The sequence below is a fragment of the Eschscholzia californica genome, unplaced genomic scaffold, assembly GCF_041429995.1.
Source record: "Eschscholzia californica isolate CP2 unplaced genomic scaffold, dmEscCali1.0.p SCAF_4, whole genome shotgun sequence".
Classification (NCBI taxonomy): domain Eukaryota; kingdom Viridiplantae; phylum Streptophyta; class Magnoliopsida; order Ranunculales; family Papaveraceae; genus Eschscholzia; species Eschscholzia californica.
In genome coordinates, this window is record NW_028238461.1 from 31,254,198 (window position 1) to 31,326,286 (window position 72,089).

General features: G+C 37.3%; 1 protein-coding gene and 3 long non-coding RNA genes across 5 annotated transcripts; 1 reads left to right on the forward strand and 3 right to left on the reverse strand.

The window, feature by feature from the left end:
- Positions 1-10,872: 10,872 nt before the first annotated feature.
- Positions 10,873-11,828, reverse strand: LOC147544131 (uncharacterized). The gene is made up of 3 exons (XR_015223274.1): positions 11,727-11,828; positions 11,413-11,506; positions 10,873-11,321 (listed from the first exon to the last, which is right to left on the reverse strand). It is a non-coding gene; the product is annotated as an uncharacterized LOC147544131 (long non-coding RNA).
- Positions 11,829-12,261: 433 nt separating this feature from the next.
- LOC147544132 (subtilisin-like protease SBT5.6) lies at positions 12,262-40,694 on the reverse strand. Of its 2 annotated transcripts, XM_086633745.1 has the most exons (10): positions 40,376-40,693; positions 40,077-40,281; positions 38,990-39,184; positions 31,960-32,071; positions 20,624-21,185; positions 20,160-20,260; positions 19,704-20,061; positions 19,396-19,609; positions 19,228-19,282; positions 12,262-13,017 (listed from the first exon to the last, which is right to left on the reverse strand). In XM_086633745.1, the coding sequence occupies exons 1-9, from the start codon at positions 40,448-40,450 to the stop codon at positions 19,233-19,235; spliced, it is 1,872 nt and encodes a 623-aa protein (XP_086489871.1). In that variant the 5' UTR covers positions 40,451-40,693; the 3' UTR covers positions 12,262-13,017; positions 19,228-19,232. The 2 variants fall into 2 exon arrangements, with proteins under 2 accessions (XP_086489871.1, XP_086489870.1); XM_086633744.1 differs by lacking the exon at positions 19,228-19,282 and having other exon boundaries at positions 40,376-40,694.
- LOC147544133 (uncharacterized) lies at positions 20,134-21,400 on the forward strand. Its single transcript, XR_015223275.1, has 2 exons — positions 20,134-20,214; positions 20,656-21,400. It is a non-coding gene; the product is annotated as an uncharacterized LOC147544133 (long non-coding RNA).
- LOC147544134 (uncharacterized) lies at positions 33,997-36,991 on the reverse strand. Its single transcript, XR_015223276.1, has 2 exons — positions 36,770-36,991; positions 33,997-36,702 (listed from the first exon to the last, which is right to left on the reverse strand). It is a non-coding gene; the product is annotated as an uncharacterized LOC147544134 (long non-coding RNA).
- Positions 40,695-72,089: the final 31,395 nt, after the last annotated feature.

Below are 72,089 nucleotides of genomic sequence, written 5' to 3' on the forward strand. Positions count from 1 at the left end.
GGCGTGTTTGTGTTGACTACAGGAAATTGAACACGGTCACGAGGAAAGACCATTTTCCACTTCCTTTCATTGATCAGATGCTAGAAAGACTAGCTGGGCATAGCTACTATTGTTTCTTAGATGGCTATTCTGGCTATAATCAGATTCCAATAGCCCCTGAAGACCAAGAGAAAACCACTTTCACTTGTCCATTTGGAACTTATGCTTATCGTCGGATGCCTTTTGGGTTGTGTAATGCACCCACTACATTTCAACGATGTATGATGAGCATATTTTCAGATATGGTAGAGAGGTTTCTCGAGGTCTTTATGGATGATTTTTCAGTCTTTGGTTCTTCATTCGATCAGTGTCTGCATCACCTCACACTCGTGTTGGTTCGATGCAAAGAGAAGAACCTTTTTCTTAATTGGGAGAAATGTCATTTTATGGTTCGCTCAGGAATAGTCTTAGGGCATGTCATTTCTGAAAAAGGCATTGAAGTAGATAAGGCTAAAGTAGAGTTGATAAAAAGCCTTCCAGTCCCTAAAACGGTCAAAGATATTCGATCGTTTTTAGGACATGCTGGATTTTATCGACGGTTTATTAAAGATTTCAGCAAGATATCTAGACCTCTTTGTAATCTTTTGGCAAAAGAGAACAAATTTGTCTTCGATGAGCCTTGTTTAGAAGCCTTTGAGAAACTCAAACTTATGCTTACTTCCGCCCCTATTGTCCAACCTCCCAACTGGAGTACTCCATTTGAGATCATGTGCGATGCATCTGATTATGCCATTGGAGTCGTGTTAGGTCAACGTGAGAGTAAACTTCTTCACGTTATATACTATGCTAGTAAGACGTTGAAAGATGCACAACTAAACTACTCTACCACTGAAAAAGAGTTGTTAGCTGTAGTGTATGCCCTAGAGAAGTTTAGACAATATCTTCTGGGTTCTAAGGTCATCATATTCTCTGATCATGCTGCATTAAAATATCTCCTTTCTAAAAAGGATGCAAAACCTAGGCTGATTAGATGGATACTACTGCTACAGGAATTTGACATAGAGATTCGGGACAAAAAGAGTTCCGAGAATCTAGTAGCAGACCACTTGTCTAGACTTGTAGTCGAGTCTGTAGAAGACAAGTTACCCATGAGAGAGAGCTTTCCTGATGAGCAACTTTTTAGTATCTCTCAATTACCTTGGTTTGCTGATATAGTGAACTATCTTGCTACTGGTCAAATGCCCAAACACTGGACCAAGCAAGATCGTGATAAATTTCTATCCGAGGTAAAACGGTTCTTCTGGGACGATCCATACTTGTTCAAGTATTGTCCCGATCAGATCATTAGGAGGTGTGTTCCTGATAGTGAACAGTCCAAAATCATTTCCTTTTGTCATGATCATGCATGTGGAGGGCATTTTAGTGGTAAGAAGACGGCCGCAAAAATTTTACAGTGTGGTTTTTATTGGTCGTCTATCTTTAAGGACACCCATGCATATTGTCTGGCGTGTGAACGATGCCAGAAGTTGGGAAGCATTTCATGTAGGAACATGATGCCCCTTAATCCTATTTTGTTAGTTGAGGTCTTCGATGTATGGGGCATCGATTTCATGGGTCCTTCCCAAATTCATTTGGAAATCTGTACATCCTAGTTGCAGTTGACTATGTGTCTAAGTGGATAGAGGCGGTTGCTTCGAAAACGAATGATCACAAAGTTGTGATCACTTTCTGAAAGGAAAACATATTTTCACGTTTTGGTACACCGCGAGCAATTATTAGTGACGGGGGAACACACTTTTGTAATAGGCAGTTTGAGCTTTTAATGAAAAAATATGGTATTACCCATAAAGTGTCAACCCCATATCATCCCCAGACTAGTGGTCAAGTGGAGGTGTCGAATAGGGAGATTAAACGCATTCTAGAGAAAACGGTTAACACCAATAGGAAGGATTGGTCTTTACGACTAACCGATGCACTATGGGCTTAGCGTACAACGTTTAAGACCCCTATTGGAATGTCTCCATATAGACTAGTGTATGGCAGAGCATGCCACTTACCCGTTGAGTTAGAGCATAGAGCATATTGGGCTATCAATCAGTTGAATTTTTCGCTTGACAAGGCGGGTAGAGAGAGAAAGTTGCAACTCAGTGAGTTGGAGGAGTTGAGAAATGATGCATATGAAAGTGCTAGGTTGTATAAGCATAAGATGAAAATGTTTCATGATAAAAATATTTTAAGAAAAACATTTTCACTGGGTCAGAAAGTTTTATTATATAACACACGTTTGCATTTATTTCCTGGGAAACTCCGTTCTAGATGGTCAGGACCTTTCACGGTCAAGTTTGTTTATCCTTATGGTGCGGTCGACATTGAAGACAAAAATGGTAGTGTGTTCAAAGTGAATGGACAACAGCTAAAAACCATTTTTAGAGATGTTGAACGATACAGAGGATGTTTCTATCGAAGATCCTGTCTATCCAGACTGATCCGCTATGATCAGTTTCGTCTGGCTGAAGACGTTAAACTTAGCGCTTTCTGGGAGGCAACCCATGCATAGGACTTCTAAATCTGGTAACATCTTTCCTTACATCCTATTATTTTTGCATAGTCTTCAAAACATTGAGGACAATGTTCGGTTTAAGTTTGGGGATAGGGGAATGAATTTTTAGTCCTTATTTCAAAAATTCAAAAGGGTTCAAAATTTTTAATTTTTGGATTGAAAATGTGAGTTTAGTTGTTTTTGCTTGTTAATAGTTATAGAGTCTAGTTGGTCGTACTATGCTTTTGCTGAAAGTTCTTCCACGAATTTCGAGTCTTGGAGTTGTTGTGCACTAGCCATGTGAGTGTTAGTTAGATAGGTGAAGAGTTGACTTTTCTGAGAGAACTTAATCGATCATTAGTGGAGACTTAACCTATGTGAGATTCTGAGCCTTTCCTTTTGTTTTGAGTGATCTCTTCTGTGATAACTCCGAGTAGAATGAAGAGCTACTCAACCTCGCAATATTCATTAGAGCTCAGTTGATCTCTTGAGTTCAAATTTTACAACCACTAGGGATGTCATCAGGAAGTAAACCCTTCTTTTGTAGTTTGAGAAACTTGAAAGCAACGTCAACTAGAGGAAATAGATCTCATCCATCATTTAGAACCCTGAGAATAAGACATGAAGCAAAGTGGAGAAAATTATACTTAAGGAAATTGTTGAGAAAGTAAGTTGTGTATTTTGAGTTGCATTACCAGAAGTGAAAAAAAAAGAAAAGAAAAGAAAATAGAAATAGAAAAAGAAAGAAAAAAATGTTTGTTTAGTTAAGTATTTATCCTTTGAAGAAATTTTTGAAGATTTGAAGACGTCGAGTTCTCGGGAGTTCTAGTCACATCCTTAATATTTATTGACCTCTAGGAAGCATTGTTAGAAAGTCGATCAGGTGAGAAGAGTTGGTAAGCTTCCCCATTCCGTATTAGTGGTTGTTTCTTTCCTATGAGATCAGTAGTTCATCAAAAAAAATTTAGTCTGTCTTTTGTAATGTGTTGAGTTTTTCTTCATGCTCATACTCGCACATTGAGTGAAACATTTCTGAGTGACTTTAATTTTTGAGTGTATGACCGTGAGGCAGTAGTCGAGGCGAAATGTATTGAGAAGGTAATCGAGGCTTGTCTGTTTGGAACCGAAATGATACTCATATTGGCTGGTCACGTGCACTTCGAGTCTTGATTACTAGTGAAGGGAATTTTAGCTTTTGTATGGTTTGGTTAGCTTGAATTTCATTTCTATTAACTTTCGAAAGTTTACCGGATAAACATTTTTAGTCCATATCATATTTAGACTCTTCTGTATTTTTGAAATTTTTGAATTTTGTGGGTATATTCACTACAAACCCTCACGAGACAAAACTCGTCCTCTAGGGTAACCTAGAGGTTTAACGGCTTGTTGCACGAGCTAAGTGCAATCGTGATTCCCTACGAAAGTGGTGAACTGGGCTCATTTACGGAGCTAAGTGCAATCGAGACAAAATGTCCCATCTTGATCTCTTAACTCGGGTTAGTTAGTCCAGTTCGAGCGGTTACTCTGATGATTTGTTTGATTTTCTTTCTCAGGTCTCATTTACGGAGTTCGATGCGAAAACATCGTGATAAAGACATACTTGAGGGGCATTTTGGTCATTTTAATGACAAGGGTATTATGTTAAATATTAGTGCTCATGCGAAAGTAGAGTCCAATACGAATCTATCGGCGAAAGCGGAAGTAGAATCGGAGTCCGGATCAGGGAAATAGGGCGAGCCAAAATCGGGGTCAAAATCAATTAGACCAAGCCGTCAAAGACACATGGCATAAACCTGGATGTTAACTCGAAATTTCGGTACACTTTCGGGAGAAGTAAGAATCCACAATCCAGGTACACGTGGCACAAGTCGAACGGCACGGATGAGGTGTCGGTACACTGTTGGCAAGCATTAGATGGCGCTCGGGATTTATTTTGGCTCCTGATTTGGTGCTTCACATGTAACAACATCAGTACTCCCATTTCACATCCGACGGGCACTGTAACTCGCGTGAAGATAAGACGATTATGGTATTTGCTTCGGTGGTCTGTGCACCATCCTAGTGTCCCTCTTAATGGTAGAGCCAACAGCTGGTGTTACCAAATCAAAGAGAGAAATATTTCTCTTCTCTGTTTTCTTGAGACAAAAAAGGAAACCAATAGAGAGAGAGTGAGAGAGAAACCGAGAGCTGAAGAAGGAAAGAGATTTAAGAATTACCGAGAGAGAAGAAAGGAAAGGGAGACAGAGATGGAAGGTGAATTAGTCAGAAATGGAGAGAGAAACCGAGATCAGCCACTCGATCATCAGTAGTCGTTTTTATTAGAAGCTCGGATTATTTTTCTTTTTCCATTGTTTTTGTATTCTTTTTCTTGGTGAGAAAGAGAGAGATTACAGAGAGAGAGAGAGTGAGATTGTAGAGAGATTACAGAAGAGAAAGAAACAGAGATTACAGAAAGAGATTGTTCTCGGATTTTTCTTATAGTTTGTTATTTGATTTACTGTTTTCTTAGTGAGAAACATAATAAAGAGAGTTCTAATATTAAGAGAAAGAGAAACAGAAACAGTAGAGTGAAGAAGGTTAGAGAAATTGATTGGAGAAGATGAGAAAATAGGTGAGAAAATAATTTTCTCACAGGGAAAATATTTACGAGAAGACGAGAAAATCGTTTTCCATCAGGGGTGCGTTTGGAAGCCAGTGGAAAATCAGAAAGAAACCATTTCCAGCGAAGAAAAAGTTTGTTTTCTCTATTCTCTCTTTACTTTATTTTCCAATTTTTTTTTTATATAATGTCCATGAGTAACTAATTCTCTATCTAGGGTCTTAGATGAAGTATGCTTATAAGTAATTTTATCGATATGATTTATTAATATTTTTTGCTTTTCATGATAAAATCTTCCGGGTTTTTAGACCATTCATGGACTAAAATCTGAGTTATCTAAAGAATTCGTAAATTGATCCAAGTAAATCGTCGTTAGAATTGTTAGGAGGATGGATTCGAAAACCCTAGGTTCCCCTTTTCTGAGTATCTACTTAAGAGTTATTTAAATTTTAATTGCTATTTTCTTTTATAATTTGAAAAATATTACCAATCAAACCAAGTTAGACTCCAAGTTAGAATTTAAGTTTAACTAAGTCTCTGAGGAACGAACCGGTCTTACCGGAATTTATTACAACTTGACACCCGTGCACTTGCGGGTGTAGACTTATTTAGGAAACTTTCTAGGCCCATCATAACACAGTACAAATATTTATACATCTGTTAAAAATCATGTTACTGAATATGTTTGCGTAATGTACTAGAAAGTATAAAAATGTATGGTAAACTAATTATATTATATATTCAGTTATGACATACCGTACGGAAAACACAACTATTTCATTAACTGTACGGTCAGAAAAAATTAATTTGAGGAAAATCAAAGAGCTTAAACATCAAGATAATAGGATGAGAACATTAGATTTAGATTTGTAGGAATCAGTAAATAAATATTAAACATAAAGATCAAAAACATGTATGAACAATTTAGAGTGAGAAAATTAGTAGAAAATATTGAATTAGTAAACAAAATAAAAAGACCAAAATCAAAATCTAATGTTTTTAGAGAGAGAATATGATTCTTTAACCTAAAAAGCAATATTAGATCTTATCAATGGTTTGAATAAAGAGAGAAACAGTTTAAAACCTGATAAACAATGGAGGTTTGAACTGCTGTTGGTGAGTTTAATGGAGGTTTATTGAAGATTTCGTTTTTAGAGAGAGAGAAAAAGTTACCAGATTTTAGTTACGGAATATATTGAAGATAGTGGTTACTTTCAATTTAAACGTGATTGGAGAGAGAAAGTTCAGATAAAAATGGAAAAAAGATATTTTAGATTTTAGAATGTAAATCAAGTTTTATATTTAAAGAAGGTTAGTATAGGTATTATAAATTAATATGTATTATATGGATTTGTGTTTTCTCTCTAGATGAGACCAAATGGACTAGATATCCATTTATATTATTTTTTTAGTTTTGAAAACCTTCATAGGATTATAGAGGACTATATCTCCTATTAGGACCCGTTTTTTGGGCTATAAACTCAAAAAATCTTATAATTATTACAAAACATTGATACATCATCGAAATTTGAAAAAAGCAAGATAACCACCTAAATTAAACTAATAACAAAAATCCAACAATACAACCTAGAACCCCCTAAATTTATTATTGTGTATACTTTTAATGACCCAAATTCAATAATCACAGATTAAACCTCCTCTAGGAATCGAACCTGAGACCTTCAGAGTTTTGGAGTTTGTGTTAACACTATTAAATTATAAATGGTTGAATTGCAACTAACTAAAAGTAAGATACCGCTTTGAGGCATCCAAAATATCCTTTGGGACACAAAGATTTTCATCCATTAGATTTGACTTAATGAGCAACTTTTTTGGGGGTCCATAAATCTAGTTGTTTATTTTTTTTTTTTACTCCATAATCTTCATCTCCCTCTTCGAACCACCACTGACTACCTATGACCACCACCATCATCACTTTTGACCACCACCACCGTTTATCTCTCCTTCACTTTTGCTCTAATCCGAAAAAGGGTTGTCATTAGCCAGAAACTTTAGTTTGGGAAAGCCCAAAATGAATCAGATTGCACCTTGAATTGGGGCCCTCTTCCAAACTAAATCAATTGTTCCTGCATAGGTTGTCCTTCATCGGAATAGATAGAGAGGTAGAAGGAAAAGGATGGAGAATGAGGGAGAGAGCAAAGGGGAGGGGAAGAGATGGGAAGGAGAGAGAAATCGAAGTTAAGGTGGTGTTTCTAAGTGGTGGTCGTATATAGTTCAGAGGTAAGATTAAAAATTAAAATTAGGAGGTAAAAACAAAGAAACTAATTTTACCGACTTAAAACAAGGTTGCCTACTTGCCTTCTAAGTCAAATTTAACTGATCAAATTAATTATACTGGGTGGATATATTAAATGCCTTGAAGTTGATGATCCAAAAAAATCGTCATTAGTTGACTACAGTAAGTAAGTAAAGGAAAGATCAAAAGCTCAACAGGTTAACCAGTGTCAAAACACTAAGGAGAGAGAATCCGAAAGAGATCTACCACTTCAACCTTCCATCAGGTAATACGGTTCCTTACACCTTAGGGAGTCAGAGAGATTAAGGGAGACCAAGGGGTCTCTCGTAATTGTTACAAAAACACAATGAAAACTCCGAAGGTCCCCTTGTAGCAACTACATACGAAGCAGTCACATAGTGCTGACCATGACCAACCTAGTATAGAAGACCTGGATGAAGTAAAAATTCACCCAGACTACCATGACCATAAAGTACAAGTAGGGTCTAATTTGAGTCATACTCTTAGAAAAGAGTTGATAGACTTCCTCACCACACAGTATGACTGCTTCGCATGGTCACACGCTGACATGACAAGCATATACCCGTCCATTATAGCGCACAGACTACAGGTTGACCCGGACCACCCGCCTATCAGACAAAAGAGGCGAAGATTTGCACTTGAGCGCAACAGAGTAATAAGCGAAGAAGCTGATAAACTACTAGACATAAGGTCTATCAGGGAGGTTCATTACCCCGATTGGTTAGCTAATGTGGCCGTAATGAAGAAGAAAAATGGAAAATGGAGGGTGTGTATCGACTTCACTGACTTGAACAAGGCATGCTCAAAAGACTCGTTCCCCTTACCTCATATAGACATGTTAGTAAATGCGACTGCTGGCCATGAACTTCTTAATTTCATGGATGCCTTTTCGGGGTACAATCAGATCCTAATGCACCCTGAAGACCAAGAAGAGATGGATTTCAAGTTACTGTTATCATGAGACTTCTAATGATGTAAAAATATTGAAGTTTGAGATTTAAACTTATTCTATTCATTCACTTCTAAAGGTTTTGCAACAAAATCATAGATGGATTTCCAATAATTAAGAATTTATCCAATATAACTACATCAGTTTTTCCAACAAAATCAAAAGATTCAGAAATACCTGACTTATCTCCTACCCATAAATCAGTAAACCCTTATGTTCTTTATCTCTTCCTGATCTCTCTCCCTCTTATTACTCGAAGCCTTCTTACTCGGAAAATCTTCTCGTCGAACTCGGGAGCACTTCTCCTCGTCGAACTCGAGAATTCTCATCGTGGTTCAGCAATTCTCTCGTTGTGGAGTTGCTCCTGGTTAAGTTCTAATTCCCAAATTAAAGAAACTTCTTTAGGGATGATTTGAGCACCCCAAAACCTAGCATGTTTTGCGGAGGGCACCTAGAAATTTGGGATTTTTTTACAATAAGCACCCAAAGTTTTGGCGCAATTTCTAAATTTTTCGCGCAATATTCGACATCTTCGCTGCGTTTCTTCGCGCCCAACTTAAATGTTACAATTTTGACCCAATAGCTACAATGGAGCTGTAACGAATGCCCATCATTTGTTATGCCTATCCAACCGTAGCCGAAAGGTGTTTTCCAATTTTTAGAAAAAGTGTGCGGAAGACATATTTAACACAGACATATGTGTAGCAGGTGCATAGAAAGGTTGTAGTTGTTGGTCGGCATTTGCTATGACCAGAAGATATCCATAGCAAATGGAGACTAGTAGCTACGGTTTATTGCAGTTTGGAACAAAAGGGTCGTAGCTAAAGTCTGCCCATTTTGTAGTGTAATTTTATTTCAATCATCTTCTCTAATATTACAAATCTCTCTATATAGATGTAAGAGATAAAGTGAGAATAAAATAATAGATTACAATAAAGTTTGTTATTAACTAACTTTATTGTTATCTTTCAGGTGGGCCTTTAGTAGAAGGAGTGGAAGACTGACTTGGGTTGGGCTTCTGAGTTATTGACTATTGACTGGTCTGTTAGGTCTTGACCAGACCTTTAAAAGGTTGACAATATAAAAGTATACATTTGCCCTAATCTTCTCATTACCTCTCTTCAGAAACTCTAGATCTCACAAGAGTGGATAAATAGTATTTGCTACATTAATTTATTCAATATATGATAATTATATTTAAAAGATGTGCAGTTGTTACAAATCGGTTCCCACCTCGCCCTACGGGCGCGGTAGATCCCTCTTGGCTAACGCCGTTGTGGTAGATCCATCTCAGATTTGTCGGTGAAGCGTATTTTGAGAATTCTCCGAGTGTGCGTGTACCGTGATGACATCACATTAGGTCGAGCTTACACGAAGAAGTGGATGCGCGACGGTGCCCATTTTCACACCTTCTGGCGACATGTGGTTATCTGTCATCCGAAATCAGTACGTGATTTCATTCGAAATCAGTACATGATTTCAGATGACAGGTACTCGCGTGACCCCACATTGTGTGAAAATGGGCACCGTCATGCATCCACTTCTTCGTGTAAGCTCGACCTAATGTGATGTCATCACGGTACACGCACACTCGAAGAATTCTCAAAATACGCTTCACCGACAAATCTGAGATGGATCTACCGCGCCTACGGGCGCGGTGGGAACCTAGTTATCATGTATTTTATCGTAAAAACATTAAAAGTTATAGTGAAGTTGAAACGGAAAACTAAAAAAATTACTACTAACCTGAATAGAAAAAAACAACCTTAGTTTTAAAAGATGAAATAGGTGTTCGTAAGTTTAGTTTTAAAACCTATTACTTCATTAATAGATGAATTAGATGTCAAATGGTCTAAAATTAATTTCACGACGCATAAATGTCTATGCAGACAAAATAGGAGCACGTAGAAGAGAGAAATATTTTAACTTTATTTGTACTCGTAACGGCGTTAGCCAAAAGGATTTACCGCGCCCGTAGGGCACGGTGGACACCTAGTTTGACAATAATTTCATTACAAAAAAAATTTACAAAAAGGAAAAGGAAAATAGACTCAACCATAGGAAGGAGAAAGACTTAACTTCACAAAACGGGCCATTTACATTTTAGAGAGGAAAAAAACAACAAATAAGATAGACTTTTGTCTTTATGTTTACTCTCCCAAGCCCTTCAAAAAATTAGATTATTTTTATTCAATGAGCATACAAAAAGATCAAGACAAAAATGTGTAAAATTATAAAAAAAATAAAAAATAAAAAATAAAATTGTAATTCTTACAAAATTTACATAATCGATTTACCAAATAATAAAGAAATAAAATTCACCTCTAGAAAGAAAAAATATCCATCTCTACAAAAATTATGTGTTGCTTCTCAGCTCTCTTTGTAAGATCACATAACTTTCACCTCAAAAAAATGAGAAAAATCTATTTATTCTCAATCCAAAAAAGAAAACATTAACATTTCAAGGGTTAAAGAAAATAATACAACACTCCATCTCAAAGGAATTTGAACATAATTTGAATAAGAAATGAAAAAGAAACTTCCATACTTTAGTTCATCTCAATAAGAAATCAACAATGCATAAACAAATGGGGAAGAAGAAAAAAGTCTTACATACAATTTTTAAAATATACAATTTACTATATAACAAAAAGGACCAAAAAGAAATAGACGAAAAATATTAAGAAATTCTTCCTTGAGATATTAGCTCCAACAATTCTTTGGGTCCATCATAACCTAAATTGTGAACAAAGAATTTACTCGGTAAAAAAACATGAAAAATTAGGAATATTTGTTCAACTACCAATCTAATGATATGGACATTTTAAAGCCCTATAAATTAAACCATGAGCGAAAACAATATAAAAAAAAACACATGTAATATGTAAAAGAAGAATAAAGATTGTGGAAGCTCGATAAAATCAGACCAACAATGTCAAGGGGAGATAGAACCTGCTGATCTACCATCTTTCTAAACCTGCAAAATTAAAGAAAACATAATAAGTACACATTGGTTTCAAATGAACAAAAATTTGTAAAAGAATTAGATGGAAGAAGGAGATGAAAACCTGCAAATGAAAGAACAACAATAAGATATTAACTATTTCATTTATCTCCCACGATGCTCTCCCACGATTTTCTCCTTTAAATAGCATGTAATACCTACAATGGAGAAAAACCAACGTGAAAAATAAACTCTTATGTAAAACAGTGAGAATAAGAAAGAAGATTTTCGTACGTATTTGTTTTGCTTCTAATAAGTTTTCTTCTTAGATCTACAGGAACAACTTTTACCATCGACTTTAACACAAAGTTAGAACCAATCAAATGCCATTAGAAATTATAAAAGAAATTCAAAATGCTAATGGAGTTCGCCCATCACCTCTTTCTTAACTCTCCATCCAAAACGTGGGATACCTAACTGCCCATTCAAAACCTGGGATACAAACTGAACAAAACAGGAAACTAAATCCATGATATCCTCTATTAGCTCCCCCACCATTTTCTTTCTCCCAAGATTCTCTCCCATATTCTAGGTAGGAAATCATAAAATAAAAATATAGTTTTGGTAAGTTACAACTGCCTGACAAAAAGAATCGTGAAGATGTAATAGATTTAGTCGTTGGATTCAACAAACTATAGATCTCGCTTCGAAAAAACACTATTGGTTTTATGTTCCTCAACCCATCTTTTTTTTGTTGCAATGTTCCTCAAACCATTTTGAACTGGTATCACATTTATTTCGTGGAAGACTGACTTGGGTTGGGCTTCTGAGTTATTGACTGGTCTGTTCGGTCTTGACCAGACCTTTAAAAGGTTGACCATATAAAAGTATACATTTGCCCTAATCTTCTCATTACGTCTTTTCAGAAACTTTAGATCTCACAAGAGTGGATAAAGAGTATTTGCTACATTAATTTATTTAATATATGATAAATATATTTAAAAGATGTGCAATTGTTACAATGTTTCTAGGAATTACATTTATAGCATAAACCCCTTTTTATATCATCTTCTTTTTGTCGACCACCATCTCTTATTTTATTTTTATTTCTTCCCCATTAAAACAGAGATGGGAGGCGAACCTTACATTAACAAACTAAGCTTCTAAATCGACAAAATAAAAATGTGAAGATACAATATTATATAAGCTTAAGAAACTACTATGGGGCTCCTAACTACATGTACCCCATCTTCCCACTTATACCATCCAAACGCGTATTCCTCTTCTAGATAGTCTTTTCGCAATTTTGTAACTGTAATAATGAAGCTTTTTTTCTCGCCTAATTGCTTGAAAGCAAGAATCTTGGGAGATATCGTAACAGAAAACCCTTTTGGTGGCTTAAGAATCAAAAAGTAGACGCTCTTATCAGTACCAACATTAGTAACCGTTCTGTTCACAGTCATGGTATTATTTAGTTTGGAGATTGCAAGTGATGGATAGTTGAGATTGCTAGGTGGGTGATCGATTGTCGGACATTTGAAGTTCACGTCGAGATTCTTCACTCCACTAGTACACAAGAAAAGAAGATAATCCATGTAAGAAGCATCATAAACTAGGCCAGGATTTGACGCTTTCGTTGGGCGTAGATGGCCTGATCCATAGCTAAATGGCGTCGCCAAGTTCCCTGATCCATCTGTTAGTAGGCTGCCCTCATTATTTTTCACTCCAGCTGCAAGCAAAGTCAAAATAGGATAGTACTTCAGTTAACTTTTATATTAGGGATTTAGGATCGAAATCTGCAGAAACAAACTACAATGGTATGGGTTATTTTTTCATTGTAAAACTTTTATTTGTCCAAATCTGTATATTTAACTTAAATGGATACAAAACAACCCAAATCGTCCACTTAGACAAGTCATACATCACAAATTAGACAAAAACAATCACTGTAGATACTGGCTCGAAGCAATTCAGACTAGGAGTCAGATTTCTGATCTGATTTTATAAAAAAACAAACACGACCCGAGTACTTTAAATATATATATATAATTAATTGTCAATAGAGATATATTTTGGTAATGAAAAGTTTTTCCAACATTGAATTAAGGTGAATGAAATTTCTGGTGGAAACATGTAGAGGAAAAAAAAATATATGGAGGTGAATGGTCATCTTTTTGGAGGGAATCATTGTCTTCTAGCACCACTGCCTACCGTTAGAGTCGGTTTTACTTGGGGTACTAGAATTTTCTCTAGGAAGAAACTCTCACAAAGTTTAAATTACACAGACAAAGATTTTATTGACTTGCATGTAACACAAAATCAAATGATGCATTCTCTCATCTCTAATGTAATATATTCCCTTATCTGAACGGTTGGATCAAAATTAATCGCCGCAGTGATCATTCGTGTGTGTGGGGGGGGGGGGGGGTGGGGGGGACACTGCAAAGTGGGTAGTTAATCTGAGGCTAATGGCTCTTAAAGAGTAACGGAGGCGTGCGAAGCTAAGATTCTACTCGTGAGCCGGTGAGCGTACTGGTATAAGCATGCCTATCTGTGAGACCGACTGGTCGAACAGAGACGAAAGTCGGCCACAATGATCCGGGAGTCCCGTGTGGAAGGTCTCTCGCTCAACGGATCAAAGCTACGTCTTGATGACTCCCAAGAGCACTTATTGACGGAGTTGTTTGGCACCTCGATGTCGACTCATCATACCCTGGGGTTGAAGAAGGTCCCAAGGTATTGGTGAGACTTTGGTGTCAAAACCCAAAAGATATGTCTTCTTCCTCTCTTCTTTCTATTATTTTCTCGAGATATGCCTTCTTCTTCCTCTCTTCTTTCTATTATTTTCTCGAGATATACTGTCAAGATCTTGTAGATCAGAAAAAAAGAGTGTCACTGAATTTTTGAGTGATTGTTAAATCCTAAAGGCAAACATCTACCAATTGCATACCATTTCTAATAAGAGAGCCGAGGAGATCTTTTTCTTAAGGACAACTTGTTAAACATATGCCTCTGTCAGTTTCTCATCTACCAATTTTTTTGTAGTTGCAGGTTTTTACATTCAGAGAACTACACCTTCATTGTTTTCAACCTAGTAGATAAGTTAAACTTAACTTTTCTGATTTATTTTATAAAACAGAAAATGAAATGACTGTAATGATTATTTTACTAAGAATCTTAAGACAAAAAATCAATTATACTTTTCTGCCTCTACAAATCATAATGTTCTCATTTGAAATGAAAAACCATTATTCTGGTTTTACTCGTGAAAGTTTGATGGCTAAAACTTTAAAAGGTAATATTAGTTTTGATTACTACCTAAACATTCATTATATCCTAACTGTCCCAACAACCACAATTATAGGGGAAAATGAACCTGCATGTGGTTGCTTTCTGTACGGATGAGGTATCAAGATTAGACGCGTAGGTTATCTCTGATCGAGTAAACCTAGAGGTTGATCATGGAACGCTAAAGGAGAAAAAAAAGGAATTTTGCTCCAGGAAAATAAGCGGAGATAGAAAATCAAGTGGAAAAACTCCTGGCCTCGGGAGTGATAAAGGAGGCCTATTATCCAGACTGACTGGCTAATGTGGTGTCTGTCTTGAAGAATAATGAAACTTGGAGAATGTGTATCGACTACACCGACTTGAACAAACCCTGCCCCAAAGACAATCTTCCCTTACCTTCAGTCCATCAATTAGTGATTCAACGTCAGGTTAAGCCTTGCTCAACTTCATGGTTTTTTTTCGTAAGATACCATCAAATCACCATGCATCCCACAGACCAGGAATCTACCGCCTTTCGAGCAGATGGAGGTATGTATTGCTATCAATGGATGATGTCGTTAGGCTTAAAGAACGTCGTCGCAACCTAACCACGTTTCGTCAATGGATGGATCACGAACCTCAATTCAACTGCCACAAGTTGAGGAAATTTTTGGGAGAGTTCTTATGGCGTATGTAGTGCAGTCTAGGTATAATCTAGATACGCCAGTTTATCGTATCCAACCGCTAACATAGAGGGAGAGGTAATCAGTCGAACCTTCATCCAATCTATCAAACCCAAGGGTTAGGAACAAGGGAAAAATTGGGTGGAGGAACTCCTCAAGTGTTCTATGGGCATATCGAACCACACTCTGGAGACCAACGGGGGCGACCCCATACAAAATGTTATATAGCATGCAGGGAGTACTACTAGTCGAAATTGGTAAACTAAGCATAAGAATCAAATAATTTGACTCTGAGAGAAATGAGGAAGTCGTAAGATAACACTTAGAACTCATAGTGGAAGTGCGGGATGAAGGTGAGCTCAAGAACCTCGCTTACAAGAATGCAGTGGTCAGTCAACACTAACCTCATACAAGGCTGCAGTTTTGATGCTACAGGAACGCCGACTATGTCTGGGTCTTAATGTCGAAGGAGAGATCAAGATTCAACCATATCTTGTATATAAAGGTGGTTGAAAGACGATTTGGGAAAGGAGGATATCAAATCTAATAAAGAAAGAAGTCATGGGATATCAAAATTTAGGGGAAGAGTAGCTTTATTTCCTGAGGCGGATTTATAAGCGAATAACGCCAATTCGGAACTAGGAAAGATGCTTAACTTAACTAGACAAAGTTGGGGTGAATCCAGAAAGACGGTAAAAGGAGGCCAAAAGGCCAGTGACCAAAGTTAAAGTATTTAAGGATGGAATTAACGGTGAGGCTGTCGACGTGTCACGACGGTCTTTTATCATGAAACACAACAAAGGCTAAGAAAAACCAGTGCTTCCATATTGCTGGACTAGGTCTCAGCTAAGTCTATCATGAATATATGACATAAAGTACAACTGGTAATACAATGAACGATTACGATCATGATTCAAATAATCTCAAGAGAAGTTGGAGATGTGCAACATAAAGCCACAGCGATGCTAAAGAGAAAAAGAAATTGACTACAATAGTAAATAAGTATTCATTGTTCAATATCAAAAGATCCATTAAAGAAAAAAATTGTGACAAAAAGAACAAACTTAAGGAACATCTTTAGATCTATTATAGAAAAAAAATGTGGTGTCGTGGGAGAGACTGATAGGAGTGGGAACACTGGATCCAATTCTTAGAAGTTAGAGCTCCAAAGGCAACAACGGATTTGGCTTGGATCCTAATCTGAGGCAGGGAGCCACTACAAGAAAGTTTGACCACCTGGTCATCACAAACAAACAAAGCTCTACCTAGAATGAAATCTAGCCGCCTTCAGTCCTACCAGTTGTTGAAAGGGAAGGAATATAAAAGGGAATGACCATGTCCCTGATGCACCCACATAGATGAGCAAACCTCTCGAAGATAAGAAACATATCCCTGAAAGTTATCTCAATGTCCTTGTGTTCCTAATCAAGGAACAAGGCGAGGGAGTTTACAACCCCAAAACTTCACCATATATCCTCAATCCGACTTCGAAAGGCAGAATTGATGATGGTGGACGCTTCCTCAACATATCACACTAGTGTCTACGTCAGATATAAGGCGAGTTCAAGAGGTTAACATAGGGTGCAATTACTGAAACCCCCACCTTTTCATAATGCACATTACTGAAATCCCCACCTTTCATTTATAATTACTAAAACCCCCCACCTCTTTTGAATTTTCCGTCACTTTAACAGAATCTTGCCGTTAGTGAATGTGAAGTGACCCAAATGCCCATTAGTTAAACAACCCCCCCGTTTCATTGACCAAATAGTTGGGGCGCCTTGGAGATAAAATGTTGGGGCGCTTATAACCACGAATGAATTTTCCCCTCCTTCATTCCACGACCAAACCAGAGAGGAATGTCCGGATTTTGACGAGAAGCATTCATCCCCCTCATCTAACTCTCTCTCTCTCTGTAACGATTAATTCACCATGGGCATTGATCCACTTTATCTCCAAGCAACTATCTCTTTCTCTCTAACGATTGAGGCTTCGTTTCTGCCTGGTGTCAGAAGGTTGAGTTAGGGTTTCAGTAAGTGGTGTCTCTCTCAAATCTCTCTCTAACGATTTTCAGTTAGGATTTCTCCAGGTACTCTCTCTCTCTCTCTTGTAATCCATTCAAACTACTGAAACCCCCTGAATTTGATGTGAAATTAAAATCAGGGTTAAATTTTTTTTGAACTAGGGTTTCTATTGTCTGAAATTGAAATTGGGTTTTATGCAACATAAATTGAAATCGAAATTGTGACCTTCATGCTAATAGAACATGAATTGAAATCGAAATTGTCCCTTAACATAGCCTCCTTGAATGGGCCTCCATTTTAGAATAGCTTCCTTGAATGTAAACTAAATCAACCAAAATAGTATTGGGAGAAAAACCATTGGAAATAAACAGTCTCAGGAAGATGGAAAGATTAATGAGGGAAAAGAGTTACCCATGAAAGGTTTGTACAGATGACAAGGGCTATTTGGACTCATAAGAGTGGAGATGAGATGAATATTGAATGGATTTAAAACTAAATTATAACACATTAAAAACGAGCCATCTCTGCACGCGTTGAGTCAAAATCGCGGTGAATCCCTGACCCCGTCAGAAGTGAAATTAATCCGACTGTACAGAGTTGACAAAACCCAACAAGGTATGGCTAGAGTAAAGATCAATTTCTAAAGAGGGATTTGGATAAAAAGAACCAACTTGTCAAGAAAAATGAGATTTTACAGCCAAATAACGAAGCTCTATCACCTGAGCCTAGCACTAGGAGGTCGGCCTCTAAGGAGCCTTAAGCCTTGATTTGGCTTAAAAAAAACCAAATCCACCCTGGTCATAATTCTTCTTTGGATCTTCAAGCAGCAAGGGAGGTCTGAGAAAACATCTCGACACTTAAGCTTGTCTTGCCTCAAGACACGGGAAGGCGAATCCAAGTCTAGGTTTATCCAACCTAAGCCCTAACCCGGTCTACGGTCTGGGCGGAGCAATCAAACGACCTAAGTAGCGTGAAAGGTAAAATACGCCAAAAAACCAACTTTCCGTGCACGAACCACAAAATCCTCGAAAGGATCTATTAAATATGAAAGATATGTGAACAAGGAAAGTTATCCTTTCAACGACCATCAAAGAATGGTTTCATCTAAGCCGGTGTTTTATCACTGCATCATCTCCGTCGCTCATACTAATCTGTTAGCCTAATCAACCATCGAAGGTTTAACTTGTAAACTCAGAATTTGAATTCAATTCTTGAACTGTAGAAGTAGCTACTGACTTGAGCGTCAGAGAGGTTTTTAAGCTTTTTGCTGGTTCTGTGTCCCATATTAAAAAGTGAGGTTCATTGTTCTGTTTATTGACTCTTCATTATCAATGTGTATAGTAAATGTATTTGAATGTCTTATGTGATTGTGTGTATATATGTTGATGACATATTAATATTAGAAATTTCCCATAACGTATTTATATCTCTAAGGCACATGCTCACTACAATTTTTAAAATGAGTTGGAGCAACACATTAAGTTTGTTTCACTTATAAGTAAATTTGTTAGCTAAATGACGGGTACTAGAGTTTTCTGTAAAAAGAGAACACAATTTTTTTTAAATCACACAACCGTAGACTTGGGCTTGGGTTTGGACATGGACTTGGTCTCAGATTAATGAGATTTGATGTCAAAATACGGAACATTCATGGTAAATGTCGTCATCATGTGACATAACCATTCAATTTCCACGACGAAACAATGGGGTCATCCCCTTTAACCTAAATACACAACCTAAGCTTTGTCTTCTTCATCCTATTATTTCTTTACGAATTTTCTTAGGAAGTTTAAGTTCTGTTCTGGGCATATACTATCAAGATCATACAACTTAGATACAATGAGAGTTATTAAGCTTGTAAGTGATTGTTGAATCCTATAAACGAATGTTCACCAATTGCCTAGCATTTCCAACAAAAGAGCAGAGGCGAATTTTTGTCTCAAGGACAACATGTTGAACACTTACCTCAGTCAGTTCTCATCAATCAATTTTCTGTGGTTGCAGGTTCTACATTCGTTGTCTTCTACCGAGTAGATTAGTTAAATTAGTTTTTCTGATTTAATTTTATAAAACAAAAAATAAATAAATAATTATTATTTTACCCACATACATAATGTAAGATTGTGTACAAACCTGTGGTCATTAGAGCTGATCGAATTGCAGCGCTGCTCCAGGTTGGATGAACAACTTTAATAAGTGCAGCAGCTGCGGAAACATGAGGACAAGACATAGAAGTTCCTGAAAGAATGTTATATCGTACTCTTCGATTATCGGATTCAAGCTTTGTTGGGGAGGTTGATTCACTCCATGCTGCCAAAATATTTAGGCCTGGTCCAGTAATATCAGGCTGCAATAATTATAACAAACTTATACTTGGCTTACATATATGGTGTAAATGAAACGTAAGAACAAGTAAGTAGTTATGTGATGATTGATTGTACCTTGAGAATATTTGGTTCATTAGGGTTGGGACCTCTGGAGGAAAAGGAGGCCATGAAAGGGGATGGTTTAACCTGTAGTACTGTTTTAGATCTGAAGAGTTTAGCAAAAGTTGTTCGAGTAGACTTGGTGTAATTTAAAATTAGTGTGCCAACATCTGATGGAACTGCAACTCCAGGAAGGACATAAGCATCTAGAGACAACTCAGTTCCGATTGTCGGAGTATTTGCTAAGATGATAGCTACACCCCCCACTCTATTTACTTCCATTCCCTTTCCTACTCTCGTCCCATTCCCTCTAAAGCACAAAACTATTTTTCCTTTTGCTTTTATAGATGATAAGGAACCAGGAAGACATTGTCTGTACATAAGTGAAATTAATTATAAACATTAATATTAAGTATACCATTTTGTTAATAAGAATCAATTTGCTTGGAAACGTAGGAGAAATATTCGTACCCTGCCACTGCATCGTTGGGAACTCCTGGTTCACCAACATCTCCACCGTAAACAAGTGGGTACATTTTCTCCTTGATCTTGTAGGGAGAGATGCTTTGACCCTAAAATTCAAAGGAAACACACACATATATGATAAGGTATTTTAGAAATGATGTCAAAGTTAAAACAGTCAGAGATCCAAAGATTCATATATCGATCTTTATCGCAGACTAAATTTTGGAAAATTTAAAATTTTGGTAAACCTTATATACTTCTAAGAATACGATACGGATAATATGTCCAACTTATAGTAAATTATTGACTATCAATTTTAAACTTATGGATCAAACTTATTGTTATGCGAAAATCGTTTTCAAAGTAAGCATTGACAATATAAAAAAAGAATACGAGAGTCATGTCGTATGTACAGATGTAATATATATACATATATATATATATATTATACTGAGACTTAGTGTGCATACCATAATTATCTTGCCATTACCCAACATTATAGGGGCGCTAAAGGATCTATCAACACTACTAGCACCGACGGTGATGATCCATGGAGCATTATTGGAGGTGGTTGAAGGTCCGGGACCAGAGTTTCCAGCACTACATGAAACAACAATGTTATGCTTAATCGCATGCAAGGCACCAATAGCGATCCCATCTTCAGTATAAGGTACAGGCTTTTTAGTGCCAATTGAGATGCTAAGAACATCAACACCATCTCCAATAGCATCGTCTATAGCAGCAAGCATATCAGCTTCAAAGCATGTATTTCCATTTGCTAAGGATTCACCTGGAATTGGCCAACAAACTTTGTACACTGCTAGACGTACAAGCGGTGCTCCGCCAGTGGCTGTCCCTAGGGCATAGCCGCCTAGTGCTGACACGTTTGCAACTGTTCGACCTCCGACTGTTGATGACGTGTGTGTTCCATGCCCATCGTGGTCTCTTGGTGATCTATATTCATACGTGGTGTTTAAAAGTCCGTGTGTAGCTTCATACGCTTTTAGGTAGTATCTTGCACCTATTATCTTTCTGCAAATTAATTGTAAAACATAAGAAAGAGACGAGTGAATTAATGGGAGTTTACTTCACTTTTACCATTATATTTATGTATAATATAGTTGTAGTTAGCATGAATTTGGAACATGTTAAGTTTAAGAGTAGATGTTACTTAATCCAGACTGTCTTAACTTGGGGAAAGCATCTTAACCCCAACGTTTTTTAAATTCATTTTGTGTTTTCATTTTGATTTGAAGGTGATAGATGTTCAAAGGACTTGTTTTTGTATTAATAGTGATTTCATTAAAATTGATGATGAGTAATTTAACATACAAGAGGAAATTCCCAAACGGAACCAACGCTAATCATTCTGAGGTTAATGACTACCAATTATAAATCAAATATAAAAACAAAATAGTCTTCTTCCATTCTAAGGTTAATGATTATCTTGACATACAGGCAATACAAGAACCCATGGTTGTTAGTTTGTTCCTCGAGCAAATAAAGATGTACACGTATTAATGAAAATCATGTAACTTATTTGAAGGTTATTCATAGCAGGAATTGCCTTATGCCAAATAGCCTAATAGTGTGTTTGGTTGACGGAATCATGAATCCGCAAATTCATGAGTCCTTGAGATTCATGAATCCAAGTAATATTTTTTGGTTTGTTTGGCAACCAATAAGAATCCTATAATTTATTATTATTTGAGTATTTTTTTTTTCATGAACTGTTTTTTCGAGCACCGTTTATTCTTGGGAATTTTTTTTTGGGAATTTTTTTCATGAATAAAAATATTTTAGTAGGAAAATACTTGTTCCAAATCTTACCCGCAGAAAAGACTTGAAGGGAGTTCGAAGGCGTAATATTGTTCTCAAAGTGTTTACTTTAGAAGAGGATACCTTATTACTTGAAAGAGTCTTGATTCTAGAAGGGTTATTTCCCAAAGAGCCTCCAACTATGTGACCAGCTTTCTGCGTAGCCCCCTACTTTATCAAAAATACCTAGATGACTTCCTTTTCCAATTACCGTTATAACGCCGTTAACCAGTCATCTTTTCTCTCTCCTCCATCTCATCATCTCTCTCTGCCACTTCATCTTCTCACGACCTCATCGTCTTCACTGGCGAAGGTCGTCGCCCGGTCAATTTTCCGGCCCGCGACCTTCAAACTTAAAAAAAAAAAAACTTTTTTTCTCCCTCTCTCTCTAGAAAGAAAAAAAATTCCTCACTCTGTCTCCCTTCGCCGGAGGTCTGCTCGTATACCATCATAGGTCTGTTCGCATACCATCATAGGTCTGTCCGGAGACCTTCATAGGTCTGTCAAACAGACCTTCAATGGTCTGTTCGACAAACCTTCGTCGAAGGGAAACCCCCTTCGCTGGAGTATTTAGAGAGAGAGAGTGAGGGAAAAAAATTTCTTTTTAGAGAGAGAAAAAAGTTTTTTTTTTTGAAGGTCGCCGACTGGAAAATTGGCTGGCCGGCGACCTTCGCCGGTGAAGACGATGAGGTGACGAGAAGATGAAGTGGCAGAGGGAGGTGATGAGATGGAGGAGAGAGAAAGGATGATTGGTTAACGGTGTTATAACGGTAATTGAAAAAGTGATCATCTGGGTATTTTTAATAAAATAGGAGGCTAGGCAGGAAGCTAGTCACAAAGTTGGTGGCTATTTAGGAAATAACCCATTCTAGCACTAGCCCAATTGGAAAAGAGAGGTATTGTAATTCCTCGTACGAAGAAGAAGATTGAAGATTTGCTCCCTCTATTAATACCTCTATAAGAAAAGGTTCTTAGATTTAGATTTCTTCCATAAGTCTCTAAGAAATGTCTTCAAGATGATACAGTCTAACTCTAACCAAACTTGTTCCCAATATAATGATTCATATTAATGATGGAAGAGCTTTGACAATCGGTAAGTTAGAAAAGTTACCCCTCCATCATCCTCCATATTCAGTAAGAAACTAGAGCTAGGATAAGTAAGTGCTAAAACAAGGTTGAATGCACAAAATGGATTGATTCCAAAACACTCCTAATCAAAATTCGTCTACCACTTCTGGATAAGACCTATTTTTGTATAGAACTAATTTCATGGAATTTTACTCAAAAAATCGGTGGCCAAAAGGAAGTAAAACTTGCATTCGCACAAAGTGGTAAAATAAGGTAAGGAACAAGTAAAACGACGGCGAAAGTTGGATACTTCACTCCACCTCTTAAATGCCAATGATCAAAGATTTCACATGATTAATGTTGGCGCCCTTGATAGAAAACGGAGTCCAAGACTTTGAGAAGTTCTTAAACTTGAATGAGGCCAGCATTGAGGAAGACTATGGTATGATGAACGACTTGAAGATGTGTAACCTGATTACAGTTTTTACTTATTGAGAAGTCGGTACTAACCTTTAGTGATTTAGCTTGCCTGATAAGGATGAAAAAAATTACTAAATAATGAGAAAAGGAAAATGGGGTAGTGGGCCTTGATGAAGGCTCCCGTCAGTTTTAACGAATCCTGAAGCCTTGTCGTTAATGAAGATTGAACTGAGGGCACTTAACTTAGATGAATTAGTCCATTATAGGTATAGTTTTTGTTTATTTTAGTGGACAAAATTAACACTGGGTGGCTAAGTTACTTGTGATCTATAGTTGTAGATGGACCTCCATTTTACCAATTAATTTACTACTTAACACCACCTTTTAGGTTGTAACCCTTCGAATAACTAAAAGTTTATAGTAAATTCACCTACACCATCTCCAACCAAATCCCATATGCTTTACAAGAATTAAAGAATGCCAACCGACACTGCCGGAAAGGTTTTCAAAATCAAGCTTAATGATTCAACCGACTTCCTTTCTTTTGTCCTAATCAATAATTTTAGAAGCAACAAGAGAATCCAGTCCATGATCTGTCTATCTTTCATTAAAGCCTCTTGTGCTATAGAAACGATGGAGGGAAACACGTGTTTCAACCTACCAGAAATAAATTTTAAATGTATCTTAACGAACTCCATTAGTCAAGCTAATAAGGCCGTAGTCCTTTGGAAACCAACATTTTACTTTATTTGGAATAACATAAATAAAGATTCAATTTGTTATCTAATCAAGGCTACCTTCCGGGTTAAACTCATGGATTAACCAATTCTTCAAGATGTGTAGAAACACCCTTGGATAACAACTCTTCACCGAAACTATGGTGGATAAACTGAACAAAGAAACAAAGAAATAGAAATCTCTTACTCCTTAGGATTTGTTCAAATCCTAGATTACTAAAGGTTGAAGAAGATAACCACAAACTAAATTTTTTCACAAGATTAATAATCTTTTTTTCTTCAAACCAATATTCTTCTCTTTCAATCTCTCTTGAAAGAACCATTTCAGAAATCTCTCTTTCTCTGACTTCTCTTTGTTCTAGAAGTTGTTGTTGTGTATAATCTCTTCCCTTTCATTCCCTTTTATAATGATAAAAGGGAGGTTTACCAATAAAAATACGAATTCCTTTTTAGGCTTGAAAAAATAGAAGTTTCTTTTTTTCCCCAAACAAAGAATAAGGGAAATCCTATTCCAACTAGGAGTCCTTTTATTATAAGGAGGGACCCCAACAAACTCCCCCTCCCGACTTATGAAGAGGGACCTACCATCCCCAAACCAACGCTACATAGCTCATGTTTGTCTTTAGGTAATGGTTTTGTCATCATACCTGAACCATTGTCGTCAGTATGGATTTTCTCGATCTTCACCACCTTTTCTTCAAGAACATCTTGGATCCACTGGTAGGGGTGTCAACGGGTCGGTTCCGGTTCGGGTATTCAACTATCCAGAACCGGAACCTATAAATTGTAGCGGTTTCGGTTCTTGACGGTTCCGGTACCGGTACTTTAATCAAAGGATCCAGAACCGGAACCTTTAAAATTCTCGGGTACCCATCGGGTATCGGGTACCCATTGGGTATTGATAAGAGTATTCAAATATTTCTCAAAGTAGAAGAATTTGCATGAATCTACTAAAAAAAAACCATAGACGACATAAATCCTTAAATAAGCAAATATCCCGGGTACAATAGTTGATGAGTATAAGAGATTAGAGATTAGCGGAATCAAGAAAGAAGAAATGAACCTTTATGTTATATTAACTCACTCATCTTTGTGTTTTATAAAATTAGCTTTCAACCAAGGAAAAGAGGATTTGAGAAATTTCACAACTTGGTGAATTGGTAACTTGGTGAGAAAAATCATGACGTACAAGAATACTATATAATCTAGGGTAGTTTTTTGTATTATCTCGGGTACCCATTACCCGTCGGGTACCCGGCGGATATACCCGATAAGGACCCACTTCCTAATCGGGTCCTATCGGGTATACCCATTTAGGACCCGATTTCCTTAATGGATCTAAAACCTATACCCAGAACCTACCCGTTAAGACTCGGGGTCGGTTCGGTTCTCGGGTAAACGGGTACCCATTGCCACCCCTATCCACTGGTATCTCACATTTATATGCTTGGACTTTGAATGGAAACTAGAATTCTTAATGAGGTGGATGGCACTTTGACTGTCGCAATGAATAACATAATTATCCTGTTTCATACCAAGTTATTCTAACAACCTCTTCATCCATAACATCTCCTTGCAACATTTTGTAATGGCAATATATTCTGCCTCTGTAGTAGATAAAGCTACACACTTTTGTAATTTAGATTTCCATGACACTGTTCCCCCTGAAAGTGTAAATAGGTAGCCTGATGTGGACCTTTTGGAGTCTACATCTCCTGCCATGTATGCATCTGTGTAACCGACTAATACTGGCTTATAATTACCAAAACATATACGAGCTTTAGACGTACCTCTAAGATACTTCAGAATCCACGTCACTGCTAACCAATGCTCTTTGCCTGGATTGGCAAGAAATCTGCTTACTACTCCAACTGCAAATGCAATGTCCGGTCTCATACACACCATTGCATACATCAAGCTTCCTACAACTGAAGCATAAGGGATTTTCTCCATTTCTTATTTCTCACTTTTAGTTGATGGGCACTGATCACGAGTCAACTTGAAGTGACTGGCTAATGGACAACTTACTGGTTTTGTCTTGTCCATGTTGAACCTTTCTAGAACCTTTTCAATGTATATTTCTTGTGATAGCCAAAGTTTTCCAGCTTTTCTATCACGAGAGATATGCATGCCAAGAATTTGTTTTGCTGGACCCAAGTCTTTCATATCGAAATACTTGTTTAGTTCCTTCTTTAACCTACTAATTTTATTAGCATCCTAACCAACAATCAACATATCATCAACATAAAGCAGAAGTATAATCAAATCTACATCAGGAAATTTATGAACGAAACACAATGATCTGAAGTCGTCTTGTGATACCCTTGATCCTTCATGAATGATTCAAACTTTTTTTACCACTGTCTTAGTGCTTGTTTTAGCCCATATAAACTCTTCTCTAACTTACAAACCAAGTGTTCCTTACCTTTAACTTCAAACCCTGTTGGTGGTTCCATATATACATCTTCCTCCAAGTCACCATGAAGGAAAGCGGTCTTGACATCTAGTTGCTCAATTTCTAGGTTCATACTTGCAACCAATCCCAATACTAACCGTATAGAGGACATCTTCACCACCGGGGAGAAAATCTCATCAAAATCAAAACCCTTCTTTTGCCCAAATCCTTTCACCACTAGGCGTGCCTTGTACCGTGGTTGTGAATTTCTTTCTTCGGTTTTGATTTTGAAAACCCATTAATTTTTAAGAATTTTCCTTTTCTTAGGTTTTTAAACCAACTTAAAAGTGTTGTTTTTATGCAATAATTCAATCTCATCTTGCATAGCTTTCAACCACTCTTTCTTGTGTTCATCATCTAGGGCTTCTTCAGAACATTGTGGTTCTCCACTATCTGTAACCATCACATACTCGTGTGGAGGATACTTGGTAGATGGTGTTCTCTCTCTAGTCGATCCTCTCAATTCAGCTGGTGGTTCATGTTGAACTTCCATTCCTTGCTCAACATCATCACCCATAGGAATATCTTCATGAGCTCCATCTTCATGATTTTGTTCTTCCCCTGCATTATCATGCATAACCTTAGAAGAGATATGTGGATCTATATCAATGAGATCATCACTATGATTCTCATGCTTCTCAACTGTCCCGAAGTCCTCAATAGTTTGATCTTCAAGAAAGACCATATCTCTACTTCTAACAATCTTCTTGTCGACTGGATCCCATAACCTGTACCCAAATTTCTCATCTGCATACCCTAAAAAGATGCATTGCTTAGCTTTATCATCAAGCTTTGCTCTTTGATCTTTAGGTATATGCACAAAAGCCCTGCAACCAAACACCCTTAGGTGTTCATAACTGACTTCTTTCCCAGCCCACACTCTCTCAGCTACATCTCCATCTAATGGTGCGGAAGGTGATAAATTGATCAGATAACATGCAGTGCGCATTGCCTCACCCCAGAAGCTTTTAGGCAGTTTAGCTTCTGAGAGCATACATCTGATCCTCTTCACAATAGTGCGATTCATGCGTTCTGCTACACCATTTTGTTGTGGAGTTTTGGGAACTGTCTGTTCCTGTCGAATACCATGGGTTTTGCAATGCTCTTCAAACGACCCGATGTATTCTCCTCCATTGTCAGTGCGAATGCACTTCAATGGTTTTCCTGTCTCCCGTTCTACCATGTTGTGGAAATTCTTGAAAACTGTAAGTACTTGATCATTGGTATTTATGAAATATGCCCAAACTTTCCTGGAAGCATCATCTATAAAAGTAACAAAATACAAAGCACCACCAAGTGTTTTGACCTTTAAAGGTCAAACGTCAGAATAAACAAGCTCCAAAACACTTGATTTTCTTTCAGATGCATTCCTTTGAAAGGAAACTCTGTGTTGCTTTCCTACTAAACAATGAGCGCAAGTGTTTAAATTTATACCTTTCATGTTTGGTAAGTCTTATCGCTTAGCAAGGATTTGAAGTCCCTTCTCGCTCATGTGCCCGATTCTTCTATGCCAAAGATCAGTGGGAGAATCTTTCTCAACTGCATTCAATTCTCCTTTACACAGTTTTACTTGAGTCCTATATAAAGTACAACACTTTTTCCCCCTTGCTATCACCATTGACCCTTTTGTGTGAGTTTCCACTTTCCATCACCAAAGTGACTGTGATACCCTTCATCATCTAATACTCCTGTAGAGATTAGGTTATATCCAAGATCTGGTATATGCCTCACATTCTTAAGAATCAATGTACTCCCTGTGCTCGTCTCAATTTTCACTTCTCCAATTCCTACGATTTTTGAGAAACCTAAGTTTCCCATCCTGACTTTGCCAAAGTCACCAATTCTGTAAGAGTTAAAGAAATTCTTACATGGAATAGCATGATACGAAGCACCTGAGTCAACCAACCATGTTGTTTCTGGTTCTGACTCAGTCATAATTAAGCAAGTGTCTCCACAACCTGAGAGTAAGATAATGTCATCACCTGATGCAACTGCCGCAACATTATCTTGTTTTTCATCATCCTTTTTATTTTCCTTATTTGGTTTCCTGCAATCACTCTTGTAATGACCCATTTTTCCACAACCAAAACATCTAACTTCTTTCTTTGGTTTTGATCCCCCCTTGATTTATCACGGTTATGAGGTTTTCTATTTTTACCTCTCCCCCGTCTTTCTGTAACAAGTGCCTCTGAATGAGACTCGTCTGACAATGATTTCCTTCTTGTTTCTTCATTCAACAAACTACTTGTTACGTGATTCATACGCATTATGCCATCAGGAGAAGAATTGCAAAGAGACACCACCAATGTCTCCCAACTATCTGGTAAAGAATTTAGAAGAAGTAAGGCCTGCAACTCATCATCCAAAACTAACTTCATTGCAGAAAGCTGATTTACTAGACTTTTCATCTCATTCAAGTATTGAGCAATTGAGGTTTCTTCTTTATATTGTAATTTTCTTAGCTTTCTGAACAAGTAAGCCTTTTTGGCAGCTGTCTTCTGATCATATAATTCTTCTAATTTCCTCCATAGACTAAAAGCGGAAGTCTCCGTCGATACATGATGAAAAACACTAGGTTCTACCCATTGTCGAATAAATCCAACAACCTTTCGATCTAATACCTTCCAGTCTTCTTCATCAATGTTCATTGGTTTTGTACCGTGATTTTCAATGGGTGCAGCTAGGTCTTTGCAGTATAACAAATCTTTCATTTTTGCTTTCCACATCAAATAGTTTTCTCCATCTAAACTAATCATGCGATTAGTATTCACTTCCATATTTTCTGAACAATAAATCCAACCTGAGCTCTGATACCACTTGTTGGGAAAATAACCTAATTAACTTGTTCAGGAATATGAAGATAAACGATGTGAAAGTAAAAGTAGAGACACCAAGATTATTTAACGTGGCAAAAAACCCCTCCAAGATGGAAGGTAAAATAACCACGGGACCTAGTCTAGAAATCTTCTACTATAATTAAATAATGGATTACACAATTCTTCACCAAATCTATGGTGGATAAACCAATTGTTCAAGGTGTGTAGAAACACTCTTGGATAACAACTCTTCACCAAAACTATGGTGGATAAACTGAACAAAGAAACAAAGTAATAGAAATCTCTTACTCCTTAAGATTTGAACAAATCCTAGATTACTAAAGGTTGAAGAAGATAACCACAAACTAAATTGTTTCACAAGATTAATAATCTTATTTTCTTCAAACCAATATTCTTCTCTTTCAATCTCTATTGAAAGAACCACTTCAGAAATCTCTCTTTCTCTGACTTCGCTTTGTTCTGGAAGTTGTTGTTGTGTATAATTTCTTCTTTTTCATTCCCTTTTATAATGATAAATAGGGAGGTTTACCAATAGAAATAGGAATTCTTTTTTAGGCTTGAAAGAATAGAAGTTTCTATTTTTTCCTAAACAAGGAATAAGGGAAATCCTATTCCAACTAGGAGTTCTTTTATTATAAGGAGGGACCCCAACAAACAATTCTTCTTCTTGTTTGGTGTGGCTATCTTGCAGTAGTACTTTCTTCGACCTTTGTCTTCACAATTTGAATGGATTGTATCTAGTAAAACAAGTAAATAAGCTCTCATATCTAAATCTTCAACCAATAGAGGATTAGAATCTCCTAAGATATTTAAAGATTCATCTGTACTCGAATAAGATTTCAATTTGCTCTCTTAGTCCTTGAAGGTAGCCATGCTCCAATTTTTCTAAGAGAATTTGGGATGTTGCAGTTTTTTAGAGAAATATAGCTTCTCGAACTTGTGCGGGAAAGCAAAGGCTAATATTAACAACATCATAAAGTCCACGTGATTAGTCTAGAAACTCTTAAATTTAAAAGTGTATATACGGACCATAAATTGAACTTTGGGATCTTAGGACTACAGGGGAGTGATCTGATATGGTTCGAGGGGAAAGCGTGAAGCGAAATAGCGCCACCGAGATCTTCTCAGACAAAGGGTGCTGTCATACAGTCTAGCTAGGATGAAATAGAATGATCTTGTTTATTAGAAAATCTAGATCAGATGTTTATGTGTTAGTAAAGGTAACTGGGCTGATCATCTGATGTTTATGTTAGTATGGGAGAGTGTGTGAACTTCAAGTTCATCAAGGACCTTCAGCTTTCAAGGAGTATGTGCAGGTTTGTTGACCAATCACTTGTTTTTTCATACTTTTATTGAGCATTTGAGTTTTAAGGGTTGAAACTAAACTTGAGTTTTATAATTTTAATTTTTGAGAAGGGATGCAAGCATTTGGGATTTGATACTATTGAGCTCAATGTGGGGTTTCTTAAGCTTCCGCAAGAAGTTCTTCTAAGATTAGTTCATTTGATTAAAAGTGGTGGGTTGAGAGCTAAGCGTCAATTCTGTGAAATTTAATAAGTTAGATATACGGATTCCGATTGCTGGCGACAAAGCTTAGTTTTTAGAGGGAGAGAGAAAGAAAGGGAAAAGAATAGAAAGAGAGAAGAAGGGGAACAGAAGAAAGAAGAAGGGAGAGAGAGAGAGGATGGACATGAAAATGATGGTGGTGGCCAGAAGTTGGACTTTGGGCCTATTTTATGTCAATAGTGGACTTCATGTGTCGTCAAGATCCATATTTTGGACTTTCAACCAAAAATATCATAATAAATGTTATATGACCGTCCAGATATTCCAATTGAGGTTTGCATAAGAGATGATTTCTAAAAAGAAAAAAACTTCAAACTGTCTTATGTCCCACTATATTTTAGAATATGAGTTTTACACCGGACAAGCTCTTACAAGTCTAATAAACAACTCTCTAGTATGATAGCCTGCAGGGTTGCTGCCCCATTTTTAAGTTTTTCGCATTGAAAAGGCCAAAAAGATATTTTCAAATAATTCAAGATTCACAGGGCTCTCCTGTTTTCTTTCTTTGTCCCTATATTATACTACTTGACAAATCTAATAATTTAAAAGTCAACCCCATCTCTTGTATAAAAATAATTACTATGCTTTTGTCCTGGCAAATGAATTATTTGCTTAACCCAAATATTGATAGTGAGGAAATGTGTTTCATAAAGGGGCATCCATTTTTGCCTGTTCCACGGTATTTGTTCTCCGAGAGAAATTTATGATCACCAGGTTGGACTAACCAACAATTGTTTTCAAATACAATTGCAGAAAGTCTTGTTTTTTTAACTAATCAATTTCCATTACTTTATACAATTGAGAAATCAATCTTAAATAGTGTCAAGTGTTTCGAGTTAATTCCTAGATGGTTAAACAAACACCCATAAGTACAAAGCTAAAGAAAATGAAAAGGTGAAAATTACCTGTTACAGTGGGAAGAATTAAAAGAATCTCCTGTTTGACATATTCCTTTCCACGACTTGGGCACCGGTCTCATCCCTTCATCATTGAAGCTTCTTGACTCTGGCCATATTCCTATTTTCAATTTCAAACTAGTATTAGTTTTCTTTGAACAGAAAAAAAAAAAAAAAAAAAAAAAAAACTAGTATTTGTTCCTCTTGGTGGAGTACCAACTGATGGATTACTGCTCTCTCATATAATTTATCTTCCCAATCAATTTCATGGTTTTATTTTTTTTTTTGGTTGAAAGAATTTCATAGTTTTAATAATAATAACTTTTTCAGAATGGACAAATGACAACATACCGCTAGTCACATGTATTTTCCTACATAAAAACAACTGCTGATGAACTGATATGGCGTGGACCCCATCGGCTGGACTTCAATCTATTGACACAATGGATCATGGAAACAATTCTAGACTTTTTATAGCAGTAAATCCTCTCATATATTGGTTGATTTGGTGTGCCACCCCTCCTTAACAATTGTGACTAACCACAGCGTACTAGACACTGCATTTCTCTTTATTATAACCTGACTAAGAGCATCTCCAATGGGACACTCAATCTTTAACACTTAGAGTGCCACATATGACTTTTTAGAGTTTTTGTTAAAAAACAATCTCCAATGGAACACTTTGTTAGACACTCTAATATGAGATGGACACATTTATTATAGAGTGTCTAGAGAGAGAATCTCTAAAATGAGAGTGTCTACTTGAGACTCTCTAAGTGTTACTTTATCATTCCAACCAATAGAAAACCTTATTTTTCAACTACTTTTTATCTATTGGATTGAGGGGGGACATGTTGTATTAAGTATAGAGACTTTAGAGATCTCCATTGGAGACCAACAAAAATTGGAGTGTCTCTATATTGACATTTGGGAAAGAGAATCTCTTTTGACCCTTGACACTTAGAATTTTTAGAGTGTTTGTTAAGTGTCCCATTGGAGATGCTCTAAATAGGTGACATGCACATGAAATGAATCAAAAGTGGATTGTTATGCAAACCCTCCATATTACTATTAGTTAGATAACCTACAAGTATGAATTGAGAACATTCGTGAGATTCAATCCAGCATCTCTTCTCACTTTTTCTAAAAGAAAATATACTATAAGCATCAATCTCACTATAAACATAACGTGTTCCTAATTCAATATCACTTTTTTGATCAGAATTGTTTTGTGTTAAGATCCAATATCCATTGCAAGACAACTAATTTCACATGGTATCGTTGGCCTAAATTTTATCTTCTTGCACGATATATCATCTCCATCAATTTATTGGTTCTTAATTTTTTCTTTTCGACTCATTGCATCAATAAGGTTATTCTATTCCTCGTCTTTTTATCTATTCTTTATCACCCTGGCCTGATTCAAGGTTAGATTTTAGTATTTTACCATTACCATATGGTTATTTCTCGACCAGCGGTGGCGACTGAGCTTCTTTCATCATCTTCCCACACGACCGTGACACACACAACCCTCTCGTGACAAACTTTTTCTTGTTTCCTTCAAACCCATCACTAAACCAATTACGTACAAAGGCTTCACCTTAAAGAAGGATAGTGCACAAGAGAGACAAAGTGACAGATAGACAATGAGATACGACTACCTTGTTCGGACGACCATGAACTTTTTCAGTTGGTCGTTGATTTAAGACCTCACCTCATCTTACCCCTATGTTTTCGACTTACATTGGGTCCGCCTCTCTTACTTCCCCTGTTTTTTTTTTTTTTACAAATTAACACATTTTGGGAGTAAGCCTTACCCGTTGACCTTATAAACATAGGTCAGTTCCCTTCTTCTCTATTCGGCCCACATTTATTTCCCTAGCCGTGCTGAATCCACACTATTTTCTCTTTAGCCCCTTGGCCCAATTTCTCAACATTATCTTAATTCCTTACATACTTATTATTTTTGTTTTGTCTAATTCCTTACATATTTATTATTTTATTTGTCTTTTCATTTCTTTGCATTTATTATATTCCAATTAATTGTTTTCTTTTTTGTACTAATCTGATTTCTAAAACTGAGATTCCCTCATACACGACTGTCTACGGTGACTCTTCTTTGATGGAGACAAATGCCTCGGATTCGGCCAATTCTGAGGTTTACGATATTCATCCACTTGATAACTTGACTTTCGTATTTTTACTCCTTTAACACTTTCTAGAGATGTTTATCCCAAATGGGTTGATGACATGGCCTTGACCCTAGCTGCTAAGAATAAACAAGGTTTTAATTACGACTCTCTTCTAAAGCTTACAAATCTTACTACAGCTAATTTATAGACACATTGTTGCGTTACGGTTTCCAGCTGGATTTTGGATTTTGTGAGATGCCCTTCTACTCTTTTTTATTTGGTAATTTCGAAATAACATTATGCCCAATCATATAACTCGTACATTTATAGACACATTGTTGCGTTACGGTCTCCACACCCTTGAGTTTGTGGTGCTGGTAAGACTTTGCTTGAATATGTAAACATTATCTGCATCATAAAAATCCTTGAAAGACCTTAATGATCATTTTTCTACTGTGCGAATAACTTATAATCTCTCAACCCATTGCTCCCTTTTGGAAGAGTGTAAAACTTAATTAAGCAAAAAGAACAAGAACAATACATCACGACTGACGCTCCCTATTCGACCCTCTCTGCCAAGGTGACTACTTGTCAGTAATAGCCTCTAGACCCTTTCTACCAGGGTAAGAAATCGTGTCCATATTGCGAGACTTGTGAAGAAACAGTTACACTATTGATCGTTGTAATAAAAATGTAGTTTGTGATCATTGTGAGAAAATTGGTCAATCCGTCGAGCGGTGTTTTATTCTCCATGGCAGACTTGATCGTTCTCAAGGTACTAAGCGATCTTTGGAGGCTTATGGCCCTTCTATTCTCCATATCTGACTATTTCTAAACAAAACTATAGTAAAATCATGGCTCTTATTCTTGGGTCTTTTCCTTCTCGGCCTCCTACAACTACTCTCTCGACAAATAGTTTTTTGAACACTATCTGATTCATTGATTGTTGATAGTGGTGTTTTTAACCATGTTTGTCTCTCATTGAGTGTTTTCACTCCTTATTAAACTAACCCCCTTACTTTTATGTTCAAATACCTGATGGGAGCATTTTTTTAGTTAACCACGTTGGTAAAGTTATTTTTTTTAGTTCTACATTGAAAAATGTCTACCACATTCAAGTTTTCAATTCAACTTGTTTTCTGTTAGTCAATTAAGTAAATCTCTTAATTATTTTGTCAAATTCAATCCCACTCAATGTGTTTTTCAAGCACTTTTGACGAACCGTCATATTGGTCAGCCTGATGAAGATTAGGGTATCTATTACTAACGTATCACTTTTCCAACACTTTGTTTAAAGAAGTTTCACGACGTTTGACACCATCGCCTTAGGCATCCTTGTTTAGGCCGTTTTCATTTTCATTCGAAACGGTTTTATTTTATTTCTTTTCCTCGTTTGAATAATTGTATTGTTTTCCTTATGGCAAAACAATTGAAGTTACATTTTAATAAGAATCTTTCTCATAGTACTTTTCCTTTTTAGTTAGTACTTGTTAATACCCCTTTCAGTGTTTTTTTTAAAGTAAACGTTATTTCACACTTCAGTTGATGATTATTCCCGTTGCACTTTGATTTTCTTAATTCCTAATGTAATTTAGGTCTGAAACAAGTCTTATTTGAATGTCTTCTTCATCTTCACCATTAAGCAGTATCAGAAATCCATCAAATCAGTTTCTTCTGATTTAGGCCTTCCATGCACGTGCTCGATTCAGACTTTTTGTTCTGATAATGGTACCAAATTTCTTACGGAGGACTTTCAGTCCTAGTTCCGGTCAAATGGCATAGTTCCGCAACCTAGTTGTTTCTATACTCCTGAATGAAAAAAAGTTGTGGAGCGCAAACATTGTCACTTATACAAAGTTACTTGTGTTTTAAGTTTTTAGTCCCCCTACCCATTTCCTCTTGAGATGAATGTCTCGAAACGAATACGTTTCTTATCAACAAGATGCCTACCCCGCTCCTTTCAAATAAGACTCTTCATTAGCTCTACTATAGTTCCTCATTTGACTATCAACTTCTTTGGGTGTTTGGTTGCCTTTGTTTTGCCCACAACGTTCATGCGTCAGACAAATTTTCTTTCAAGGCTTCATCATTTATGATTTGCAAAAAGACTATGACTCGTGTAACGTCCGTTTCATAAGGACACCTTCCGTTTTTCAATAGTTTCTCTTCACTCTTTAGAATAAAAGATTTACATTCTCTTCAATTTAGTTATTGTGGATGATCACATTGAACATCCCCCTACGACTTCAGCTTCACCTAACTTGATCTGTTTTCCCCGCCTTTTCTTACGACATTCTATGACACCTCCACTTCTAATAGTGAGGCACCAGAGATAGCCTCTTTGCCTTCGTCCATTTCAACGGCTTCTGCCACCTCTTCTAAGCAGTTGGACAAATTATGCGGCAATCCTAACTTGCCTTCCTCAGCTTCCCCGCAGCCTTACGACTCGCTTCCTCAAGAAAAAATTTCCTCTCGTCCTGTTCAGAAACGACACACGCCAGGTAACTTGGTTGATAATATCCTTACGTGTTCCTAGTCTACCTTTTTACGAACACCCTATCCTTTAGTTGATTATATCACTTTCAAGAATTTTTCGTTCCTCTTGTCGGACCTTCCTTACCTATGTTATCACAACGGATGAACCTAAACCTTACAAAATGACTTCCATTTCTCCTACCTGGCGTCACGCCATGTCAAAAGAATTTCGGCACTCGAGGCCAACAATACATGTGTTATTATCCCTTATTTCCCGTAAGGGATGGCCCTGCTTTAGTTAGATGTGAATACAAATTTTCTTCAGGGTGACTTGGATGTGGAGACCTATATGATCATCCCGCCAGTTTTTGTAAAACCGGTGATAATTAAAATGATCTCTTTTTAGTCTGAAATAGGTCACTCTTCACTAGTTCACCAAGTTTGCCTTTTGCTTACGGTCTGAGGGCTTTACTCCATCTTCCTTTGACCACTCTCTTTTGAGTTATTTATGTGGTTCGACTTTTGTTTATGTTCTTATCTATGTTGATGAAATCATCCTACCCGGTGATGACCCTAAGATAATTCATTCCCTTCGTTTCAGTTTTTGAGAAATGGTTTCCTCTAGACAATGATAGCACTCAATATTTCCTTAGCCTTGAGGTTTCCAGTTCTTCCAATGTTTTTCCTATGTCAAAGGAAGTACACGTTGGACATTCTACGCGATTTGGGTCTCCTCGGTGCCAAACATAGTTCCTTTCCTATGGAACAACGCTCGAACTCCTACCTATTGACGATACACCTTTGCACGATCAAACTTCTTTTCTTCATCTCGTAGGACGGCTTCTCTATCCTACTATCAATTGACTCGACATTGCTTTCTCCATAAACTATTTAAGTCAGTTCATGCAACATCTCCGCTCTGTTCTTATCGATGCTACTACATGAATTCTACGCTATGTTAAAGTCCGTTATAAATTATCACATCCACACAAATAAATGTGTTATTATTACCTAAGTGTGTTGTGTGACTTATGTTTTAAGCTTTGTTTTTTTTTTTCTTTTACTACTTTCAAGTTTTAAGTGATTCTCGGACACACATAAGTGGATCACATTCACTATATTATGGGAGGACTCATGCCTACCAAATAAACTATCTAGATTTGCTGTAATAGTTGCGTTTGCTCTACTTGGTATATGAAACTTGAAGGTAGTGTAGTCTATGAAAAAAAAATTAAGACTATTCTTGTGAGAATAAAGAAATCGACGAGGAAACAAAAGAGTAACTTATTCCATTGATTCTTGTCAAAATATTGGATGCCGAAAAGTTTCATATAGCGTTCTTGGTGGAAAAAAAATGTAAGTAAAAGTTTCATATCAGCTTTGAAGATCTAGGATATGAGATGATGTCGTTTAATTGATTCTTGTTTCATTGATTCTTCCTAAAGATTTCATTGTAATTGGAATTTGTTATTCACGATGTACGGTGATCCCGGTTAAACATCCACCGATGAATGGCCAAAGCGCCCGCCCAACTCATAAACTTATGGTGTGTTGGGATGAAGGAATCCAAGTGGTTTTTTTGGTACCTTGTTTAGTACCTTTTTTAAACGCTTTTTAAATTGAATTTTTTTCTCTTTTACAAAACTGTTTTCCAGAAAACATTTTTTCCCGCTAACCGTTTTTTTACGGAAAATGTTTTCCCTGAAAACCGTTTTTCTCCCGAAATTTGTTTTTTCTGAAAGTCGTTTTTCGAGAAAATACTATTTTCAAGAAAAGAAACGGTTTGAGGGAAAACCGTACCGCAAGAAATAAAATGTAACATAACAATTGAGTTTTTTTATACTCTTTCCGTCTCATATTCATAGTCCATTATCGAAACTCAATATATCTTCGTTTTGTTTGTTCCCATATTGTCCTGATCATTAAATAAGAACGCTACATTTATTGTAATTCAATCTAGTGAATTTTATTGGACAAAAGTAGTGCACGCATTATCTTTCCTAATAAATGCACTTGATATTGATAGAATTAAGGAGGGATGTATTTGTCAAAGTATTGGATATTATAGGCTATATATGGTAAGGACTTTCATTTCGAGACAACCCAAAAAGAAATAATTGACTTTCATTTTGAGACGGATGGAGTATAAAATATTTACAAGTCGAGAAAGACTATGATATAAAAAGTAAAGGTTTGCCAACAATTGTCAGGGCAGTTGTTGTAAGTTTGCATATTCGATTCACGATAAAAGTATTTAACCATTTATCAACGTGTGTTAAGGATCTAAATATACTTAAGGTAGGCATGAGTTTCATGCCCCTATGGTATAACTTTAAGACTCTTTATATGGTCTTTAGCCCAAAAGATGTCAATTCAGTTTACTTATTTAGCCATAATATAGAGTCTGTAGAAGAAAAGGTAGGGTTTTGTACCTGAATCTAACATCCCAACAATGACGTTTTGGCCATAGTTAGCTTCGTATAATATGTTCTTTCTTTTGCCCTTAATATTCTTAGTTTGACCATAATAGTAATCTCGATCGAGACCCAGAAATTCCCATGACCTTGTTGTTTGTAATGACCATTCGTGTTCTTTACTTGCGAATGCAGAAACCACCTCCTCCATCTCTGCAATAACATATTACAAATCCAATATTCAACAAATAAATATGTAAGATTTCTGATTTCGTTTTGTCATTGAATCGGTGATTTCAATAGCATGTAGTTCTCTTAATTCATGTCATGTTTTGACTTTTTCATTCTTATTAACAACTTGTTCTATAGAAACTTTACGTTTTGAAAAGAAAAAACTTTAATAAAAAAAATATATATGTAGATAATTATTGTTGTAATGGCCACCCCAAGAACAGAAGTACAATCTAGTTTAACTTGGGTGCAACTGCAACTCATGCATTTTTTTTGTTACAAAAGTTGCCTTTGAGAGGAACATGCGTGAAGATTGTGACTTGGAATTGAGGTAGGAACTCATGCATATTACTAGCCAGTCACCTCCCAACCAAAGTAGTTCACAACAAGAGTGGGCCTTCGTGCCTCACAAGGGGAATGTTGGTGTAATTAAGATAATTACACCAGCGATACAAGTACTTCCTCAGTTGGTCCCTTGGTGATTCTATCCTGATAAGGCAAGGGATATTTGGGTCTTTTCACTCAGGAGAAAAGACCAAAATACCCCTTGTGTTATTCACCACGTAGCAATAAGGTCACCCAACAAGTCACCAATGAGGTATACTTCTATCATTTTTGTTAAAATTAGTCTTTGTTTAGCAAAGAATCCAAGAGAAATGAGGAACAGTAGGTAGTTATTAATCTCTCAAGCCCCTTCACCACATATCCTAAACCAACACCAGCATTACTCATTTCCTGTACTGGATTTAGGCCCCCAAGAGTTTTAACAATCGGTAGCATTCATCTAGTTATTGGCCCAATTAAAAGAGAGTCTTTCTTAACATTAAAATAATTATACCAAATGCAATATTTGGTAGTATCTAAGAAACATTACCAGACAATTTGAGTGCTTCAGAAGGGGTAAGAAGAGCAGCAAACCCATTAATGCTGTTCTTATAACTGTAAATTAGAGAACTTCTGGCCTCCTCTTCAGTTCTCTTAACAGATTTAAGATAAGAGTGATGAGTATCTGCAATCTCTTGAGAAGTTTTTTTCTCTAACCCCATATTACTATGATCTCCGAAATATACTACGTATACCTGCATATTCACAAAATTTAATAGTATGGATAGATTGTGAATGAATAACATTCAACAGATATATAATGACAAAAAGTTTGAAGTGATCAAGTACCTGTTCCTCACATGAGGCTAAGAAAAAGAATAATCCAAAAACTAAGAAAGAGAATGGATGAACAGAGATATTCATCTCTTTCCTTAGTCTAAAACTTTAGAGAGAGAGAGAGAGACGGAGAGAGTTGTAGAAACTTATACCAAAATTAGGATTTTATAGATTTCATTGATGATATTAAAGATAAGGAAAATCAAACCGATGAAACTGAAGGTGGGTAAAGTGTGGGTTAAAAATAGTACATAACATGGGGGTAAATACTTACGGTAACGCAGTTGACCGCTTATTTTTAGGAAATGGAATTTAGGGCAATCTTAACACAAGTTCTTAGGGGTCCAATAATTTGAATATAAGAGAAGATTCTTTACAACACACGGGGACAGTGATTGGATTATCTTTGTCAATTTGCAGAATTTATTTAAACAACAATGATGCTATGCCCCTTGCCAACCCGGGTGCACTGATGTGGGGCGGACACCCTTGGACCCAAGAGAAAATGAAATTTCTCGGTTTTTCATAAATGGTCCCTTAAAAATAATTTAATCACAAAGAGCTTCTTCTCCGAAAAATGGGTAAAACCATTGTTAGTTTCACGAGCAGCTCATTCCCTTTCTTCAGTCCGACATTTCTTTTGCTCCAACATAAGATTGCATCGTTATTCATCCAAAGTCGAGCTAAAGAAAAAGGGAATGAGCTGCTCGTGAAATCAGAGAAGTCCCTCTTTATAATAAAAGTACTAGTAAGGGAACATTTATGAAAAAACGGGTAATTTCATACCCTCTAACGTCCACTTGAGATGCTACGCCCCGGTACCCGCACCACGTCAACGTGTCGGGTGTCAGCTAAAATTAGCATCCGACATAGCATCGTTGTTGTTATTTAAACTATGTTTCTAATTTTAGTTGTTCAGTCCTAGTAATCCGATCATTCTGTTTAGAAAATAATACTGTTGGAAAGATCAGCAAAGGCTAAATCATGTGCTGCATCGTTTCTTTTTCCAACTTAAGCAAATGGTGAGATGACTTATAGCACCTCAAATGGGGCATTAACAAACACTCCAAAAGTCTAGTTGTAAGGTGTCAATGAAGATTTTCTTTCCTAAATGTTCCACATCATCATAGAGTGTCTAGTAATTTGTTAACAAAATCTCTATAAATCTTAAGTGGCACTCTAAGTTTTAGAGTTTGAGTGCCCAATTGGAGATGCACTTACAGAAGCATCCTGCAGTTAAAAAGGCTCGTTTGAATACTCCAAATTAATCATATGGTGTTGTTGGCGCCTCCAATATTTACGAGATTCCGGTTGACAAGGTGCGGGCTCTGACAAACGAGTGCCCCTTCTCTAACAGTTTGTTAAAAAGACATTAATCAATAGTCACCGAAATTTGATCGAATTTCCAGTGTCCGTATTACCAAATTAAGTGCCCTACATAATAGTTGCTGATGTCGAAAAATGTCACATTCGATTTATCAGTCAAGAATCGAGACTTGATGCATGAAAACGTCTATTATGGTTGATATTCTGTCAAAATGATTGATACTCCTTCCTTTGATTTCTACTCCTTGCTCCGAGAATCCTGGGGGAAAAACCTGCAAATGGTTCAGAAACCTCTCCGCGCTCAAGACAGTTACATTGCTCTTCGCAGTTAAAAGATTGAGTATTGAGTGATCCTTGGGGAATGTATTGCTTACCTTGGTGAAGCTGATGTGATGCCCTTTTATTGGACAAATTAGACCGATTGTAATAGACAATGTAGATGAGGCGATTGTGATCCACTATTTGGGAATTAGACTATCGTAGTTAGGGTTTCCCTTTTTCTTTATCTCGTATCTAGGATAATTAGATGTTCCCATGTTCAAGGATACCTCGAAGATATCCGACCGAGTTGATAGATCTTCTAGGAGTTTCCTCCTTTGAGACTCGTGAAGCCTAAGTTAGTTAAACACTTAGGATCTTTAACCGATTGAGATCTTTAGGAAGATTTGGGATTAAGTCGGTAAGCGTGTGGCACGCTTCTGCCTTCCCGCTTTAGGGTGTAAGACATCGTCTTCGCTTACGCGTTAGAGCTTAGAACTTCAATATCAACCTTGGAGGACTGAACATCTAGCTCGAACTGCTTCTTCTGTCCCTTCAGGTCTGCGATTCAGTTTAGACAAGAAGCAACACCCTTACTAGCCTGGGAACCCTGCACAAAAGGAAAACTCAGTAAAAATGAAGTAGTTCCAGCAAATAAATCAGAAGACAGGGTCAATACCAATTACTTCACCACGGAGGTGGTGATCAAGACCGTCGATAATGATGGACATTAGACGGCGAAGATTCTTGGGCCAATCAGCAATACGAGATTTCACCTTTGGAACAAGGGGAGCTTCCCTTACCAACCTGAGGAACTGTAGGACAGACATGGTTGTCCCGGTTCGCGAATAACAACGCCATCAAAACTTTGGTCGCGCCTACCGGTGTGAGTCTTCTTGACACCAGAAGGAGATGCCCGCACCGGACCTGGATCATTTTCTTAACAAAACTTGAAAGCAAAAGATAAGAGATAAATAAGAAGGAGATTGAAAAATCGAAAACAGAACAAGACCTTCAAGACATACCTGAAAAAGTAGGGATAACTTTATCATGCAGAAGAGCCTAAAAATCGACAAGCTCAGCAAGACAATCCTCGAGTTTCCCTTATCTAGGGCAGTAAGAGCCTCAAGTAGTCGACGTCTTTAGGACCAAAGGGGATCTCCGGAAGAACAACAGGTTGAACATACGAACGAACATTAAAACCAAAGTCGTTGGATGGATCCAGAGGACGAACAAAGAAATACCATCCCTTGTAATCTTTTGGAGTGAATGCAGTAAGAATAATGGGCTTCGATTGAGAAGCAAAGTAATAACTAGAATGATCAGTAGTCTTCACGATGAATATCTGATCAAAGCATACATTCTGACCTCGAATTTCAGATGCTTGCAAATCAAGAAAAACGCCATAAAAGTCAACACAGCGTTAGGACTCAACTGAAAAGGCAAAAGGCCGTAATGACCCAAGACTTCCATAAAGAAGCAGGAAAGGGGAAGAACGAGCCTAGTTTAAAGAAGGCCTCATACACTCTGACATGGTGATCGGAAGTTAAATATATTCGTTCTTCAAGGGTAGGGAGAAGAAACTCGACTTCCTCGTGAATGGGATGTTCGGAACGAACCAGAGTGAGGGCTTCCATGGTCATCGCGTTAGGGTAACGCCGTTGACTGGAGAAGGTAAGATCGGGAGTAAGGGTAGTCATCTTTTCACAAAAATTAGAAGAAGAAGTTCGAAGAAACAATTGTGGCACTAAAAAAGGAAGAATTGAAAAGATAAAAGGTAAAAAGATCTCTCGGGAATCAAGGTATTTAAAAGGAAAAATCAGACGTAAAACGGTCGCTAATCCGTGAAAATATGGTAACACGAATAAAGCACGGGCACGTGGCACGTCGTAGTTTAACAACGCCGACCCTCGGTCATCGCAAAGAAGAAACTTATTCAAGTAAAAAAAGACGGAAGAAATTAAGCAATCAAAGCAGAAATAACTCTTCATTTTAGAACAACATCTATTATAGAAAAAATTACAACAAAGAAAGACACAAACAAATGCCTCAAAACAAATTGCCATCAAAATCACCACGGAGATGAGAACGACCGAGATCAAACGACTCACACCGAGATAAATGATTAAATATCGAGAAACAACAAAATCTTGACACCTTACCGCTACCCGAGTGGATCACCAGCCGCTGTAAAAGCCTTACAAGAGGAAGCGATGGTCCACACATAACAAGGACAACGCCATTGGCTGGAGTTGTGCCAGACAATCAGGACCCATAGGGGTCTCCATTTCCATTACAGAAAATACCTCCATTCTCCATTACCATTACGGACAAGAAATATTAAGGAAAAAAGAACTACTGAGAAAAAGTTGTTCTTGAAGGGAACTCAAATACAAAGGTGAAGGATATAGTCCTTCGGTCTGAAGGAGATGTCCTTCCGAAGGAGTGTCCTTCGACCAAGATGGAAATGTGTAGAATTTTTCAGTTAGGATAACGATGAGTTTATCCGGAAGATCATCTAGTCCGACCCAATTAGGGATCGTAATGCTTAGCTAGAAGCCGCTTACGATCGTCGGGTTACTTCGGTAATCCGCGGCTAACATAGACCGGATCCTACACCGGGTTACACCAAACAGTGGTAGCTTGATCGGAGAGAGTTGACTAGTGGAAGCTTGCCTATAGATGGATATGATCCAGTCTGATAGTGCCAAAAATATAGAAAGAATCGAGCTCGAAAGAGAAGCCCGAAAAGTGGTAAAACCCACTTATAGGGTGTACTGATCAAGCCCAAAAGGGCATTGATCAGGACCGGCCATATAAGGTTGGTGGGCCGGTCAGGGTAAGCCCACAATGGGCTTAAGTGGCTGGCCACACCATGATGAAGGTGAAAACCCTAATTCGGGTCAGAAGGAGTTCTGGCGGTTTATCTTCTCTAGGACTCTTTAGGAAACCTAATTGGACCCAAGTTCTAATTAGGATTTCTCTATATAAGGGTCATTATAGAACCAGAGAAGGGTGTTGGATTTTTCTCATGAGAAAACAACTTCTCTCTCACAATATACAACTAAGTGGGGAGAGAGGGTTTTAGAGAAAAAGCTCCCAATCTATCTAATTAGTCAAAAGAAGAATGGTTCTTCTTCTCAACTTCAATGGATTTCTAGCAGACAACAAAGAAGGGAGATCAACTTATTCACTCGGGTGTCTTAAGTAGAGGAGCGACAATTGGAGCTCTCATCTTCTTCCGGATAAAGTCATTGGAATCTAGTTCACGGGAAAGCGAATCCAGGTATTCTACTTTCAGTTTCAAATATATTATTAGTTCATGCATATGATCGTAGGTTAATTAGTTTTAAACTTATGATGTTTGAGATTCCGCTTACAACACTAATTAGATGATTAGTAGTCCTAGAGACATACAAAACCCTACAGTGGCATCACGAGCCGTTTGCATGTAACTAGGTTTGACTAGAAATTAGATTCATACTTGATTTATTAGATAGATTAGTTTGAATAGAGATTCGGACATGATCTTGATTAGTTTGAATTAGATTTAGATGTAATCAAACACATATTTGAAAGAGTTTCAATTCATAGAATCATTAGATTTTGACGTTTTTGAAAATTATTTTCAAAAACGGATCTAATGGATTATAGATTTTGAAAAACGAGATTCAAAATCATAAGTTTTGGGTGTTGAATACCACAAAAATTTGGAAACTGCACGTGCTGCCCGGCCAGGACGCGTTTGGCCGGTACCGCAAGTCTTGAGAAGCTTCTCGAGACACGAGATTCTCGGACCGGGATGGATCCCAGTCCGAGTACGACTAGGAGTCCGACATGCGAACATCTCGGACATACCAGACGCGTTTGGGAATCCCATTGCATCTAGGACGCGACAGGAGTCCCAATGCGTCTCAGTCTAGGACCGTGACCAGGACCCGAGAGTCCAGACACGTCTGGCTCGTCTCGAAAATCTCAGACTTCAAAGTCCTAGATGATCTCCATCCGAGGGATGGTCAGACGCGTCCAGGGCGCGTCTGAGGCATCGAGACGCGTCTGAGTCTACGAGATGCATCAGAGAAGCGCCCTTGGTATTGACACGTCTGTTGCACCAGGGCGCGTCTTGCCTGAGCATGAGCAGGATGCGTCTGGGCCGAGGGCGACAACACGTTTTGGAACATGTTGTACCTTAGTCTGAGAGGTACCAAACCATTGTCTATGAGTGCAATTGGGCTTACCCGCGACTGGCTCATAGATGGTTGACCAAGTTTGACTTGGGTCTTCCGGTTTTGACTCATGCTCTTAATGGGCCTCGACTCGAGTGGGAGTTTTCCAATCTTCTTCGAATTCTAACTAAATTTTTCCGACATTGACCCGGTCCGTCCGAGGGCCCAAAAGGAGTTTTCCTTGAATCCATTGTAGAAATCATTAAGGAACAAATGTGACGTGCAATTAGTCCATATTTTACGAAAATAGACTTCGAAGTCCGTTAGAAATAGAGATGTCACAATTTCCCACAAATAGCAAACCTAGAAACGAATCTAGGATACATACTTTATCTTATGTATGTCATATTTTTTATGTATGTATATGTGAATGAGTAAAATAGTATTGCCTTTAGATAAGTTATCGATCCTTGGTTCTTAGCACAAGTGAGTATGTGCCTAAATAATACTTAGAGTATAGGGTCATAGAATCCACTGATAAACCAAACAATGAGATTATGGTTTAAGTGGGAGTAGTCAATGGAGGTTAAAGGATGAGAGTCCTAACGAACCATAGGCGAACAAGAAATAAACTAAAAGAATAGATCTTTTAGGGGATATACTAGGAACTAATTAATTCCTTACACAAACTCACATATACTCTACGTATTAAGTCATGAATGGTTATGTTAGAGTTCACAGTAACGCATACTTGATAAAACACGTAACAGTCCCCAAATGAATTTTGAGTAAAGCCTACCCAGAATAAGACACCTGCAGAGCCCTTGTTGATCGATGGTGGTCTTGCCTCCGCAGGGTGTCATCTTTTACCTCGGGACAGTACGGGTAGATCTATGAAGAGGTCTACATGTGTATCTGGTTATTTTCAACGAGTCAACAAAAGGGTTTTGGATTTCGAGGCAAAGGATGAATTTAACACATAAACGTGTTGTTCATCAACCAAGAGTCATAGGAGTATGACCAGTAAAGCCTTAGTACGCTTAACCTCAAAGAAATGGGGTCTTGGAATCGCATTATTCAACCGGGGGCGGTTCATTGAATAATGTGGCAAAAAATGTGTTTTTGCTATGATAATAAGTTTTAGGATTTTGTTTTTTCTTTTAATGTATAGTATGTATGACTATTAGAAAATAGTTTTCCAACCTTCGTTCATTCCTTGAGAAGGAATAAAACGAAAGTTATTTACTTAATTGGATTGGAATCCGAGAAACGCTCTCGAATTCGAAACAAGGAAAACGTCCGAGAATATCCCATTCCTATTGTTCGCTGCTACTACAGTTTGTGAAGACAACTGAAAAGAACATTGAGGAACGTAACATTGAGGAACGTTGAATCCAAGAAGCAAGTTCTTAAGATTCAGCAACCAAAGGAATATAAGAAGAGTTCTTATGATTCATAGGGACAAAGGTCAGAGTTTCTAAAAGCAATGGCTAGGCCATTATAGGAAACTACCCTAAGTATCTGGATGACAAAAGAAATAGAATTGCGAATTCCGATTATTGCATCTTTGTTAACAAAGTTAATCTAATAAGTTAGTAGACTTCCTTCATCAGGTGTTTAAGACCGGATGTGCGGCTCAATGGGATCTTAAGGAAATTACATACTTGACTAAAAGGAGAAAAGATCCAAGAGGGAGCGGAAGCAAATGATTGCTAAGGATGCTGAAAGGGATTAAAAGTCTTCTTTTAGACACTAATCTAGCTTAGAACTTAATAAATGGTAATTCTGGAAACGTCTAATGTTTTAAATCAGTGCTAAACTATTGAAGTCGGTTATAGGAGAACTGAAACATTAAAAATGATACTGTAGGCTATAATCAAAGGATTCGAACCGGTTAACTCTGTTTTGTCATTGCGTCAAATTGATATAAGATACATGAAGAAGATCCATTGGTATGGACTTCTAAGTCCAATAATTTAGAATCATACGACACATGTGAATTTTGTGCAATAGGACTATTTGACAAAGTCACCTTTCCGAAAGGAAGACATGACTAGTGATCTAATAGTCATCATACATGCGGATGTATGTAAAACTATTAATACACTAACTAAAGTTAACCAGAATCCACTTGAGAGAAAATATAAGTCATTCGATTGGATCAGGATGGTGAATATTTGAGTCAGAAGTTTGATGACCATCAAAGAAGTTGAGAAATAGTTTCTCACCTTGCTCCACAAACACATCGTATGGGTGATGAGCCTAGTGGGAGTCATCGAACATGTTAGACATGAGTCGATCAAGATGGGTATGTGCCAATCTTCCGAACACTTTGGGGGATATATTCCTAACAAGGTCGTTCTTCCTACCTAACCACATTCCATCTAAAAGCTGAAAGACAAAGTATTTTTTTATGAATAAAAACATATAGGGGATTCTTCTACAACCCATCAAAGAACAAAGCATTTCTTGCTCGTGATGTGTCTTCCTTGAAATAATGGTTATTTCGAAGAAGACAAGTGGGAGAAATTTAAGATATCGAAGAAATTCGATATGAGCAACAAACTGGCAATGGTATAACAAACCAAGAGTGGTATACGAATGTGAAAAATTGTGGTTCCTATCTATTCTAGCCGATAGACATGGAAATAGAGGTGGAGATAGAAGATCTCAGAGACCCTATCCCATAAGTCGAATTAGATTCGCATGAGAGCACTCAAGAAGTTGAGAGCGTCTCAAAGTTGTTCAAACACCCCGCGTAGGCCTTAAAGACTCATAGATTTGTCTTAGAGGATTAGAGACCTGTTGAAGAAGATAATGAGAAATCTACACAAAAGTTATGACGAAATCACTCCAAAATATGGCTTGGAGCAATAAGATCAGAATGGAATCCACGTCTGAAATCAAGTTTGGAACTTGATCTATTTTCTTAAAGGAATAGTTCCTGTTAAGATCAAAACGGGCAAGAATGGATATATTAGTGTTTCCCAGAGCTAGACTAGAAAAGAAGGTCAAAGAGTTTTTGGTTTAGACCATAAAAAGACCATCTCTCAAGTCACGATGCTTAAGAACATAATGATGAATCACTAAGCAAAAGAATGTGCACATGACACATTTCGAAAGAGAGTTGACCCTCCTGAAAGCTAATGACAATTGCAAGCGTTAGAAATCCATCGAAGGATTGAAGCATGCAAGTAAGAGTAGGAATCTTCGATTCTGCAAAGTAATCAAAAGTTAGTTTCTTTAAGAATGAAGAGAAATCTTCAATTCAGAAAGTTCAAGAAGGTTAGTAGGAGTGACCCAGTTTTCTTTGATCCGGTATGTAGACGGCGTACTAGAGATTGAGAACAACATTCTGATGTTGAAAACAGTTTAGAACTGGCTCAATAAAATGACCACATACATAAGTGAAATGCTTTTGGGCATCAGATCTACAGGAATAAATCGATAAGATGATAAGACTTCTTCAAGAAAAGTCTTGAAAAGTCTAATGTGAAAGACTCAAAAGGAGTAATTCTACTCAAGTCTCAAGGAACATAACTTGGCAAGATTCAGAATTCGAGATATTCTGATGAGCAAGCATGCATGAGAAAAGAGGTTATGTTGAAAGCATAAGATCGGTCATGTTAGACATAATTAACATTCACCTTGACGTTTAAATACTTGGAGTAAAGTACTTGTGAAAGACTTATGATAGATTCTCAGTACAACGCAAGGAAATAAAACAAAACAGTCATATGTTGCAAACTTCTAGAAGAAGATGTCAATCTTAACTTGGAAGAACAGTAAGCTGGAAAAGTTCCAGGAAGAAACTGTTGCAAACTCTACGAATAAAAGAAAAGAGTCAAAGCTTGAAAAGCTTTAATTTAGTATTAAAATACTAAAGATTATCATCAGGATGATAACCCGCAAAATCCACACAGATTAGATCTACTAAACTGTCACCTTAGACTAAGTGTCAAAGTCATACTAGGGTCAGGGTCATAGACATTGAGCTTCCTAAAAAAGCATAGACTGGTAAACTTGAGGGTGTAAGGAGTTACACGGGAAGGCTCAAATTTACAAACTCTTATTATCAGAAATAAGTTACTTATTTCGTCGTTAAATCGTGGTTTAGTACTTAACAGACAATCCAAAATAGTGAAGCATTCCAAGTAGGATTATCAGATATGTGACCTGGTGAATGAAACCCTACTAAGTGAATTTCGAATAGATTCAGTATTAAGTCCATAGTCCAGGTCATTGCATGGACAACAATGACTTACGAAGACTAGCATGGGAGATTGACTGGCGCAGTTTCACGGGTTATACGAATTGGGAATTCGAGTCAATTACCTGGGTGTATGATTGGGAATATACACTGGATAACCCAACATGAGAGTTCTTAAATGAGTAATGAAATACGTCATGAACTCTCATAAGCAAGATTGGAGAGATTCCTTAAACATGAATGCTCCACTCATTTTATGTAAGGAGTGTCAAACTTTGGTACCGCCAAAAGTCATGCCGTAAAAAGAGGTTATAAAGGCGGATTACCGGGAATGACATGATAGACATGAAGTTAAGTGGGAGTACAAGACTGGATTATGTCTTCCTAACTAGGTTATGATTAGTATCTCCGGGCCACTTAAGGAGAAGCAACTGAAAATGTATGACCGTACTCTAATGGATTAATAGTTAATCATTAGCTTTGACAGTTGTTCTCTCGATTAAGAAAGTCTGAAAAGATATGACGTATCATATGAGATGCGAAGTGACATGGGAATCGAGCATTGCACTTGTTCTAAGTACAAGTGGGAAACTGAAGGATATAGTCTTTCGGTCTGAAGGAGATGTCCTTCCGAAGGAGTGTCCTTCGACCAAGATGGAAATGCGTACAATTTGTTTGTTAGGATAACGATGACTTTAACCGGAAGATCATCTAGTCTAGTCCAATTAGGGATCGTAATGCTTAGCTAGAAGCCGCTTACGATCATCGGGTTACTTCGGTAATCTGCGGCTAACATAGACCGGATCCTTCAATGGGTTACACCAAAGAGTGGTACCTTGATCAGTAGAGTTGACTAGTAGAAGCTTGCTATTGATGGATATGATCCAGTCTGATAGTGCCAAAAAATAGAAAGAATATGGCTCGAAAGAGAAGCCCGAAAAGTGGTAAAACCCACTTATAGGGTGTCCTGATCAAGCCCAAAAGGGCGTTGATCAGGACCGACCATATAAGGTGGGTGGGCTGGCCAGGGTAAGCCCATAATGGGCTTAAGTGGCTGGCCACACCATATTAGGGTGAAAACCCTAATTCGGGTCAGAAGAAGTACGGATAGTTTATCTTCTCTGAGATTCTTTAGGAAACCTAATTGGACCCAAGTTCTAATTAGGTTTCTCTAAATAGGAGACATTATAGAACCAGAGAAGGTTGTTAGATTTTTCTCAAGAGAAAAGAACTTCTCTCTGACAATATACAGCTAAGTGGAGAGAGTAAGAAAGAGTTTTAGAGAAAAAGCTCCAAATCTATCTAATTAGTCAAAAGAAGAATGATTCTTCTTCTCAACCTTCAATGGAGTTCTAGCAGACAACAAAGAAGGGAGATTAAGTTATTCACTCGGATGTCTGAAGTAGAGGGCGACAATTGGAGCTTTCATCTTCTTCAGGATAAAGTCATTGGAATCTAGTTCGTGGGAAAGCGAATCCAGGTATTCTACTTTCAGTTTTTAGTTCATTACTAGTTAATGCATATGATCCTGGTTAATTACTGTTAAACATATGATGTTTGAGATTCCGCTTACAACACTAGTTAGATGATTAGTAGTCTTAGTGACGTACAAAACCCTACAAAAGGATGCTATTTATAACGGAAGAAGATCAAATGGTTCTCTCAGCCAATACTAGGACATTAAAATAAAGTACCTCGGTAACACACCAAGACATAATGGTCGGGTGTCAAATCAAGGCTGAAGACAGACCAAGTCAGAGAAGGATTAATAAGACTCGACAAGACTCATCTGCTCATCCAACCAGAAGACACCACCTACCCCGCATATGGCGGTAAAGGTACCTTGAGTAGTTATCTAAAAGGTCAACGTCAAAAATGCGTGATCAGAAGATCAAATCTGTGACATCATAGATTAAAGAGAAGAAGCGAAAATTTCTCCCAAGCCACGAAATCGAATCGTATCAGGCGTAAACCAACACGTGGAAAAATACTGCAAAATTATCGATTAAGCCTGCTTTAACAAGACAAGCCTGACAAGTGGAGACTTAAAGAACTTCGCTACAAGAAGGTCAGCTTCGTTATTAGCAAAACAGCTCAGCCTAAATCATCACCGGAACACGGAGCCTAAGGAAATCAAATACGCGAAGAATGACCAAGCTTCACGAATAGCTCTGGTCTGGGTATATCCGTTACCTTCAAGATTTATTGAAATTATTGAAAATCTAGAACTTCTGAGTACTTCTACAACTTAGTTTCTCTACTTTTGACTAAGGAGTGGCGGGACTCGTAATGATACATAAAATGGTCAACCATTAACTGACGTCAATAAGTCAAGAATAGAGTAGAAGCCCAACGAGTCAACCCGTCTCAAGGTAACAGGACCGCCAGGACCGAAAAGATCCACCACCTAAGCCCAGAACTGGGAGATCGGCAAGATCAGCTAAGGAGCTCTAGCCTTGTTCCACCTCAAACACAACTAGGTCTTTCTTGGAATTTAAAAGAAGTGTAGTGGGGTTCACGTAAGCGAGGCCGATGCCTTATACCCTAAACTGGGAAAAGGAGGAAACATCTCCTAGAAGATTTATCCACTCGGCAGGATATCTAAGAAGTATCCTTGAACATATGAACTTCTAATTATCCTAGATACGAGATAAAATAAAAACGAAACACTAACTATGAATAGTAGTATAATTCCCAAACAGTGGTTCACAACCGCCTCATCTACACTGTCTATCGCAGTCGGTCTAATTCGGCCTATAAAAGAGAACCTCATCACCTTCATCAAGTTAAGCTGAAAAACTCATCATGTTCCACAATGATCACTCAATACTTAATCTTTTAACTTCAAAGAGAAATCTGACTGGCTTAAGCATTGGAGAGGGTTCCGAACCCTTTGCAGGTCCCCCCAGGTTTTTTGGGACAAAAAGCGGGAATCAAGGAAGGAGAGGCGTTCATCCAGACGGAGCATCCATCAATCGGACAATCCAGCATCAAGGTCTCAATTTCCTGACTGATAACTGAAGGGGCTATTTTTCAACATCAGCAACAAAGCAGAGAAAAACAAAGTAATCTTCATTCATAATGAAGTCCATTATAGAAGAAATTGCTAGAAAAGACAACATAAAATGTCTGCCTCAAATCGAGAGAGAAAAGCCTATCTAATGAACCGTAAAGTGGAACAACAGAGATCAAACCAGCCAAACCAAAAGAAAATGATAAATGTTAAGAAGCTGCAAAGCTCATCCATCGTAGCATTAGCCCACCGACAGCTTGATCACCAACCTATGTCTCAGACTTCGAAAAAAGATGACGACCCACGCACAAGAAGGGAGACGATATCGTTATTGGGTTTAGGTTGTTGAACTTTGTCCTTTTTTACGAGGATTTGTAGAATTTCTTCCCCATTTCGAGTCAAGGGTGTGCATTTATGCCTTCCTCATTTGTATCAGTATTGTTCTTTGACAGGCCTAGTTTCTTCTCATTCCTTTCTTTTCGGATGATCCTTCTCGTACGGGGTTTTAGCGATCTCCTTCATCCTTTCCTAGTCCTCCTATGTTTTTATGATAGTTCGGACGTTGCCGACGAACTTTCCGAGAGTGCGAGGTTTGTCTTTGGCGATCTCGTGAAGGATGTCTTCTTGTCGTATACCTCGCTTCAAGGCTATGTGGGTGACTTTGGAGTCGAGATCAGGTATTTGTACCATGAGGTTGCGGTACCATTTCCAATAACTACGTAGGGGTTATCCCTTTCCTTGGACGATGTTGAATAGATCTTCTGATGTTTTTTGCAATGTGTAGCTCCCCTGGAAAGCATTGCAAAAAGCCGTTGCTAGTTTTTCAAAAGAGTGTGGGGATCCGACTTTGAGGGCTTGATATCAGGCATGTGCGGGTCCCTTTAAGACTGTAGGAAAGACTAGACACCACAAGGATTTTGTCCGTCGTGCTCAGACTCATTAAGGCGACTTTGGAGACGAGATCAGGTATTTGTGTTTCAAGCAGGGCAGGGTTGGAGCTACTTAGATGATGTTGTCGACCTCCCGATTCTGGGCTTAGGTGACAGACCTCTTTGGGTTCACTGGTCCTGTTGCCTTGAGACGGTTTAACCCGTTAGGTTTTTGGTATTTTCTTGACCTATTGACGATAGCCAACTAGTGATCATTTTATGGATCATCGGATTTCAGCTAAGAACTTGTTTCCTGTATCGTATCAACGGCTTGAACTGCCTATAATTCATAAATACTAGCAAACAACAAAAAGTTTTTTTTTTAAAAGATCAAGATTTTGAAGAAGAATATGGCTACATAGAGATGAGTGAAAGAATATGTTAAACGGAAGAGAGCAAATACAAAAAATTGGAAAAAAGAAAATGTGACTCCATTAATGGAGATACATGGAAGGAAACCCGATAGAAGAAACATAGAATTGGAGAACAAAGAGTTAGAGACTAGGAGAGACAAAAGAAAGAACATATTTAATAAGGTCATGCTTGAAATTATAAGAAAATTTTACTCCCTCCGTCCCATTTTGTTTTGTTGTTATTCCTTTTATGGATGTCCTAAAATGTTTGGTCACTTTCCTTTTATAACATTCATTTAATTATTAAAATGATGAAACTTCTAAGACCACCCTTTAGTTTGAATACCATTCAAAGGTTCTAATTGGTTCTATGCTTCTACTAATGTTGTATTTATTGAAATACTCTATATTAAATGAGGGTAGTTTAGAGAAAATCTTTATATTTGTCAACAATAAATATCATTCTTTAATAAGTTAAATTCTACAAAACTACAAACAAAATGGGACGGAGGGAGTAACCGTCAATGTACGGAAAATTTAAAAAGTGGGTCAGCCGAGTATATTTTTTTAAGGTCGCGGCTTTGGGGAATAAACAAAAGTCTCCGGGGAATAAAGATTTTGGTCACATCTTTATTTTTGGTCCGAAAATTGGATTCCTTGTTTTTTAGTCCCTAATCTTCATCTTCACAACTTTCTCTCTCCTACTCTCTCTGGATTGAGATGAGATCAAATTTTTGGTGCGGGTTGTATAGATCTTTTATAGCTCGAGTGACCTGTGAAGTTTGGATTGAGCAGTCTCTTTAGTCTCAATGGGTTCTTTGAACTCCAAGAAACTCTTTTGTTAGATTTTACAGAAAAGAAGAAAGCAAATAAGTTAGAGACAGAGAGAGAGATGAGTAGCATATGAACAGGTTATGATCTATCAGTCACTAATTTCTCCAATTCCTCTGTTCTTCGAGAATTATTGTTTGTTCTTTTGGATTGAGCTTCCCAACCCACAAATTTAGGGCAATTTCGATATCGTTTTCTGTTTCCAGTGAGTGTAGAATTGAAGGCAAATGACCACCATATTGTCTGCTCTTCTTTTTTCCATTGACTTTAGAAGTTCTTCTAGGGCTAGGGGGAACCACTGTTGCTACTTGACACTTGAGGGATTTTAGGGTTTGATTTCCAACTAAAGGAATTGAAGATGTTTTATTGAAATGGTTATTAGTTCCTGGATTAGGTGGAACTGAATTTAAAGAAAAAACATGTAATTTTCTTCTTCTCTGGTCAGGGAGCTTAAACCCTAGACAAACCCTAGCTTTATAATCTCTTGTGAGAAGTAGAGAAACCTTAAAATAGTGGAAAGTTGGAAACTTGTGGGGGATTAATAATGGGTTTTGGAATGAATTGTGGAAATTATCGTGCCCTAATCCACCTGAAGCACAACAACCAGAGAGCATCTTTGATAATCAAGCTTGGGTAATCTCAAAGGTGCCTCTCAGTGTCCGAATACAGAGAGAGAAAGATATTAAAAACAGAGTCTGGGTTTGGTGGGTGGTTGTCATATGTGGAGATGAAGATTAAGGACCAGAAAGTAAGGATTCCAATTTTCGGACCATAAAGAAAGATGTGACCAAAATCTTTATTCCCCGGAGACTTTTGTTTATTCCCCAAAGCCGCGGCCTTTTTTAAATACTAGGGGGCTAGGGAGTCATAAGTCAAGGGCCAGACGAAAAATAACTCAAATTAGAAATACAAGAGTTTAGAAAATAAAAGATTCTCTCTTCTCTCTTGGTGTTCCCGGTTAATGGGCACCCACATTGTTACTTCAACAGAAACTATCCCAAACAACATGCTCTCCCCTTCAGTTCTAAGTTGAACATTTGATGGATTGCCTATTAATTTATTCTTTTTAAATGGTCACCACCACTCTTATAGGCATTTTTGACATAATGGTGAAACTAATTTTCTTGGCTTCTCCTCACTTCTTTCATACCTTCTTTGCGTAATTTTAGTGTTAGTCGATGGAGGAGTTTGTCAAGAAAGAAATAGGTTAGATATGCAAGTGGGGTTTCCTACGTCTTGAGCGGCCTAATCTATACAAATATTTTCAAACTAAAGGACCAGTCCTACTACTACCCCCACTCTCAACATAGATCCAAACAATCATTTTCAACTTCTTTTGGATTTTAGCTTCTTATATTACAAGAATTTCTATCGTCTTAGTCATAACTAAGTGTACTGAATGCATGGGTCATATTCGAAAGTTCGAGCGACTATAATTTTCTCACCATCTATAGGGACAGATCCAAGGAAGTGCGAGAGTGTGCTGCCACACCCCTTTGATCTTCCCGAAAAAAATAGTAGTAGCAATTTATATATATATATATATATATATATTAATATATATATATATATATATATATATATATATTTGTAAATATATAATTAATTGTCAGTGAAAATGACACAAAGAAAGGCTTGACTCTGTAGGTTTAAGTCTGAGGTCCTGAGATCGAATCCTTCCATAAGCATTTTAAGTATTTTATATATATATATGTTATACCCAATCATATCCAAAGATGATATCGAGTAGCTGTTGGCTCAGTGGTTCATGTGTGGATTGGTGTATGGTTGCAAGCTTGAGGTCATGGGATTAGAGCTCTTGTTAGAACATTGGTGGAAACTAAGAGAGATAAAACATATCGTTTAGTCTATTTGCTTATCACTTTGCTACTAACTTTGTTGGTTGCAACTGCCTCCGTTGAAAGAGTTCAACTATGAAGCTAGTCAAGACACACTTAAGATTCAAGATGAGTTACCGTGGTTCAATGATAGTTTAGTAGTCTATATTGAAAAATAAGTTTTTACTGAAATTGACAATGAGTCGATTATTCTAGCATTTCAAAACATGAGCTCTCGTTGAGGTCAATTGCGTTTGTAATCGTTGATGTATTAGTACGATTAATGAGCATAAATATTTGTTAATTGTGTTTGCAAAAAAAAAATTTATTTAGGTATATAAATTCACACCGCTAAGTGAAAATCCTAGATCCGTCCCTGACCATCTATATGATGTGACACCCTGTGTTCTGAGTCACGGTTTGTCAAACAATTGATGGAAGAAATACGGTCCAAGTCTCACTAAAACAAGTTTCAAATATGAGCCCAAGACAAAACTCTCATCACGGGTTACAAATCAAGAATTAACGCAACGGAAAATCAAATATAGTTTAGACCTTTTGAAAATATGCTAGGAAAATGTGTAACCTAAGAATACTTTTTATAAAGAATAAAACAACCTGGAATCACAAATCAATACCATCAAACTCAAAGTGATAGTGTGCATACTATTTACATGTGTACAATCACTACAAGTGAGAGAACGATCCTAAGTTTCTGGATGACATATATAATATTGATGTTGTGATAACAAAGATAAGTAAAAAAAATATTAGAAAAATATATTGAGCTTACATAATGTGAACCAACGAAGTAAACTGTATCACTCCGGGTCACCAACACCTGCATCTGAACAAAACCAAATCGAAATGGGATAAACCAAAGGTCAACTCTCCCTTCGTCATCATCGCCCATCATGCTAGCTTATGATCTTAATACGCATCGAATAATAAATCTCGCCTAAACAGTGATACGCTTAGAATATGTCGTGACTTACCCAGACGACTATAAGAGCATCGTCGTGTAGCAAAGCCATATACCCACAACGATACAACTATCTCATCTTGAGGAGCGTCCTACCTCCGACAAGATTTGACGCTACCTGACAAGGTAATTCATTAACTAATGGAAGAATACACAAACATATGCATGCACATACATAATATTAAATGAGTTGGGTGCTTCTCAAAGCTATAAGAACAGAGTCCTCCTAACAGGTAACATCCACCGAAGCGAAAGAGCTTTCTTGCGCCTCACGGTAGGGTAAACCCTGTTTAATGCTAAACTTATATAAGTTTCTACTTTCAAGGATTAAGTATTTTCTTATTACAATTAAAAAAAGGGTTATTTCCCAAATAGCTCCAAACTTTGTGACCGGTTTCCTGCCTAGCCCCCTACTTTGTCAAAAATACCCAGATGACCCTCTTTTTCACCTACCGTTATAACACCTTTAACAAGTCAACATTTCTCTCTCTTCCATCTCATCACCTCTCTCTACCACCTCAACGTCTTCTCCGGCAAGGTCGCCGGCCGACCAATTTTCCGCCCGGTGACCTCTAAATATTAAAAAAAGAATTTTTGTTTAATTTTCTCTCTCCTATCTCTAAAAAAAAAAATTTTTTTTTCAAAGAGTGTGTGTAGATAGAGAGAGAGGAGAGATGATAAAAATAATTTATTTTTTTCAGAGAGAGAGAGAGAGTAGAGAGAAAATAAAATTTTTTTCTTTAATATTTGAAGGTTGCAGGCCGGAAAATTGGTCGGTCGGCGACCTTGCCGGAGAAGACGATGAGGTGGCGAGAAGATGAGGTGGCAGAGAGAGGTGAGGAGATGGAAGAGAGAAAAATGTTGACTGGTTAACGGTGTTATAACGGTAGGTGAAAAAGAGGGCCATCTGGGTATTTTTGACAAAGTAGGGGGCTAGGCATGAAACCAGTCACAAAGTTGGGGGCTATTTGGGAAATAAAAGTATTTTCTTGTTAAGAAAACTAGAGTAAACACCCTTTTTTCCTTTCGGTGAAAACATTGTAAGTATCAACCACAAGTCAGAACAAAATTCAAACAACACACACCAGTGGCTTAGTAGAATAAATAATCGAACATGGCATTGGGTCAGTCCTCTAATCACTCCAAGGGTCAGAATAACCCAACTCCCAATCTCCTCCGAATCTCATTCTGGATGAACTGGAATGGTCGTTACCAAACGACTGGCTACACGGAATGTAACCGTTAACATGAATTGATCGCTAATCCATACCAGAAAAAATAAACAAAGGGACCAACCAATGCCCGACGAAAGACAATCGTTACACGTAACACACCTCAATCGATTCCGCCACCACGTGTTTACAGTTCACACAAAACGATCACGCAGCTCAAGCGATTCCGCCACCACGTGATTATATTCAGAAAATCTAATTTATGTTGAAAATATAAACATCCATAACACAGAGCACACCACATACATTCACATCATATCATACCATAATTTGAACTAGAGAAAGATAAAAAGAAGAGAATAACTAAATATACATATAAACTGGGGAAACGGGGAATACCCGTGCTCCAAGTAAGATTCATAGGATCCTACCTCTTAACGCGCCTCCAGCGGTGTCTCTTGACTAAGATCGACCCCGTTCAACCTCGCTATTGCAGAACGGTAGTTTTACTGAAATATAAAAGGAAAAATCAGTCATTTGATAGTTACATAACTTGAGAGATCTCTTACAACGCAAGAATGCATAAAATGAATGAAACTAGACTAAGAATGTCTTATCGGCACTAATGATACATAAAATGGTCAACTGTTGACTTACGTCAAGAATAGAGTTAAACTCCAACAGGTCTACCCGTCCTAAAGCAACAGGGCTATTGGGCCCGAAGAGATACGCCACCTAAGCCCAGAATCGGGAGGTCGGCCAAATCATCCAAAATAACCCTAACCCTGTTCCTCCTAAAACACAACCAAGTATGCCCTGGAATTTGCGAGACGCAAAGGGGGTCAACGTAACCAAGGCCGATGCTTTACGACTTGAACATGGGAAGGCATAAGCGTGCCACACGCTTACCTACTTAATCCCGAATCTTCCTAAAGATGTCAGTAGGCTACAATTCTAAATGCTTAATTAACTTGGATTTCAAGACTCTTAAAGGAAGATACATCTCCTAGTAGATATATCAATTCGACAGGATACCTATGGAGTATCCTTGAACAGATGAACTTCAAAATATCCAAGATACGAGAATAACTCAAAGAGGAAACCCTAAATATCCCAACTATTGAAAAAATAGTCTTAATTGAACGGTTTATCTAAACTACTTCATCCAAACCATCTATCAATAGTCGGTCCAAAGTAGCCTATGAAAGGGCATCGCATCACCTTCAACAAGGTACGCTCCCCATGGACCAAACAATACTCATTCTTTAACTGCAGAGTGCAATACGACTATCTTGAGCGCTAGAGAGGTTTCTGAACTCTTTGGAGGTTTCCCCTGGTTTCTAGGAGCAGAAGCGGGAGGTAAAAGGAACATTATCGTTCTTCCAAGCGGAATATTATTCAATCAAACAAACGATCCAAGATCAAAGTCTCTTTTCCTGACGGATAGCCATTTTTGACATTAGCAAATGTGAGGGGTCGAAATCGCGGGTCAAGAAGTCAATAGGACTGGGCCGTTGACCGGATGTCAAACCTTCACCTATTAATATTTTTGCGGGCACCGATGACGTCTTTGGGCTTATACCTGCGACAAGAGACAAAACACACGTGATCGTAAGACTCCTGGGACACCAGGATGCTGCCGGCCTAAGGGGGCTCTGACGATCAAGTCAGTAAGCGTGCAAGAGAAGTAATGGATACGCGAGTGATATCCTTGGAATATTACCGTTGAGAACAATGGTGGGAGTTTAGGCACGACTCGTAGAGTGGCCAGAACTCGATCTCTACTGAATTTACCCACAAAATTCAAAAATTTCAAAAATCCAGAAGGGTCTAAATATGATAAGGACTAAAAATGTGTATCCGGTAGATTTTCGAAAGTTAATAGAAATGAAATCCAAATCGACCACACCATACAAATGCTAAAAATTCTTTCACTAGTAATCAAGACTCGAAGTGCACGTGACCAGCCAATATAAGTATCATTTCGGTTCTGAAAAGACAAGACCTTGATTACCGTCTCGATACATTTCGCCTCGACTATGCCTTACGGTCATACACTCAAAAATTAAAGTCACTCAGAAATGGGTCACTCAATGTGCGAGTATGAGTATGAAAGAAAACTCAACACATGGAAAAGATGGACTTAAAATTTGGTGAATGACTGATCTCATAGGAAGGAAACAACCACTAATAAAGAATGGGGAAGCTTACCAACTCTTCTCACCTGATCTACTATCTAACAATGCTTCCTAGAGGTCAATAGACACTAAGGATAAACTAGAACTCCTGAGAACTCGACGTCTTCAAATCTTCAAGAACTACTTCAAAGGATAAACACTTAAACAAAACTACACAAACACTTTCTTTTTCTTTTTTTTTCTTTTTTTTTTTTTTTTTTTTTTTTTTTTTTTTTTTTATATACTTTTAGGAATAAAACTCAAAATGATACTTTCTTCACATTATTCTTTCCTTGGTAATATTCTCTTCATTTTGCTTCATGCCTTATTCTCAGGGTTCTAAATGATGGATGAGGTTCCTATCTTCCTCTAGTTGACACTGCTTTCAAGTTTCTCAGACTATAAGAGAAAGGTTCGCTTCCTGATGACATCCCTAGTGGTTGTAAAATTTGAACTCAAGAGATCAAATGAGTTCTTCTTTCAATATTGCGAGGTTGAGTAGCTCTTCATTCTACTCAGAATTAGCTCAGAAGAGATCACTCAAAACAAAAAGAAAGGCTCAGAATCTCACATGGGTTAAGTCTCCACTAATGATCGATTAAGTTCTCTCAGAAAAGTCAATTCTTCACCTATCTAACACTCACATGGCTAGTGCACAGACAGCTTCAAGACTCGAAATTCGTGGAAAAACCTTTAGCAAAAGTGTAGTACAACCAACTAGACTCTATAACTATTAACAAGCAAAAACAACTAGACTCACATTTTCAATCCAAAAATTAAAAATTTTGAAAAATTTTGAACCCTTTTGAATTTTTGAAATAAGGACTTAGCAAAAATTTCAATCCCCTATCCCCAAACTTAAACCGAACATTGTCCTCAATGTTCTGAAGACTATGCAAAAATAATAGGATGTAAGGAAAGATATTACCTGATTCGGAAGTCCTAAGCGTGGGTTGCCTCCCAGAAAGCGCTAAGTTTAACGTCTTCAGCCAGACGAAACAGATGATTCGAAAAATAGAAAAGATTATAACTACTGGATTACAGAAGCGTAACTAACTGTAAACCAATAACCGATACATCTGTGGGTCCACCCAAAACACAATATTTTCAGTGAACGATAGTCTCACATTTTTGTGAATTGATGATAGTGTAAGTGAGACTATCAAGAAAGAAGGGCAATCCCCAAACTTAGACGACAATAAAGTCGTTAAGTTTGGTATTACACCAGAGAGATCACAGACCGGATAGAAGGGGTCTTCATATGGATGGTAGACAGAGGGAACGAGTGTTTCAAAATCTACACATGGTTTTGGGGGACAAAATGCAAAGTAGTCTAGAGGACTATCAACGACACCTGGACTTAAATTGGAGGTCTCTAAAACAAGTACTTCGGGTTCCTTCAATGGAGAAACCCTAATATCAGACTCACACTCCCTAGAAGTCGGTTTAGATAAACCTTCTATACTCTCTTTGATCGCGATGTACTCAGGGTCCTTAAAGAATTCTATATCCTCACCAAAGTCAAGCGAGACAATGGTCTCATTTAACACATTTATCAACCATGATTCATCGTCCTTAAGCGAGTCAGACGACTTCAAATCAACAACCTCTTCATGTTGGGACCACAATCTATCCATTTTTTTTTTTTTTTTTTTTTTTTTTTTTTTTTTTTATGAACACGAAAATCGAGGAAGCACTACGAAGATCTTATAAGAAGTACCCACTAACAGGGGATTCGTGGGTGATTAGAGAAAGTTACCTCCCGTTCGAGACGGGCGACGACCTTTGTAGACGACCCGGGCCACTCTTCCCTCAAGTGTTCGAACCCGAGGCTTCATTTGATTTTCGGTTACAATTTAAAAGCCCTCTAATTTAGGGTCAAAACTTTAATCCAAAAATAAAAACTAGAAAGTCTAAAGTCTCTCTTTCTCACCAAAATAAATACAAAAAAAATAAAAACTGTAAATTTCTCCTTTTGAGGTCCTCCTCCTTGTTGCGCCTCCTCTTCAGCTCCTTAGTGTTCTGCACACCAAAAACAGAGAAGCAAGTCAAAGTATCCAAAATTTAAAACTTACCAGAAATAGAACTTTCCAAGATTAGAAAAAATTTAAAACTTAGTCCCCGGCAGCGGCGCCAAAAACTTGATGGGCCTAGAAGGTTACCCTAAATAGGTCACCACCCGCAAGTATACGGGTGTCAAGTAATAATTCCGGTAAGACCGGTTCGTTCCTCAGAGACTAGTTAAACCTATTCTAAAATTAGGAAGTAATAAGATTGTAAAATGATTTGGTTTTGGTTTTTTTTAAAATAAAATAAATAAAATATTAAAATAAAATTACGGGAATGAAAATGAACTCAAATGGGGAGAAGAGTCTAGGGTTTAGGATTCCACCACATAAAATTACTTTTAGAAACAAATACTTAAAATGGTTAATTCTCTTTTTTATAACTCAGAATTTCGGATAATGAACTATCCTAATTCCGGGAGATGTTTTCGTTAAAACCGAATAAAACATAACAATGTAATCATTTTATTTTAAATAAATAAATCTCTAAACTACTATTTATCAATTAATAAGCATGAACCGTCAAATGATTTAACATAAGCACGATGCATCAAATCGAAAAGTATAAATAGTGAAAAGAAAATCTATTTATCAAACTAAAACGAATTAAACTATGAAGCATTAATCAAGAGTTAATCAATAAAAATTATATTTCTAAAAGATCAAAAATGGGTTTCATCGTAAAACCCTAGATGGAGAGTCTTAGCTAATCATAATCGAGATTTAAATAAATATGAATAATAAAAGAGGGAGAAGAAAACTTAACTTTTTCGCTATTTCAGAACCAAACAGGGCCTTAGGGAAAGATTTTCCTTCTGGTTTCCCAAAATTCTGCCAAACAGACCCTTAGGGAAAATTATTTTCTCATCTTCCCGGAAACGATTTCCAGGTGAGAAAATAATTTTCCTTCCCTGGTTTTTCTTCTCCTTCTCTGTTTTCTCCTTCTTTCTCACTCTAAAGCTTCTCTTTCTCTATCTATAAACAAGAAATATACTCTCTCTTTCTCTCTATAACCGAACAGTAAAGAAAGGAGACAAAGAAGATATGAAATTTTAATTGAATTTGATAAACTTGATTCAATCTCTCTCTCTACAGTATCTCTCTCTCTCTCTTAACTCTTTCTATCTAATCTACTCTCTCTCACAAAGATAAGAATAAGAAGAAAAAGAAGAAACAGGAAAAAAACTCCAAACTTCCTTTCTATCTCTAGCTCTCGGTTTCCTCTTTAATGGCCGAGTTCTTCAAAAACCGTGATACTTTGATCTCTCTCTCTCTCTCTCTCTCTCTCTCTAATTTACTGTTTGTAGTTGAGCTCGAGAGGAGGATGATTTTAGTCCCCAATCCGAGATCAGATTTCTTCAACTCCTGTCTCTTTGTTTTATATCAGCCGAGAGGTCTCTCTCTCTAGAAAAAATATCTTCCTAAATCCAGCTTCTTTCCTTCTTGTTCTCTCTATAATTCTTAAATCTCTTTCCTTCTTGAGCTCTCGGTTTCTTTCCATTTGTATTCCCAGCCATCCTTCTTTCCATCTCTTAATATCTCTTACCTTTTCCTTTGCTGTTCTTAAGAGAAACAAAAAGGAATGATATCTTTTAAGAAACAGATTAGAGAAGGAGAAGGAGATACGCCCTGCCCAGTCAACTCGCCAGAATGTTGACTATCAAGTGATCGCTATGGTGCCTCTCGGCATAACTTAAGAGGGTGGACGTGCCTCTCCCGATAGAGCCAAGTGTTGCTCCATTAATGGTGACCGTTTGATGCACTGTAGACACGTTGACACCATAAGATCGGATGCACTGAATCGGGACTCCAAAGAATTCCTAATACACACCCGCGGGTGACAGAGAATAGCCCACACACCCTTGTAGTCGTCTGATCTGGGTCCATCTTGGGCGCCACGTGTCGTTGAAAAGATCTATGTTGACTTCTGGTCAACAGATTTAGACCCAAACTTTGACTTACTCCTATTTTCGCATCCGGACTCCGATTCCACTTCCGCTTTCGCCGATGGATTCGTATTGGACTCTAATTTCACATGGACACTAATATTGACCAGAATACCCTTGTCATTAAAATGACCAAAATGTCCCTCAAGTATGTCTTTATCACGATGTTTTCGCGTCGAACTCCGTAAATGAGACCTGGAAAGAGAAACAAGCAAATTATCAGAGTAAAGGCTCGAATTAGACTAACTAGCCCGAGTTATGAGACTCAGATGAGACATTTTCATGACTCATCATCTACGGGTATACTGACTTATTTGGAGAGAGATTATGACAATACTTGTGAGGTCTACCTTGTGGATGAGACACACCTGGAGAGGGTTTCCTTGTTCAGGGGTATGTACTATAAATAAGTGGGAATATTTGGGGTTTGACCTTACATGTGGATAGTCACGTGGGTGATCTGGAGAGCTTTAAGGGTCAGAACGTTTTAAACAATCACGTGGGAGATGTGTAAAAGGCTTGACCTTTAGTAGAGTTAAAGTAATAAAACCCTTGATAAAGTAGGTGAACCCTTGATAAAGTGGTTGTAGGAAAGAGAAAATAGATAGACCCTTGATCAGTCATGTACTTGTAGTTTCTCGAAAAAGTATGTGTTTGTTTCCTCGAAGGTCCTGCACTTGACAAGGTCTCGCACTCTTTGTGGACGACACTTGATAAGGTCTTGTATCTGAATGTAAGATCGTAACGGTACTTAGATGTGAAACAGAAAGCAGGATTGTGTGAGAGCGAGACTCAGTGGAAGAGCAAAGATATATGAGAGAGAAAGCAAGTTGTATGTACTCTGTGATAATTCGATGGGTGTATTCGTTGATCACCAGATGTTCAGGTGTTTTAGTCAGAAGCTGGATGATGGTGTTAAGAAAATACTCGATGTGTTTGCCGATTACCCGATGTCCTGTATCATTCTTGGTTAAGCCAATTTATAGTGTCTCGGATCGACTACTACCCGGTGATGAGTTGTCGTCTTTAATGCTGGTAACGCATGGGTTGTCACCATAAATATGGATATCGTAACCCCTTAACGGGTATATCCAGGATATTGTTATCTTGAATGACTATAACGTGTCGCCAACGGATACATGGTGGGAGGTCCGCTGAGGCGGTGAGGACTGACCTCTTTATCCGAAGCTGGATGTGTTTGCTTATTTTGTCGTTGCTTCAGGGTGTTCCTGGCGACGTATTTTGGCCCATACAGCAAGCATTATAGAGTTCACTGAAACATTCAACTGAATACATAAATCTATTTTACGTTTCAGAGTCTTCCTAAAGATCTCAGTCGTCAGCTACGATTTTGAGTGTTTAATTAACTTGGGCTTCAGGAGTCTCAAAGGAGCTAAACTTAAAAAAAGTATCATTGAACATACGAACTTCTAATTATCCTATAGACGAGATATACTTAAAAGAAAACCCTAACTACCGAAGAGTAGTCTTAATCTTGAACGATGGATCATAATCGCTTCATCTACATTGTCTATCACAGTGGGTCCACAGCAGCCTATAAAAGGGCATCACATCACCTTCACCAAGTTAAGCTCATTACGTTCTCCAAGGATCAATCAATACTCAATACTTTAACTGCAAAGGGCAATCTGACTGTCTTGAATGTCGGAGAGGTTTTCGAACTCTTTGCAGGTTTTCCCCCTAGGTTTCCAAGAACGGGAGCTAACGGAGCAGTATCATTCTTCTAGAAGAAATATTATTCAATCAAACAGACGATCCAGCATCAAAATCTCTTTTCCTGACTAATAACCAAAGTTAACATGTTTTGACATCAACACTCTTGAACGTGGATCTTGTTAGAAAGGTAATGAAAAATACTTTCTAAATACATAATAAGTTTTCTCAAAATCAAGTGTTGAATTAAAAAAAGTTACATATATTTAAAATTTGAAGAAGAAATTAAGTAATAAGTAACACAACGAGGTAGTTTAGTTTTATCAGATAATTGGGCCAAATGTTAAACTTTTGTTAGTTAAAAACACAAGTTATATTTTTTTGGTTGAAAGTCCAAAATTTATAGTTTTTTGGTTAAAACCCCATTACTGTTTCCAAATATGTTGTAAGTGTTTTAAAGTTATCGCAAGGTATCGCAATGTTGTCGCAAGGTGTTGCAAAAATGTTGCTGAGTATTGCAAATTAAAAAGTACATAGGGAGCTCAAGACTAAAAAGTTGGCGATTCACCAAAACAAGATATTTATGTAGAGTTTTTACCAAATTTTTCTAGTTTTCTAAAAATCTTGACCGAAGTGATAATTATGAACTGTTCGTTGCATTTTACATATTTTAAATATTTTTTAGACTCAATAACAAAATATGTATGACATGACCGTCTTGTGATCAAAATACATTAAAATAATTATGCATTTTGCAATATCGTGATGGCCATAAGATAAAAAGGAATTATGACTTAAAAGTCCAAATGGGATGTGAAAAAGAGCCACAAATCTACTTGTACTAAAAAATAAGAGTTAATAATTATGCATTTTGCAATATCGTGATGGCCATAAGATAAAAAGGAATTATGACTTAAAAGTCCAAATGGGATGTGAAAAAGAGCCACAAATCTACTTGTACTAAAAAATAAGAGTTAGGTCCAAAATCATGTAGCATGAGGGAAAAACTTTTGACAAAATTTTCATTTTAATAAATAATAATGCATGTAGACAATGTGTTTTGTAGGTGCACTTTTTAGACTTTTTTATATCCTTTTTATTATTGGTAATAGTAAAACAAGCAAAGGATGCTTGTAATGAATTTTCAAAAGGGAAATTTGGTCAAAATTTCATACAAATTTTTTATTTTGTTAAAAGAGGGCCAGTCAATTTTTTTTGTTTTCAGTTACCTACGTATTTTTTATTTGCAACACCTTTCGATAACTTTGCGACACATTGCAACAAACTTTACAACACCTTGCGACACCTTTGCAGCACTTTGTGGCAGTTTTGTAACACTTTGCGACATCTTTACAATACCTTGACACACCTTGCAACAACTTTGCAAAAAAAATTGAGCTTTGAACCAAACAAAATGCAAATATTGGATTTTTAACGAAAAAAATATAAATTACAAAAAAATATAACTTGTCTTTTTAACTTGAAAACAATTTAAAATTAGGTCTTCGGCCTAATTTCTTGTTTTTTCGAAATTCAAAGAGCAAATTTGTCTGACTTAATACTTTTGTCCAATCCTCTACACCTAATCTTTATTAGTTCCACTAAGTTGATACTTTTCTAGTTTTTGGTTCATAAATTTTGTAGTTTACTTAAAATGAAGAACAATATCACGCATACCTGCATTTAACGAGACACCCAGTATTTTGTCCATTGGTTAAGGAGTTTGTATACAAGTTTGAAGGGATTGTTAAACACATCGTCCATTTGAAACTTGTTGGGTATTCATATGGATTTATTCTATTTTTGGTTAAGTTTATCTTGTAATAGGTCTCGACTCTCGAGCATAAAAGTAGACGAATTTATAGATCATAAAAATTTATAGAAATTTATATATCATAAAAATTATAGAAAAATTCGAACAAACAAAAGAAGCAATAAAAAGGTGAAAAGAAAGATGTCTAACTAATAAACAAAGACTGAATGACGTATTGACGTCCTATATAATTGAGCGAGTTGGGTAAGTAGGCATATAGAATTTGGGGAGGGTTTAGATTCGATAGTAAGCATGGTGTAGGCATTCCTGTCAGTGGAAGTCACCTACAATATTGTCATTGACTTAACATCCTCCACGCAAACTGTCTTTCTTATTTTCCAAGTAGCTAGCAACCTCATACTCCTAGTTGCTTTCAAATAGTCATCACAAAAGATTCTACTATTGACTTGCCTCGGTCTCTGATTGATACGGGTGAAAGTAAAAAATCCATGTTTCTATGATGATTGCTTGTCTACTGCTTGCTTTGGAAAAAAAAAAAAAAAAAAAAAGGTGAAAGTGATAATTTAATGGGTTAATTTTCAAATGCCCCTTAGTTTATGGAAAATACCCATATGAACATTCTTTTGTCGTTATCGTCCATTGTCAGTTGAAGGCAGTTTTTTTTCCAAAATTACCCTTTTTTTAATCCTTTCACATGAACCAAATTGTTTCTCTCTCTAGATACTCTCGTTGATTCATCTATCCCGAATTCTCACTCACTCTCTCTCTCACTCACTCTCTCTCTCTCCCTCTCTCTCTCTCTCTCTCCCTCTCTCTCTCTCTCTCTCTCTCTCTCTCTCTCTCTCTCATCAACCCGGTTTCAATAACATCAACATAACAATCCCTACAGATCTTGAAGATGTTTTTGAATCAACCATATGTAGATGATTGATTTCAAATTCAATCACCTTATCCATGAGATGAGCTCTAGTAACGTTTTTTTAAGCATATGAATCCAACTGAACAGAGCCATGTCCATTGACTTAGTAGAGAGAGAGAGAGAGAGAAAATGATATTGTAAGTCTCTTTTAAAATTTTGACTTAAACCTACCTATTAAAACAATGACTCATAAAGAGAACGGTTCAGATTCAGTCAAATTCTGAAAGGAATCTAGCCACGTCATTTCAGTAAAAAATTTGTCAATTTTTTTTTTGAACCTAGCATCTCCGTAAATAATTAGATGAAAGTCTTACTTAGCACAAACCTGACTATTAAAACATGAATTACTCATAAAGAGAACGGTCCAGATTCAGTCAAATTCTGAAAGGAATCTTGCCACGTCATTTCAGTAAAAACTTTGTCAATTTTTTTTTTCTGAACCTAGCATCTCCGTAAATAATTAGATGAAAGTCTTACTTTGCAAAAACCTGACCTGCACTTTAATTTTTACTTTCCCTCCTTCCACGATCAAATATTAAATAAACTCTCTTAAATTCTCCTATTCTGACTTGGCTTTAGGCGAAAGTCTGGCTTTCAGCTCCTCAGCTATGGCAGGGGCGGCTCGGGCCCAAACCCACCAAAGCGGTCGCTTTGGGCCCCATGTTTTAAAGTGGCCCAATGTGCTAGGAGTATGGGTATGTAAATGGCAGTTCTGTTTAAACATAAACAAAGTTCTGACCTAATGGTTTAGTGACGGAATATTGTTCCACTAGACCCGAGTTCAAGTCCCACACCCCTCTTCATCTTCTATTTTTACAACAAACACTTCAAAGTTTGGGGTTGAAAATAAACTAGAAAATCATGCTTTAAACCATTTTATTAACACAAATTGATACTAACGATGGTTCCGATATTTCAAAAAAGAATTATTTCTTTCCTACAATTTTTCCATTATGTTAAAATGAAATAACATATACACATTACATTGAATATACGTTAAGAAAGCATTATAATCTACTAATTCTTTTTTGTAAATTTCTAAATAAGTCCGAGCAAGAAATCAATGAAACAAGTATAAATCGAAGAGATATTCCCAACTCAAAAATTTAAGTGAAGGCTAGTTCAATTTTTGCAGAGGTATCTCAACTAAATTATTGCCGCTTATTTTTATAAATTTTACAACATAAATTTAAAATGTGAAAACAACTACGTAGTTTTTTTCAAGGGGCCCCTATTTTGTCCGCCGCTTTGGACCTCTTAGCAGCTAAGGGTGGCCATGTATGGCATCAATGAACTCCTCAGTATTCAGGTACTGGCTCCTAGGCACCTTTGATCTATGGATAAGGAGAGCAATATCCTTTGTCATCTTCTCTGATTCAACAGTTCCAATGCATGGTGCCTTTAGTTTCCCAGTGAAGTTCAATAGTTTAGCATTATCATCCAATTTTTCCCTGTGTGCAAGGCCTTTTGACCACCTATAACGTTGTTAAAACCACGAGAAAACAATGAATTTGAAATGTGAAAAGTTCTGTGTAATCTGACGACGAAGATAAAAGATCGACTTGCTTTAAACGATTTTGAAGCAATTCTGTATAATCAGAACCCGAAAATTTCCAATTTAAAGTAAGTCAGTGAAAAATCAACTTTAAAGAAAGAATCATCAAACAAGCAATAAGTTGAAACTTAAGCTAAAGAACGATCAGAGCTTACCAGTTATATCAAAGATTAGGAGACAGAAAAGTGAGTAGATATCTGATGAAGAAAATACTAATTAAGAAAACCAGATTTCTTTCTTTAGCAAATAAAGACCGAAATCTACTCCGATTTTCCATCTACGAATTTGCAAAAGCCAATTTTCCATCACAAATCTTCTCCAAATGTACCGATCTAGTCCGATTTTGCATCAACAAATTTTTCTCTCTAGCAGATTTGCTACGACCAAACTTCCCAAATTTGCAAAGGTCGAGAGTCTATCTCGTCAAATTTCCACAATTGAAAGAGTTTTTGAAGAAAAAACCGGCGGATTGAAGGGTTTGAAACGTCTGAAATAAGAGACTCGATGTTTAATCGCGTCTGAACCGATCATGCTCTT

Bases quoted from the DNA above. Each gene is read 5' to 3' on its own strand.
- LOC147544132 (XM_086633744.1), bottom strand. From the start codon at position 40,450: ATGAATATCTCTGTTCATCCATTCTCTTTCTTAGTTTTTGGATTATTC. The intron at 32,072-38,989 runs GTACAAAACCCT...AATTGAAAATAG, and splicing joins TGTTGGGATGTTAGATTCAG to GAATATGGCCAGAGTCAAGA. The intron at 20,062-20,159 runs GTACGAATATTT...ACTTATGTACAG, and splicing joins CCCAACGATGCAGTGGCAGG to ACAATGTCTTCCTGGTTCCT.